This window comes from Nuphar pumila, chromosome 13 (genome assembly GCF_984573655.1).
Source record: "Nuphar pumila chromosome 13, dmNupPumi1.hap1.1, whole genome shotgun sequence".
Classification (NCBI taxonomy): domain Eukaryota; kingdom Viridiplantae; phylum Streptophyta; class Magnoliopsida; order Nymphaeales; family Nymphaeaceae; genus Nuphar; species Nuphar pumila.
Genome location: NC_143261.1, coordinates 14,054,737 through 14,126,825, shown reverse-complemented (window position 1 = coordinate 14,126,825; position 72,089 = coordinate 14,054,737). Strand labels below are relative to the sequence as shown.

The window sequence follows — 72,089 nt, the reverse complement described above, 5'->3', positions numbered from 1 at the left end:
GCTTTCCAACACGATAGATCCTTAATGGCCCTAAAAATCTCATCTTCAGGGAACCTTTATTTACACGACTAATACATTGGCACGACAGATCCTTAATGGCCAGAGAGAGAGAGAGAGAGAGAGAGAGAGAGAGAGAGAGAGAGAGAGAGAGAGAGAGAGCTAAATATCATTCATCTGGCCTAGTGTCATGCCAAAATCCACAACAGGCTAAGTGGGTTTGAACTGGGTGTGCCTAGGGTCGAATAACACAGAGGGCACACCCAAGTTCGCTTGACATACAATGGGGGAGGTTGCAGGCTATCGAATAGGGATGACAATGGATCGGGGGACAACGGGGCCCCACCCTATTTGGACCAGGGATGAAGGACATGAAACTGGGATGGAGGCGGGGATGAAGGTTAAAATCTATCCCCGTGCGGGGATGGAAGCAGAGATGGACTTACGCTTTCCCCTGCCTCGCCTCATCCCTGTCACAATCACCGCCCCACCCCGCCTCGCTCCCGTTTGTATCGGGGATGGAGGCGGGGGTGGAGGTTAAAATTCATCCCCATGCGAGATGGAGGTGGGGATGGAGGTTCGGATTTTGAGACAGGGTGGGGTTGGAGACCTTGTCCCCAGCCCCCGCCCCGGTCCACTGCCCCGCCCCGGTCCACTGCCATCCCTACTACTGGATTTGGTGCAGGGCTGGGATGTCCTGAGATCCACGGGCAAGAGGCACCAGCATGGCGTGCTATATGAGGCATGTACACGACAGTGGGAGTCATGTAGCACGTCACAGGTATTGTATGCCCACTTAATGTGTGTGGGTCATTGTGGGCCTGCAAAGCATATCATGGGCGTTGTGTGCCCAAATGGCAGATCGTGGACATTGTGTGATCGCTTAATGCACACAGACAGTTGAGCACTTAGACAATATTGCAAGCATTGTGCGCCAACATGGCACACCTTGGGCGCAGGCGATGTGCGCAAACATGGTGAAAGGAGCGTATGTTGCAGTGAGGTGCACCAACAAAGCCACACATGCTAGTCAAGCACATACATGAGACTGTAGGGGAAGTCTAAACAACTTGTGGGCAGGTCGTGGGACGAGGGAGCGTCTTTGTATATATGGATTTTTCACAAGCCAGAAAAAGGTGTGCGAGGCTCCAGGAACTAGGAGTGTACACCTCTATAGTGAGGAATCAAATAGAGTGAAAGGGGTTTTGGCTTTAAACCTTGTGTGGTGTGCAAGTATGCCTATGGGAGGCTGACAAGTGTCACGGTACTAGGCCGCATAAGAAATATTTGATAAGCAAAAAATTTCCCTGACTCCTAGCATAGCCAACACGCCCACAATGAACATTGTGTGCATTGTTATGTCGTTAAAAGGGTCTATAGCGGTGGTTAGTGACCACCACTAAAGAGTAATTTTCCATTTCAAGGAAATACACTAGTTTTACCCATCATCTACATAGATAGCCTCTGTGCATTAGCTATTGTATGCACATAAAGGGGTAGAGCTATCTTTTTTTTTCCTCTCTCTCTCTCTATATATATATGTCAGTTAAAGTAACATTAAATTAGTTGTGTTTAACATTAGATAAATTCAACCCTATTAAAAATAATAAAAATATTTTCGAAAGAATAATATTTTTTATAAAATATATAATTATATTTTTGAGCATTATGTCTTGATTTAGACAAAATTTAAAAGTCAAACACCTAAAAAGTAACTTTGTGAAGGTATCAAAGTTACTTTTTTTACCTCAAAAAGTAACCTTGCATTTTTTAAAATACTAATATTTTAAAAGTATTTTGATTATTTTAATAAAATTTAATTCATCTAATGTTAAATACAATTAATTTATTATTAGATTAACCACATGTATATATATAATGATGGGTAGTTGCATACTATTATTGTTTGCTTAGATTTTGCCACTAAAAAGTTGGCCTAATCAGGCCCGGTTAGAATGGGTCGTGGACCAGCCCAAAATTATTAAGCTCCATATACACTGGTATGCAGAGTAACTTTTAGTATGTCATTATGTTTTTAGGTGGTTGTTGCTTGTTATATTAATAGAAATAAAGTTTCATCGAGCCCCAAAAGGGTTTGGCACAGTGGGATGGGGGCTTAGGCTGATAGACAGGTGAAGAAAATGACTGAAAAGTGAATGAGAAGCGAAAATAATAAAATAATAACATAAAAAAACACAAAAACAATTAAAAAGTGGGTGACAAGGAATAAAATAACTAAATTGTTGAATTAATTCGTCGCTCATTTAAAAGTTAAAACTAGAAGATATGAAGACCCCAATCATTTTTCTTCACATGGAGGTCCAAATGAATGTGCCCATCTTAGGGGGCGTTTGAATCAGGAACAGTGCTGAACAGGACAGGATGTGCTATCCTGTACTGTCCATGAATAAGACAGGATTCACTGTCCTGCCCTGTTCATGCACCATTTTTTTTTTTTTTTTGCGTGTCTGTTCTTGTCGGTCATCTGCTGTTCCATGGGAGGCACGGAACAGCATCAGACGCTGTTTTGGCTTCCACAGGATGCACCAGATTTGCGTCTGGCGTTTGTGTGGGTGTGCAAACGCACATGGGCATCCCACAGATGGCAGCCGGCAGCGAATCAAATGCCCCCTTAGTGTTTGACATAGAACAAAAACACATCATAGGTACTAATGGGGTCTCCGCTTCACCTTGTGTTGGGACGTTGCAGGTTCAAAACCCAATGATATATTCGTATAACTGGTAGGGTCTGCCTAACCCCATCTTGCCTTTAAAAAAACAAACAAAAAAAAGTGTTACAAAGTTTTGCAACGAGTCAAGCTAAACCCATAACAAACTGCTCAGGATTGGCTTTTCTTTTCAAAACAAGCCCAGTAAAATGAGTCGAGCTCGAGCCCATTATTGTGGCCCATAGTCCTGTTCTTTCATATTATCCAGCAAAAAATCTTTTACTTCAAATTGAGTGGAGCTCAAATCTCTGCTTGTACATTTTACAGGTAAAAATCTTGATCTGGGTCTTCTTTTACTTGATCCAGTATTGATCATATTCTTTGGACCTGAATTTACCTTTATATCATGCGATCTTATTCAGATTTAGTTTCAGGTTCGGATCTACAGATGATCAGGGCCATACAATTTGCACCCACTCACCCGTAGATAGGAAACCTGGAGCTCCTGCTGAACACATGAATAGGTATGACAGTAAATTGGGGCGGATGAGAGGGATAAGGTTTCCACCCCCGCCCTGTCTCAAAATTCTGTCCTCCATCTCCGCCTTTATCCTTGCACTGGTTTTGATTTTAAACTTCATCACCACCTTTATCTCCGTTTCATGTCTTCCATCCCTAGTCCAAATGAGGCGGGGCGGGGCTCCATTTTTCCTAGGTTCACTGCCATCCCTAAATAAGGAGGTTGAGCCGTCGAAAGGTCGATCACACCGACCAGAAGAAAGAGAGGAAGGAGAGTTTACTGGAGAAGCAGGGACCCAAAGAAAGAAAGGATCGTTTTAGCTTTAGGATTAAAAATTATGAATATATATAAGGAAGTTATATGAATTTTTATTAAATTATTAAAGGTATTTTAGTTATTTTACTAATGAGAATAGGGGATCATGAACTATCCCGCAGTGTTGTGAGAGGCGTACGCCTCAGTACCTGAAGCGTCCGCCTCAGAGGCGAGGCGCACGCTCAAGGTACTGAGGCGTTGCTGTGATGCGCTTAAAGTAAATATAAAAAGTTTTTAACCCAAAATCTGAGATTTCTGGGTTAGAAGCAGCCATGTTCACCATAATAATGATGAAATGTTTCACTAGTGCGAGGCGTTGAGTGTGATGCCACATATTTTTACGATATTTTAGATAATACCACGGATACTTGAGAGTCTCATGTTGTGAGAGGCGTACTCCTCAGTACCTGAGGCGTACGCCTCGGCCAAGCGCAGGCCGTCACCTCACCTCATCGCATTTAACAACCTTGCTATCCCGCACCCGATTTGATTTTAACCTCCATCTCCAGTCCAAACAGAGTGAGAGAGGGTGAGGCCCCATTTTCCTTCAGTCCTAAATTATGCAACTGACCTGCTATCTTGTTAATGGTTTTCTTGAACTCCTAAATTATGTACTGGAAGTTTTCTAGAAATGATATGAAACATAATTAGAAATTTCTCGGAAAGGCTTCCTAGTTCCAACCTTTTCCTCCTCATATCACATCGACTTTATTCCTGCCAACCACCTGCTGAAAAATGGCCAAACTGGTGTTGCACTTTCCCGACAACACCAGCCCAGTCATTTTCTGGCTGGACCAGTACCGCCCGCAGTTAGTATCTCGCCGGAAAATGGTCGGCCAAAGTTGAGATGGGAAGAGGTTGGTGGGATGGGGGGTGAGAGGAAAACGTTGAGGAGGAGATCAGTTTTTTCATAACCAGGTTTTACCAAAATCTGGTTTAGCGTCCCCCAAACACTCCAAAACCTAGTTTATGCTCAAAATTAGGCATTGAGCATCATCCAAATGGTACCTAAAAAGCTGACTTAATTTGGATGATTTGAATATAAGCGTACTACAAACTCATGTGAGAATTGGTGGTTCCTCTCAACTTCAATATAACATAAATTTTACAAAATGTAAAAACATTTTTATATAGGTCTGTCTAACCCGAGCTTGACTATCCAAAAAAAATTATGTCAACATTAAAAAGGCAATTCTCATGTCAAAGAAGTTCATGTGCATTGGTTTTTGTAAGTCATGAAATTCGGTACATTGTGAGCCGTTGATTTTGAAGATCTTTAAAAACTTACATGTATGCCATAATCGCAAGATCCAAACCTCCACCCCCGTTTCATGTCCTTCATCCCGATCCAAACGGGGGTGAGGCTGGGCCCCATTTTCCCTTGGTCTATTGTCATCCCTTAGAAGGATTGGAGATAGGGCGGGGTGGGGGAAAGGCTGGGGCCGGGGAAAGCGTAAGTCTATCCCCGCATGGGGATGGATTTTAAACTTCATCCCCGCCTCCATCTCCGTTTCATGCCCTTCATCTCTGGTCCAAACGGGGCGAGGCAGGGCGGGGCTCTGCATTTTCCTGGTCCACTGCCATCCCTAACGAGAAATTATCTGAAAGTTTTAAACAGTAATTTCTCATGATATTTTTATAAAAACATAAATATTGCATTTTAAACATGATATTTATTTTTTATCAACTATTAATCTAAAAAATCATGTGTTTTTTATTTTAAATATTGTTATTTGTATTTTTGAAATATATATATATATATATATATGTTTACATTTTTTATTTTATTACTAATATTTTACCAAAAAAGTGAGTTTTTTTAAAAAAAATCTATTCACTTGTTTTTAGCTGCCGATATTTTGGCGTTTTAAGCTGGAGGTACTCTTTAGGGAGCACGAAGATATAAAATAACACCAATGAGCTGGCGAGTGAGCATGGTAGTTCTTTTATAAATATAAAACAAAAAACAAAACAAAAAAATTTACTTCCAACCAGTTGATGGATCGAGCTGGTCAGATGAACCATACTTAGAGAAAGAAAGAGAGGGAGAGAGATTCCATTGTCCTTGAGCAGCTCTGACCAATGACCCGTCATCGTCACCCTTACCAAGTGTCAACTATCACATCCCCAAACTCACCCAACTCTTCGACTCCTCCTCCCCTCTTCTCTCTCTCTCCTCCCAACCTTCCTCCTCCTCTTTTAGCTATGGCTACTGGCGCGGACGATCCATCCCAGCCCCTTCTCCTCCACAAGACACCTCCATTGGCATCACAATCCACACCAGACACAGAAGATCAGATCGATTCTTCATCCAACGACTGCCCACCTATCGTCTTCAACTACGGGCCGAGGAGCTTCCGCGACCTCCCCTTCCTCTTCATCTTCGTTGTCTTCGTCCTCTGCACCTTCGCTTTCGGGATTTTCTGCATTGCCCACCGCAATTCCAACTATGGTAGCGTCGGATCCTTCGTTTTCGACAAGAACACATCTTCTTGTGTCGCCTCGTCGGCACTTCTTGATGGAAGAGGATCATGGTCGTGGCTGAATGCTACCAACATGGAGGCCAGGCCGTTCTTGAAGGATTTGGTGTGGACCCTCGTGATCACCTTGGTGTTGAGCGTGCCATTCCTCTTGATTCTCCTTTGGTTGCTGAAGAATTACGCGAAGCAGATCGTTTACGCCTCGCTTCCGCTCTTCGTGCTGATCCCCGTTGTTGTCGACGTCTTCTGGTTCGTCGCCTGTACCGTCAGCGAGAGTTGCAGGGAGTCGTTCCCGCTGGCTTACCGGCTCCTCTTGCTCCTGTTCGTTTTCTTGGTGATTGGGGTAATAGTGTGGATAATTGTCGCGAATTGGCACAGAATCGAGCTGACTGTGAGGATCTTGGGGACATCCGCGCGTGCTCTGGAGAACAACCTGGGGCTTCTCGTGGTTCTGCCGAGCTTGACGGTCGCCCTGCTCGTTTACTTCACGCCCATAGTTGTGTTTCTGGTTTTCGCTCGGTTAAATGGCAAGATTGAGCCTCGATTGAGTGGTAGCTCCGATGAGTTTTCGTGCGTCTGGAAGCAGGATCGGTGGGTGCCTGCCTATTTTGCATTGGCCATCCTTACCATGCTGTGGTCGATGACGGTGATGATCGAAGCTCAGGTGTATATAATTAGCAGGACTGTTGCACAATGGTACTTCGCCAAGGATGGTTCAATGATGCGCCGTAGGATAAGGAGTTCATTCAGGTGTGGTTCAGTGATTCCCTATTCTATGCAAACTCTCTCTGTTTCTTTCTTCTTTTCCTTTCCTGGGTGTTATTAGGATATGTGGGTATTAAATTTCCAATTGCCCATTATGAATCACGCATGCAATCTTCTGCATCAGATTTTTAACTTCCAATTGCAAATTTACGCAAAATTAGATTCTTTTTCTATTTTTGGTTTCTCTACCTGGTTTGCAGGAATGTGATTATGTGGTTTTCCTTGACTTTTCAGCTCTCTTGATTCCAAAACATGGAAATGTTGAATCTGACCCTTCATATTGACTGGATGCTTTTTCTTGTGTATAGAAAAGTTTTATTTTCTCGTATCGTTTGATGATTGGTTGCACGAGGTGGGTAATAGAAATAGGTTTCGGACTTGGGCGTGGGTGGATGCTTTCCAGCTGATAGGTGAGACAACTACATGCAGTACTGTTAGAAGAAAGCATAAGAAATTCTTTGGTATGGTCCTTTGGGAAGGTCTCATGTTGCGCCTGCCCGTAGATATGGTTGTTATGGTTTCTAGCCACTGCTAATCAAGACATAAGCAAACCATGCGTCAGATATCGTATGTTGATATAGTTTTCATCCGCAGTGCTGTTGCCGTGGTGTGGATCTCTTGCAATTGGAATCCATGTGATCTGAAATCACTTGTGATTCCATCTCATGTGATTCAAAATCATATGATTTCAAATCACAGGGTCGACAATGTGATTTGGAATCACGAGATGCGAGTAAAACTGCACCAAATATGATTCCAAATCTCACTGCACCACCTTCTCACATTTGTTTTTATGTGAGGAGTGGGACAAATGAGAATTATTCTCACACAATGGTGAGGGAATGATTCTCATTCTGGGCCAAGCAAACGTGCCGTAATAGTTATGCTCATGGCATCCAATAATTTGCAAGCAAACAGGTCCTTAACGTTTTAGAGGTGCTACTGTCCTATAAGGTTTGACTAGCCATACTCTTCATCGTTTTTTTCAGTTGGGCAATTCAGCATTTTTCTAGCCATTCTAATTCTTAATTGCCTTAGTTGGGGGGGCAGTACACCCCAAAAAAGGATGATTGGATTCTTGAAAGGAAGAAAATCCCCAAGGATTTATTATGTTTCAGAAGGCCCACCTTTCAATCTCGACACCTAGTTTGTCATTCCCATGGTGAAGATTTTTTCAAGTATCCTGCTTGTAACTTGTATGCTTGTCAAGGCATACCTGTGGTATTGCCCGAGACAGTCCCATTATTTCTTTATCTATGTTATCCAACACCAAGAAAAATGCATTGTTTATGTACGTCAAGCATGTGTGGCTCTTTTGGTTGATGTCAACAAAAAAATGTTTTAGTTTACTAGTCAGGACTTATCATATGTAACTCAGCTTATGACGCCATGAACATTGTAATTGTCTACACTGGGTTCCAATTTGATATTAATTGAATTGTGCTCATTGTTGCAATGGATGTTTGTTTTACTAACCACCATTGATGTAATAGGGCTGCCATCACAAAGGAAATGTCATTCCAAAGGGAAACTCTCCTCTTGCTCACTCGTTCTCTTGTCAGGCTTTGTTTATTGCTCATTCTACAGAGATGGATCATATTAGTAAGAGTTCCTTATTTTCCACGTGGTGCTTCAAGCAATCTTGAAAGTGTGCTTATAACAGAAGAATCTCTAGTTTCCATCACTAGAAGGGGGTTTCATAAAGAATCTATTATTTGCATTAAAAATGGTTCTTTCAAGTTTGTTTTTTCTTTTAGATAATCTTTCATTTTGTAAGTTCTCTGTCTAAAGACCTTGGTTGTAGAGTCACAATCTTCTCTAACCACTGATAGTTTAGGAATTAAAACAATGGAAGTTCAGCTAGTGCAGGTAGCAGGAAGAATGAATTATATCTCTTGGACAACCTTCGTACAACTATATGCTCTTATAAACCTAAAGCTATAAAACTTCTTTGCTCTGTAGCATTTTACATTAGGGAATCTTTCTTTGTTCATGGTACCCATCATACATCGTGCTCCATGCTGTCCTTAGATCATGGAATTAAGGGAACCTTTGACATGATGTGCATCAAAGAGCTAACCATAACAGTGTGTTTCCTTTTCCTCGCCAAAAGTAATGTTTCTTTTATAATTGTCTATTCTGTTGTTTAGGGGCCGACTCTCGTGTATTCTCTATTTGAATTCAAATATTTTGTTTTGTTTGTTGATGATTATTTTCACTTCGCATTTGTTGAAGTCCAAGTACAGGTTGAGCTCCAAATTTCCTCTTTATTGTTAGTGGGTTCAAACTCAATTTAATGCGTCTATGAAGAAATTATGGTCATGTTGGATAGTATTCTTTTTACCAAGTGTATAATTATATTTACATTGATGGAATTAAGCAACATACTTCATGGTTTAATATCTCAGCAAAATAGTTGCAAAGCAAAAAAAAATCGTATTCTTTTGGAAGCTACCAGTTTTGCTTTGAACATGATTTTTTCCAATAATTTTGATTTGATACCAGTCTTACCAGTACCAATCTAATTAATAGGATGTCATTTATAGTTTTTGGAAGCAACTCTCCTCTCCAAGTCTTGAGTGGAACTACTCCCATGCTTCTCTTTTCACCTAAAATCTTTTGTTATGCTACTATGTTAAAGATCTCAGGCCTAATAGAGACCGAGGCTATGTCTCTTTTTATGGTATGCTCCATGTAAAAAAGCATAGAAGTATTAGATAATTATACCCAATTTCTAGAAGTTGGCATGTTTTTAATGGATGTTTAATTCTTTAAAATTTTCCAATAATTCTCTTCAAGAACTCCTAGTTTCCCTAGTTAAGGGGTATTAGAATGTAAATTTCCATGATGTTCTTTCCATGGTTTACATCTTTAATGTTTCCCTTAATATTTTTTTTTCTTTTTTCTTTTTAATTTCTATGGTGAAAATACCATTATTGTATTGCTTGGTAGTAATCTATGTCACACAGACACTCCATGTTTCCCTTCGTACCCATGTCAACACGCGTGTCCCCGTGTCGACATGCGTACCTGGACATGCCATTTTACCCTCCTTACATATGAGTTTGTATTCAATTTATAATTGATAATTATATTTTGAGTTTATAACTTTATATTTTCAGCATATAATATATATTTTAGATATAGCATATATTTAGATTATATTCAGTTTATTTTGTATTTATGTGATATTTAATATATATATATATATAGCCGTATCCCCGTACCCACATTTTTTAGAATTTCTGTGTCGTACCCTCCGTACCCATACCCAGGTGACATAGGTAGTAATGGTTATAATTCTAATGGCCAAGGAGTCGGTGATTAAAAGGAATAAAGACATATGTTAGAGAGGAGGAAAATGTACTCTTTAGACTTCTTACTAACTCAAGGAAATGGCATAGAGACTTTGGTCATTTTCATTATTTTCTAGACAAAATTTTTGAAGTAGAAAAAGGAATCTTCATTTGACAAAGAAAATTTTAAAAATGATTTTTTAAAGAATTTTGTTAAAAAATTTGTATTTTCTTATTAATTGCTCCCTGGCCACCCATGCGGTCTCACCCTTCACCTGGGCACAGACCAGTTCCTAGGCTGCTTATCTCACCTAAGCAAGAACCCAGACATGCTCCTAGCTACGTAGAATCAAGAGACTGCTAGTGATCATCTTGTTGCCACAGGAGCGAAAAAAACTCTAGAAACTACTGAAAGAACCAGCTCATTACCACGTGACAGGGGCTGGGATAGCTTGTCTATGACATGGCCATAACTGGAATGCATATGCCTTCTATAAGGGTGTTTCAGTCATTTACTATATTGCATGTTGTCTTTATTTTTTTTTTCTTGAAAGGCAAGCTGGGGTTAGGCAGACCCCTACCAGTTATACAATGATACCATTGGGATTCAAACTTGTAATCTCCCAACACAAGGTGATGTGCACTAGCTGCTCCTACCAGACAAGCGGAGCCCCATTTGGTTATTGAATGTTGTCTTTAGCCTGTATGTGTTAACTAAAAATTTGTCATGGGTGCTGAGATAAGGAATTCATGTCCCAGTTTATTCAGTCTGTTATTTGTTTAATGTTCCTATGTCTGACTGCAATTTATTCTCAATGTGGTTGCTCTGCCTATGGTGGGTCACAGGGCCTTGGGTTGCAGCTATGTATGTGATTGGAAATTTCAAATTTCAAATTTCAAATTTATGCATTCCAAATATTACTGGAAATTAAATTTAAATGGAGATTGTGTCTCTCTCCATGGAGGCAAAGATGTGCTAACACATGATTCGTCAATGTAAATGGGCATTGTTTGAGAAGCAAGCAAACCTTGTTGATTGTCATTAGCTTAATGCATTGTCCCCTTTTTGCTCCCTCAGTCAAGCTGGAAACGTTCATTGCCTTAGAATGTTTTTGGTTTCTCTTACATCAGTACATATGTGTTTGTTCTTTTTTTTTCCTTCCCCCATCAATGTTGTGAACTTGTTTTTAAGGAAAAAATAGCAGCAATCATCATATTCTGGTATCAGTGGATGAGCAAAACGGTTAGAGATTCTTTCCTCATCTTAATTCATGCTTGATGTGGCTGCTGGCTTGACTGCTGCAGGAATGCATTTGGTCCATCCTTTGGCACCGTGTGCTTTTCAGGCTTATTGATTGCTGTAGTCCGTGTTGTGCGAGCTGCTGTTGATAGTGCAAGACGAGGAGGTGCAGCTGGAATAGTGAATCTTGTTCTCCAGTGTTGTGTCAGATTCCTACTCTCAGCCATTGACTTTCTCAACAAGTTCACAATAAACTTTGTAGCGATAACTGGTGAAGGCTATTGTTCTGCCTCTAAGATGTCATATGAACTTCTTAGACGCAATCTTCTCTCTGCTGTCTTTGTTGAAACGGTCTCTACACGTATTCTGTTGGGAATTATATTTGTTATATCAGCAATCTATGCGATCGTGGTAAGTCATCCTTGCCTGCATACTCTCATTGTACTTGGGTACACTAACAATGCTTAGCATCAAATTCTGCCATGTATTCGCTGGCCTATTCATTGCTAGGTTTCTCTACGATACCAAAGGTTTGCTATCTGATTTTTCTGATGATAAGCTTTTTCATTTTGAAATAGGTCTGTGCAATATTGAGGGCTGTGAGTAACCTTGGAACAGATGTATACTTTGTCGCCGCGCTTGCGTGGTTGCTTCTCTTCATGGTCTTTTCCTTCTTTGTCCATATCCTGGACAGTGTCATTGATACCATATATATCTGCTTTGCCATAGACAGAGACAAAGGAGAGGTCTGTAAGCAGGAGGTGCATGAAGTGTATACTCTACTTCCCCTCAGTAAGAGCGATAGGCCTTCCCTTTCAGGCAGAACTTCTTTGGTTTGATGCGTTAAATGAGTTTCTTGTAGTCCACTCAATGTAAATGAGGACCATTTCGGCTGGCATCTGTGGGGTATTACTAACATGCTATCAGGCGCATGTTGGAAACTTGGAATTTCTTTGTGCCATGAGTTTTTCTGTAAAGCAATGATGGTCTAAAAAATTGGTCATCTGGTGTCATATTTTCTAACGTTGTACTGAATCAATTCTTTGCAGTATGCACCATGGTACCAATTCAGTTGTTTTCATTATATTTCCAAGCTGGACACATCTGAACTTGACACTTACGTATAAGCTTCATTAGTGAAGCAAAAAGTGTGTTATTCTTCTCTAATTTAGTGAATCAAGCTTTACAATGTTTTCTTTTTTTTCTTATCAAAGTATTGTGCCATTAAGGTTCTCTTTGGGAGCCTTGCATAGAGTTGGAAATACCATTTCCATATGTTGCCAAAGTGTGGTGTTGAGGATGGAGTTGCCAAAACCATCCACTTGTGAATGGTGTTGAAATGTAGCATTTGACGCTGCCAACTCCATTCTCAACGCAGTGTTTGGCAGCATCACTGCTCCCAAACAGCAGAGAACATAAGAGCACCGAGGGAAACTTCGAAACACCTCCCATTCTAGACTCCCAAACAGAGCCTAAAAGTAGGTCAAGTCATTTACATGTGGCTGCCATTCTGGAAGTTTGCACTACCAGATGCATGTAAGCAAGTCTAGCCATCTTGTCATTGGAGTTTATAAAACCTTCTCATGAAACGCTTTCTGCAGTATTGATAGTTGGATATGATTATGGGCTTATCCGATTCAAATCTCTTGCAGATAACTCAAAATTAAAATTAACTTCGAGTGTTTTGGAGTTGGAGAAGTGGAAGGCGTCCAGTTCCTGTAAATGCCAAACAGATTATAAAGATGGGTGTTCAGTTTTTGAACCACTGTTGACTCAACTGATTCAACCCAACTCTCAGACTTGAAAGCATCGGCCACAAGACAGATATTTAAAACAAATTCACAAAACTTAGTTTAAATATATATATTTTTATATTTACATGAAGAAAACATCCTTAGGATCACATCCAAACAAAAAGATGGTTTTCAATGTCAGAAAATTCAAGGTATAAAATTAAAAGTAACGAGACATACTTGATTACTGGGGAGCGGTAGAGTCCGCATCGGGTGCAATCACATGGCATAAAATTTGTGCATTAAGCACTTTATCGCCCTCAATCAGGCCTTGGTCCCACAACTGACAGGCCTATCCCAAGATGGAGGGCGATCAGGTGCTTAAGGTACAAATATTTGTGCAATCATATTACACCTGATCTTTTCGCGGGACCGTCATGGGGAAAAAGCTTTCTGCACCGCCTTGATTGACGGATCATCATACCGGCTTCACTCCAATTTCCGGTCCTTGTGCAAATCTGACAGGTGTCGGTGCTACACCCACCAAAACATTGTTCGAAATAAAAGATTACTAAATGTGATACCAACGCGCGTTCAGACGAGAGTTTTCCAGATTTAGATGCATCTGTTGCCTGTTGGAAACGATAATTTCATTCATAAATCATTATTCTTTTATAGGCAACGCGTGAAATTAAAACGCAAGACCTTCTAATTATAACGGTGCGACGTAACCATTCATCTATTTCATTCAACCTTGGATTACCAGGCAGATTAACGATGATGATGTCTCGGTTTATCCTATTTGAAAATTCTAGACCAGAAGTGTCCAAACATTGCATGTACAACAATAAAAGAATCACTCCCAACGTGTCAATATGTGTTAGAAATCTCATTCTCGAGTTGAAAGGATGACTTATGAGCGTCACCAAAAGGAAGTCGCGAGTTCGAAACCCATGAGACATTTGTTGCTGAAACGCTGATATACTCCCCCAATGAGCAGAGAGGATTTCACAATGGAAGGCCTGACAATGTGTGTAATCCATTGTGGGGTTTCTTAATTAGCCTAACCACAAAAAAAGTCTCGATCTCGAGAAAAACTCTCTCACGATAAAATAAAAAAACGTAAAACATGTATCAGCATTTGAAAATACCATAAATTCATGATCATTTTAAATTATCGCCCATATTTGTTAGTTTTTATTTTTTTTTTAAGACAAGTTGGGGCTACCAAAACAACAGCCGCCCCATGTGGCAGAGGGATTCGATCCTGGGCCTTCAGCTTGACACAGGACCCCGCTTACCACATGGGATACCACCTGGGTGCTATATTTGTTAGTTCTTACATACTTCCCAACTCCCAACAACACGTAATAATAGTTCGAGAAACCAAATATTTTTTTCTAATTAAAGGGCAAGGATTTCTTAGCTCAGCTGTTTGCCACAAACCCTACCTAATATGTTCCCAACATGCAACATGGTTTTGTTCGCTTGTGAATGTGTTTACAGGTCAAGGAAGTGACATGATCCTTCTGAAAAAAACAGTCCCTAGAAGCAATACATTTTAGTGTACGTACATTTACGAAGAAATGCGTCATTGCTCAACACATGGCATGGCAGACCAATGGAGGACTTGATTTCAAAGCGACAAGCTTGTGAAGGTCTGATTTTCCTGTACAGTGTGATGGGTACCCTTTCTCCCTCCATCACATGCTCGTATCTTTCCTCGTTTGGACTGTGGAACATGACCAGTGGCCACTTCTTGACCCCAACGCCACGAAGGAAATGCAGTTAGGTGGTCGGTTTCTTTCTTCATATGCAGCACTACTCCGCATTGATTGCATTGCAGCAGTGAGATTCAAAGTACTTTCAATTCACGCACAGCAGGCATTAATTGGCTTGCACATATAGCTTAATGGTCCCAGTAGCCAAAAACCAGTAAGAGGAGAGCACCATCATCAGGTAGGGAACTGAACGCGCTCTGATTCTGTAGTTGGTGGTTCAGTAAACCAACAAAATTTGAAATTCTTGGGCACCCACAAAGGATTTCTCAATGGAGCAGCAGCAGCAGCAGCAGCAGCAGGTTGAGTTGGGGAGGTCACTAGCATATACTCCTACATGGTCTATTGCAACGGTCACCACCATCCTGGTTGCACTTGGGTACTTAGCCCAATGGCTGATTCATATTTTTGGCAACGTGAGAAGAGCAAAAGACCACCCATCTCCTTTTCTTGTTTTATGCTTCTTCCCTATTGTATCTGAAGTTTCGTTTGGTCTTTTATTGTGATAGTGGTTGTTCAAAACCAAAAGGAGGGCCATCCTAGAAGCGCTGAAGAAGATTAAAGAAGGTGAGTCGTGGTGTTCTTTTCATGATTTTTATGGGTTTTGTCTTCTGCATTTGAGATACCCACAAAAGTTTTAACCTGACTTTTTGTTCTTGTGGGTTTTGGGTAACAGAGTTGATGGTGTTTGGGCTTATTTCTTTGCTTCTGGGCCAGTGGGCAAAGTGGGTCTCTGAAATATGTGTGAAATCTTCAGTCTTCAGCAGTCGATTCTATATGTGTTCGGTTGATGATTATGGAAAGAGTGAGACCGCTGGGAAACGCTTGTTAATGGACACCAGTTTGCGTTCTTCGAACCATTCTTTTTCTGAATCATGGAGGAAGGAGAGGGAACTCGTTCAACAAGCTGTCTGTCCTGTGGTAGACAATTCTCAACACTTCTCTTGCTTTGTTTTTTCTTCTTCTATAAACTGAATACTGGTGAACTAGTTGGTGTTTTCTGTGAATATGCAAGAAACTTTCTTTTTTGTTATCTCATTCTCAGCCACCTTAAAGAAGAGGATGTGTAAACACCTAACTTATTGTGATGTTGGTGCCATTGTCTTACATACAGTTTTATCTTAGTTTTGATGCTTTTCTATCTCCACCGGTTGATTACTTTATTCCACCTCACTAGCATTTGGATATGACATTATGATGATTTATGGTGCAGGGTCATGAACCATTTGTTTCTTATGAAAGCCTTGTCCAGTTACACCATTTCTTGTTTGTTCTTGGCATGACCCATGTCATATACTGCTGCATATCCATTGCTCTGGCCATGATAAAGGTCGGTTTTATGCTATCCCTATTTAGCCAATCTGGCAAAGATGTATAAATTGCAGGGTAGTAGGCTAAAATTCTTCAATTATGAAGATCTACAGCTGGAGCACATGGGAAAGTCAAGCAAAAATTGGTACTGTCGAAAACTCAATAGGTGAGGTTCCTCTACCCTTATTGCTGGTTCTATATCTATGGCAATGTGGAGCTTTTCTATTTTTCTGTTTTTTCTTTCTTCACCTCATAATTTATTCATATTCCACATTTCTGTACATTTAGTTTTTCTATGTAATGCATGCTTAGTTTTCTTTGTTTTTTTCCATGTTTGTATGGTATGGTTGTGGATTTCACTTATATGTTCACTATTGCAATCATCTTTTGGCTGTTTTTTTCTTATTTATGGTTTTTTTTCTTTCAGAAGCTGAAACGAAGAAGATGGGACTTAGTCGTCAATCCACTTTTGTCTTCTATCATACAGCACATCCATGGAGTAAGAACAAAGTTTTGGTTTGGATGGTACTACAACATTCTGTGCTTTCCTTTGGTTTCTCTCCTTGTGATTTCTTTGGTTCTGGTATGTGGAGCTTTCATGTGCATGAAAAAAACGTTCTTTATTTATTTTGACAGAATATTGAACGAGTTTCTTTTAGTAAAAGATGACTTGTGACTCCTCTTTATGAAATTAGCTACTCCAAAAAGTTGTTTGGTGATTCACTTACACAAGCTACTGGAATGTTATTGTCCTAAGAAACAGGCTTCATGGAGGGAATAACAATAAAACACATAACATAATCAAGGGAAAAAACAGCCTTTGTATGCCTAGTATGTACAAGAGTTTGAATAGTGTCTACATACCAAGAAAAGACCTTTGAGTGCAGTCCTTCTACTTCCAACAAAAAAAAAAGAAAAAAACTCGTGGATTCTTCTCTTTTAAGGCTTCAAAGATGGTTCACTAGATGTAGCATTATTTGTGTACTTTGTGTATGCTGGTTCCACATGCACATTTTGTTCATCCATAAAAGCTTAAATTTATTGTGCAGTTTTGTTTTTTCCGCCAATTCTGGAGTTCCATAAAGAAGTCGGACTACATGGCACTCCGTGTAGGTTTCATAATGGTGAGTTCTTTTGCATTGCATACTTCTGAATGCATTTCTAAAGAATTCAGATTCTCCTCATGTGATGCAAATTATTTCTTTGCAATCCTATTTCCAACTAGTGATCAAAATTTTGGTACATGAGCACTTTATCATTATTTCTTCTTATTGTCAAGTTAGTTATATCTTAATCAATTTGATTGTAGAAACATAATCTAACCCTCACATATAATTTTCACAATTATATGTTAAGAAGCATGGAGGATGAATTCCGTGATATAGTTGGGCTCAGGTATGATAACCAGCTTATTTCTCATGATTTAAACTTTCCATTTTAATTTTAGTTTAGGAATGATTGATTATCTTTTCTGTTGAGTGTTGTGTTGAGTGTTGAGTGAAGAATATAATCTACTGTCAATCAAGGCTTCTGTTGCAGAGCTAAAACTCTTTGGTCTGTTATGTAGCTGCTATCTGGAATATCTTTTTAAACAGGATTTTTTCTTAATTTAATGCTACAAATTGTCCTTGGCACTTGTTTTTGTGAGCTATATTCACGTCCCATTATCAACCTTACTAGATTTTCATGCATACAGACATGTCTTTCTTTTCATATGAAATAACTTTTCTTGTAATTTCTGTTACCATGCCAAGCTAATTGCTGCAATTTCCAAAAGTACTATTCTGAGTCCACTGATAATTTTCCTTGCAAATATTTGTATACCACAGCTTGAAGTGGTAATCTAAGGAATGTTTTATTGGGTGAATTTTGTGCAGTTGGCTTCTCTGGACTTTTGCTATTTTGTGCATCTTTCTGAATTTCCATGGTAATTTTCCAGCAAAAATCTTTTGAGAAAATAATGAAATGTATGTTTGCTGACTACATCAAGCAATGTTTTTCTTTTTATCTATTTGATGCAAAAATTATTAGTTGTTAAATTGGTCAGGGACGAACATATACTTCTGGCTGTCTTTCGTACCTGCCATTGTAAGTCAATCATGTTCTGTTGTTTTAAATTAGTCTAAACTACAATATAGATTTAATTTTTCTGCCATGCACATAGTTTAACTGACCATTCTGCTATTTCCTTCCTTTTACTGGTAAAGTTGATCCTCCTAGTGGGTACAAAATTGCATCACATAGTGGTTCAATTAGCACTGGAAATAGTAACATCAAATAGTGGATTCATAGAGATGCAACCTAGGCCACGTGATGGACTCTTTTGGTTTGGGAAGCCCAGATTGCTCTTATGGTTAATACAGTTCATTTCTTTCCAGGTAACTCATGAGCTAATGTCTTTCAACTGAAATTGTCTCAACAGGCTTACACAATTTTTTTTTTTATATGCAGAATGCATTTGAAATGGCAACATTTATATGGTCCCTGGTAAGAACTCTGTGTCCGGCATTGTACAAATAATTGATCATATGGCATTGAAAATTCCAACCATTTATCTATCATGCTCTCTCCAAGATCAAATTTGGAAATGTGTATCTAGCTAGTGGATACACATGTACTTCATAAAAAGATGGGCATTATGAGCATTTTACCAAATTTCTTCATATGAGGCAAGGTTTAATGATGACTATTTGACCAAATACTTATCTCAGCCTGTTTTCAGGGGTTTTCTTAATCTTCATACAGAATCATCCATAATGAGCCAAACTTTCTTTTGTGGTTTATGGAAGTTCATCAAGTTACATCTCTCTGGATATAATTGAACTCTTTTTGAGAAGCTTACCTGTAGGTTTTTCAACTGAACTGAGAGGATTTTTCTATAGATTGAGGACTTCACTTTTATTCTCAAATTCTATTGTTAACCAAACAGAACATGATTAATAATAATATTTTATTATTAATTCTTTTGCTGCATAATATGGTAAACCATAAACCCCTTTTTTCGTACAAAGATGGAATATGTTAAGAATTAGATGTCAGTGCCATAAATGAAATTGAAGAATATAGTTCAGGTTTCAGTGATTTCTAGACAAAAAAAAACATCACGTGATATGAAGTATGGAAACGGTCCTTGTTGCAATCTTACTACAAGAACTTGAGAAGGCCAGGTATTTGTTGTATCATAAATGTGCTTTTGAGTTATAATGTATACTATGTGACTAATGATCATATACATTAAAAAAAAAAACATATACTATTGCATACACCTATATATACAACTAAGTCTTCTGCTTGCAATTTCTAAGTGTAGTGTCAAGTGATGCCGTCAACAATAAAGGTGCACACAGCATTGGAACTCGAATATTAGGAGCAATTGTAGTAGCTCATGCAGTTTGTATGGGTTGTTTTATTGCATTGGTGTTAAAATCATTCCAGCATGTATCAAAGTGGTCCATTTCTGGCTTTATTGGGAGAATTTTTTTTGGAGCCACAAGTAACCAAGATTTCTTTTTCCACATGATGATATTCAGTGCACATGTATCTACAAAATTGAAGTAGCTCATAAACACTGCCAAATCAAGCTGACTTCCTATCACAATATGCTTACTTGCCAATTTAACCCATCATTTGGCAGAGTCAACTTCGGCAAAGTCCTGGGTATATATCAGGAGCTTTGGCAGATTCATTTTCAGCCAAGATTTGTGAGGCTTTATTTAAACCTGTTTGACTTGAGAAGAGTCCTGGTTAACCTATTTTTTGTCTGTCATGATGAAATAAGTTTTGTGTCTGGCCAAAATTCTTTGGGTTTCATATTGACTTGGATGAACAGTGTGAACTGATATTACTCCTTTTGGATGCTATCAAGAATGGTCCCCTCAACAGTGAAGAATGTGTAAAATTGGGGATGAGAGAGAGAGATTTGGGGAAGATAGATGAAGATGATGAAGAAGGTGAGGACCCTTCTTCGAGGGAGGGTCGGCCTCCAATTCAATTCACTTGATAAAATTCCACACCTTACAATTCACATTATTTCCTCTTTATACGCCCTTCCTAGTGACCCTAATGACCAAAACTCACATTCTCATTTTACCCTCTACTAATGACAATACACCCTAAGGTTCACATTCCCATTTTATTGCTATCACTCCAATCCCCTTGAAAAAACACCTTATCCACAAGGTGTAAAAGAAAACATAGCAATTGCAGTGAGGTAATGGCCATGATGAACTGGGAATAGCATATGTCCCCACACTCAATTGGTCTTGCAAGTTGGACATCTTACCAATTGACTTAGAGTGTAGTAGATCTTTGGGAAGAACTCTGATGCAGGCTTAAAATGAAGCAATGCAAGAGCTAGAGTCTGCACGGTCATGGAATCTAAATGCGACTGTGCCTCAATGGAATCTGAATGATAATAATGAGCACAAAGCTTCTCAGCTGCCAGTAAGCATGGAATGTAGAATTCTGGTTGGCTTATCTTAGTTACATCTGATTTCTCTATCATTCCATTCATGCATACTCCAAGCCCAATGTCTCATTTACTTTCTGAGACAGGTTTGCAGTCATACCAATTTCTGGGAAACTGAGTGTTAGGACATCTACAACATTTGTTCCAAGTGCAATCATAAACACTCTTGTTAAGGTGCCTAACTCAACCACTTTCAATGTCCTGTGGTGGCAAGCATGTGACAAAGCATCTTCAAGTGTAAGTAGGCCTACCATAGTGTTGTTGCCCTCTTGAATTTTGCAGTAGTGTTGTTGCCCTCTTGTAAGCACCCTCTACTAATGACAATACACCCTAAGGCTCTTATGTAACCCCCCTCCATTTACCGATCTTGGATATATATTTACATTTATCGGAACCAATACCCATGACCCACTTACAACTCTTGTTATTGTTATTTTTATTGCTATAAACTATTATTGAGTTTTAATTGATTAGACATTATTTAAGATTTAAGCAAAAGGAAAACTGAGAAGTTTAAAGATTAGTAGAGCTTAATGATTAAATGACCCATTTGCCATTTGAAGAGGACAAAAAATAAAAATAAAACCCATTTTGTCTATCTCCCTCACTTCTTGCATTGGATAATTGTGTCTGCTTAGTTAGATGCTATGGCACCGAGTTAACAAGTATTTTCTTTTTTCTGCATAAGGTTGATGTTATTATTGTTATTAATATTATTATCATTATGATCGCTGTTATAATTATTTCTTCTTTTTGTAAACTAAAGGAAAGAACCATAACTCACCTTAGTCATTTAATCATCACACCCAAGCTAATCACTCAAACTTCGCTGGTCTGAGGCAGAGTCACAAGTTTTCCAACCGGGGCTTTATATGTCATCAACAAAATGTCCTTTGCCAATTAATATTCATGAAATATAGTTACTGTTGATACAAGCTAGTAGTATTGCACAACAAGTCCTTGGCATTCTAGAAATTTGTTTGTTCTGTTTGACAGAAACAAGAGCTTAGATAGTTTAAAAATGTTCCAAGATTTTTGTATTCAACTTTCTTGGGACTATCTTTTTCCAGTTTTCATATGGTTTCAGCTTTCAAGGTATTGATCTCTTTAGAGCAAAACTGGGCATACTTACATTCATTGATTTAGGTGTTAAATTAGATTATTGTACTTTTTTTGGGACATGTCATATGGGTGTTATAATTGAGTTCAGTTACTGATGCCACAGTCAATAGTATAAGTTATGCTGCGCATTTAGCCAATTCTTACAGGGTTGATTAATCTGTTTCAGTGGGAAATAAGGTCCTCCTCCTGTTTCATCAAGAATGGTGCATTCCTAGTCACTCGCTTAGCATCAGGGTATGTCTGCAGATTAATATTTCCTTGTGTCTTTCACAGTTCACAGATGCTTGACTAGTATACTATCACTAATCTTCCATTCTGAAAAAGAACCAAAGTACAGTTTTACTATCCTTGGAACTACTTTTTTCCCTATTCTTGAATGCAAGAATAAATATTTCAGCCTAGTGTTGCAAGTCTTGGGAATAATGGGGCACCTCTGATATGGGCACGAATGCCATGCATGATTTACAAATTAAAAGACATCTACAAAGCTGATGAATAATATACTGTACATGACATGATGAAACTATGTATAATATATTGTCTATGATTTAATTGTCCATGGCTTTAACACAACGATATGCCAAAGTTTGTTTGTCTTTTAGAACACTAATTTATTATACAATGTAACAGATCTGAAATTATTTTTGTTATATGCTTTAATTTCTTGCAAGAGAGAGAGAGAGAGAGAGAGAGAGAGAGAGAGAGAGAGAGAGAGAGAGAGAGAGAGAGCCAACTAAACTAGAACAACAATTTCCTAACAAATCCTTTCCTATTATGAAAATGCAACCCTGAGAAGAGATGTTTTAAATCACCAATCTAGCACTAGATTTTACATTTTCCAATGCAGCTTTTATATTCAAAGGTAGAGCAAGATGCTGTAATGAAACAAGGTACAATAGAACAATAGGGAAACAAACACAATGCCAACAAAGGGCTTTAATAAACTCACTTAAAGTTGGTCACTAATGGACCAAATACAATCTCAAAAGAGATAAAAATACCAAACAACACAAGAGGCATACAAGCCTATAAGATGGGAAAAAAACTCTAGAGAAAACCCTCAAATGCTTCTAAAAGCATTGAGGAATAACAAGAGAGTGAGGCTCTATTTATAGAGCCTCACTCCAACACATGGGAGGCAGTCCAGCTCTTTGGACTGCCTTCCAACAGTCATTATTATGACTGTTGGGTAGCAGTCCAACGTCTAGTTGGACTGCTGCCCAACAATCATATTTTTGACTGTTGTGCCCAACAGTCATATTTTGACTGTTGTGCACAACAGTCATATTTTTGACTGTTGTGTTGTGCCTAAGCTGTATGGCAGTTTATTTATTTATTATAATGTTAAATTACATTTTAGTCCCTAGTGGATTGTACTTTATGATAAAAGACAAAAATACCCTTATTGAGTATTTGGATACAATTTTATTTTTAACACTCCTCAAACTTATGGGAAAATCACCGAAAGTTTGCTAAGAAGATACAAAAATTGAGGTAGTGGAAGAGCTTTGGTGAAGAAGTCTGCAATCTGAAATTCGGACTGGACATATGACAATGTAATGGTCCCCTTCAAATATTCTTCGCGAACATAGTGACAATCCATCTCAATGTGTTTTGTTCGCTCGTGAAATGTGTGATTGCTGGCTATATAGATGGCACTTTTATTATCACAGCATAGATTTGAAGGTTCTGAGACATCAACACCCATATCGGAAAGTAGTGCTCTCATCCACACAACTTCAGTGTTTGTGGTAGCCATTGCCCTGTACTCAGCTTCCGTAGAGGATAAAGACACTTTCTGTTGTTTTTTGCATCGCTAAGAAATGAGAGAATCACCTAAAAACACACAAAAGCCAGTAGTTGAGTGACGGTTATTGGGATCTCCTCCCCAGTCAGAATCAGTGTAAGAAATAAGACTTAAAGATGAGGAAGAGGATAAGAATAGTCCTTTAGATATAGTTTTCTTGATATATCGAACTATTCTTAATACTGCACTCATGTGGACGGTTGTGGGCGCATGTTGAAATTGACTTGCAGAATGTACGGCATGCGCAATATCTGGCCTTGTAATGGACAGGTACATCAACGATCCAATAAGTTGTCGATAAGGGGTTGGATCATCTAATAATACTCCATCTTCAGCTCGCATTTTTGCATTTATTACTTCAGGAGTATCAGCATATTTTGTGTCCCTGATTCCTGAACGCTAAACAATATCAGCTGCAAACTTGATTTGAGATAAAATATATCCTCTTGGTGAGTAGGCTACTTCAATTCCTAAAAAGTATCTCAAAAAACCAAGATCAGTCATATCAAAAGATTTTTTAAGCAAAATTTTAATATCTTCAATTTTCTTTTGATCATTCCCTGTGATGATCATATCATCAACATACAAAAGAAGAATGATCAATGAGGTACCTGTAGATCTCACAAAAAGAGCAATGTCAGTGTAACAAGATTTAAATCCAAGTTTTAATATCGTACCACTGAACAGATCATACCATGCTTTAGGGGCTTGTTTAAGCCCGTATAGGGCTTTTTGAAGACGAAGGACCATGCCTTTTTCAATAGACAGACCAGGGGGAGGATCCATATATACTTCTTCATTTAAGTTTCCGTTCAAAAATGCATTTTTAACATCTAACTGATATATCGGCCATTTTCGAATGGATGCTATAGCAACTAGAGTTCTAACTGTAGTCATACGAGCTACTGGGGCAAAGGTTTCTTCATAATCTATACCATATTCTTGAGAATATCCTTTTGCAACAAGTCTTGCTTTATATCTCTCAAGAGACCCGTCACTTTTTGTTTTAATTTTAAACATCCATCTACACCCTATTGTCTTCTTTCCGATAGGAAGAGGTTGAATTGCCCAAGTGTGAGCCTTGTGTAATGCATCTAATTCAATTTTCATGGCTTCAACCCATTCGTTTATATTTTTGGCCTCGTTATAGTTGGATGGTTCATGATAGGAATGAATGGCTAGAAGACATGCCCTATAGTTTGGTAAGAAGGATTCATATGAGACAAACCTACTTGGAGGCCTATGTGTTCGTTCTGACCTTCTAACACTAGTTTCTTCAGTATTTGTTAATTGATTATATCTGTCAAGGGCACATGGATGCTCCCCAGTATTTCGTCTAGAGTATTGAAGAAGATCTTGAGATGGTTCACTACTTGAGTCATTAATAGACTCGAAGGTTTCAATATCATTACTAATACCTTTATTGGGTAATAAATCAAATAAGAAAGCATACTCGGATTCTTTCTTAGGAACTTCAAAATCAAATCCACTGTCATTTTCTAGAAAGGTAACATTTCTAGAAACATAGAGTTTATCATTTGTTTTATCATAACATCGATATCCTTTTTTATTATCAGCATAACCAAGAAAGACACATTCTATGGCTTTAGGAGAGAGTTTGCTATATTTTTCAAGAAGCACGAAGCATTTACAACCAAATACCCTTAGCCTTTTTAAATCAGGAGAAATTTTAAAGAGTTTTTCAATAGGAGACTTGTTTTCCAAAGTTTGAGAAGGCATTTTATTTATCAGATAAACTGCGGTTAGGGTAGCTTCAGCCCAAAATTGCTTTGGAATTTCTTTTGAAATAAGTAGGGTTCTAGTAGTTTCAATGATATGACGATGTTTTCTTTCAGAAATCCCATTTTTTTGAGGTGTCCTAGGGCATGATTTTTGATGCACAATTCCATGATTTTTTAGATATAATTGAAATTCATTTGAAAGAAACTCTCCCCCAGAGTCGGAGCGGAAGACTTTAATATTTGTTTTAAATTGATTTTTAACTAGATTATGAAAGTTTTTAAAACATGAAAAAACTTCGAATTTGAGTTTTAGAAAGTAAATCCAAGTATGTCTACTAAAATCATCTATAAATGTAACATAGTACGAATAACCACCTTTTGACATAACAGGGGCGGGACCCCACACATCCGAATGCACTAATTCAAAAATTTTATGTGTCACAGAGGTTCTAGACCCAAAATGTATCATTTGCATTTTTCCAAGTATACAATCTTCACATACAAAATTTTTATCTTTACAAAATTTTTCCAAAAATGGAAAAAGAGATAATTTGGATATACTTGGGTGTCCTAATCTTTTATGCAAAAAATCTATATTAATGTCTTTGACATGATTACAAAACGAGTATTTTGGTAAACACATGAAATCCATGTAGTAAAGGTCTCCTCGTCTATGGCCTTGCCCAATCAGCTTCCCTGACTGGAGATCCTGCACCCAACACGCCTTAGATGAGAAGAATACTTTACAACCATAGTCAACAATTTGAGAGACCGAAAAAAGATTCAAATCCAGTTTGGGAATGATTCTCACTTTTAGAACAAAGATTTTTTTTGAAATATCATCAAGGTTTCCTAAGCTTTTGACTTTTAAAGAGGTACCATCGGCAGTTGACACATGAAAAATATGATTTAGTGCAATCAGATAATAGAGACTCATTATGAGTCATGTGGAAAGAATCACCTGAGTCTAGAATCCAAGATGTCTTACCTGGAGGAGACGAGGAAGAGATGGCAGCTCCGGATGTAAAAGGTGCAGCCTTAAGAAGTTGTGAGACGACTTCTGCTATTTGAGCAAGATTTAATTCATTGAAGCTGCCCCCTTTTCTTGATTCTTGAGGTTCTTCACTTAAGGCGGCCACCTTTTTAAATTTGGGACATTTCGGTCTTATATGTCCGGGTTCCTTACAATGATGACAAATAATTTTTCTTTTGTATCCTCCTCCATTGTGTCCTTCTCCATTGAACTTCTTCTCAAAGTGAGGTGGTTTATATGTTTTCACAAAATTTTCGGGCCTTGCCATTGCAAGGACCTCATCATTAGACTTGTGCATTCCAAGTTTTGTCTCTTCTTGACAAATTTGAGCAAGGGCCTCACTTATAGAAGGAGAAGTGGTCCTATGAAGTAAGGAAGATCTTACTTGCTCAAATTCCGGTCGAAGGCCATAAAGAAAGGAGAAAAGATTTTCTCTTTCGATTTGGGTCCTTCTCATATCAATAGCCGAACCTTCCCATTTTGGTTCTAACATGGCTAATTCATCCCAAATAGGAGATAAAATACCATAAAAATCTCTTACACTTTTATCTCCTTGTTTTGAATTACGTACCTTATCTTGGAGATAATAAAGTCTAGCCATATCCTTTTGGATAAAAGTACTTCTTAAAGCTCCATGCGTCACATGCCTTCTTGAATTTGATGATATTGGTGGCGATCTTGAACTCCATGGTATTTATAAACCATGAGAGTATTTGTGCATTGCTTGCCTCCCAATCTTTCAATTTATTTTGGAATTCTTTCAAGGCTTTTTCTTTTTCTTCTTCGGACAAGGCTTTGACTTGATCTCTTTCTCTTCTAGTCAATTTGAGTTGTGGTTCACTAGTAAAACCACTAACAAAACCCCATAATTTTTTTCCTTTGATATGATTCTCCATAGCCGTCGCCCACATCAAGTAGTTGTTTTCATTGAGTTTGTAGGTGATGACGGTGGCGAACTCTCTTTCTCCCATAATGAATACTTGAGTTTAGACTAGAGGAGATAGGGAATGATCAATGATCGAAGAACACTTCCTTCACGAGATTCTTCTTCTTTCAAGAACCTCGCTCTGATACCATGTAATGAAACAAGGTACAATAGAACAATAGGGAAACAAACACAATGCCAACAAAGGGCTTTAATAAACTCACTTAAAGTTGGTCACTAATGGACCAAATACAATCTCAAAAGAGATAAAAATACCAAACAGCACAAGAGGCATACAATCCTATAAGATGGGAAAAAAACTCTAGAGAAAACCCTCAAATGCTTCTAAAAGCATTGAGGAATAACAAGAGAGTGAGGCTCTATTTATAGAGCCTCACTCCAACACATGGGAGGCAGTCCAGCTCTTTGGACTGCCTTCCAACAGTCATTATTATGACTGTTGGGTGGCAATCCAACGTCTAGTTGGACTGCTGCCCAACAGTCATATTTTGACAGTTGTGCCCAACAGTCGTATTTTTGACTGTTGTGTTGTGCCTAAGCTGTATGACAGTTTATTTATTTATTATAATGTTAAATTACATTTCAGTCCCTAGTGGACTGTACTATATGATAAAAGACAAAAATACCCTTATTGGGTATTTGGATACAATTTTATTTTTAACAGATGCATCAACAATTTCCTTTGTCTTCGGTTGAGATAAGCTTCACTATGTGTCATATACAGTCTCTCAAAGGGTCAAAGTGATGTGGAATAGCACTTTAAGATCCATCTCCCATCCAAGGCCTTTTGTTCTTAGTATATGTTCTTCTGGCACAAATCTTTTTGGTTCTTGAAAAGAAACAGTTTGAGAAGGTTTAATTAGCTGAAATGAATCTCTAGATCTCCAGACTCCTCAACATGGAACTGGTAAAAAAACTGATTTTTTGTTGATCACAATTATATTACTCTTGTACAGCCAAAATATTATGCAAGGTCCCTTTCTTTCTGTTTGCTTTTTTTTTTCGATAGTCAAGCTGGGGTTTGGCAGATACCTACCAGTGTATTACTTATCTATACAAATGGTCAATGCATATACAATTACAAAATACATGGTGTCCAATCTGGAGACTTGTCCTTCCAGTGGTGATCTTGCTCTATATGAGCCACTCGCGCAAACATCTTTGTGACCATTTTGGGCTCTGAAAACACTTTGATTACTTGACTATATTGGAAAAAGTACCAAATATATTATATTTTATGATGGAAAAATACATATCCTTTATAAAGTTTTTTGGTGCATTTTATTACTTCCCACCAAAATACCTTTGAAAAGTGTTTAGTCCCATATCTAAGAGAGAAATTTTTGGTGGTTTAAATAGTTTTTTTTTCTTTGTATCTTATACTTCGGAAACCATTGTGTCTTAGGGTGGCTTGCAGACATTGTTGCGCAATGCACAGACGCGCTCAATCGCGCACACACGTGCATGTGTGCGTAAGGGCGTTAAGGTGCTTGAAGCGCAATGTGGTGCTTTGATGATGCACTTTGCACGCTCGCAGTGGTGCAAGGCACATCAGAGACACCTAAGTTCGTTTTAACCGTACCGAGCCTACCTTAACTTTTGACCAATCCAACTTTCACTTTCCATTTCTTGCTATGATTTGGCCTGTTTGAAAGCTTTTAAATAACATTTAAATGGTGTTTATGAGGCTTTGTGACGGTTGGGCGGTTTTGGTGGTTCTTGATCGTTGGTCAAAGGTGGGTGATCGTTCAAGGTCATTTTTGTTCAATTTTCTAAACATTGGATTTGTTGCCATTAATCTCATTTATCTCCTAAATCATTTTTAGCCTTCCTAAGTCTATAAAAAACGGAAGCAGATCAGGTCATGCTGAACATGAGCGTTTTTGCTCATATCGACATCGTGGCCGTCTGTTTGCATTTTGGATGAATGCCACGTGGTTTTGTTGACTTTTGAGCTTTTTAAAATGCAAATCGGATGGCCACGATGTCGGCATGAGCAAAAATGCTCATGTTCAGCCTGACCCAGTGTTATTAAAAGCGCGCCTCGCCTCAAGGCGCAAAAAGTGTGCCTCGCCTCAAGGCGAGGGCCTTTGTGCCTTGAGGCGCAAGTATAAAGCGTAAATGCCCCAAGGCGTGCGCCTCATACGCTTTGAGGCGCACGCCTCGGGGCGTATACGCCTCAAATTTTTGGTCAAATGAGGGTCAAAGCCCTTATTTGACCAAAAATTAGGTTTTAAACAACAGCCCCCCCGACAATAATGTTATATTTTCTGAGAAACACGCAGTTGGGGGCCTGTTGTTTTCTGAAAAACAGAGAGCCGAGGCGACGAGTTAGGAGGAGATGAGTTCGGGGGCCAAAAATTTGTTTGGGTGTATTAGGGTTTGTTGTCGGAGAGAAAGGAGGAGACGAGTTCATTCATTTGAAACACGTAGTTTGTACATTTTGGGTAAGTTTCACTTTTTCCCCATTCTTGTTCTCAGTTTGTAATTTTTTGGTTTTTTCTTTGACTTGTCTTCCCATCTTTTGGACAAAGCATTGGTTCACAAAATAGGTTTTTCATCTTTGATTTGCAAAGGATGAATGGACTGCAGCCCTCTGTCCAAAATCTCCTGTATAGATTGTGATCTGCTGGTCATCTTTTTAGGTTTCTTTAAGGTGTGGGATAAATGCCCTACTTCTTTTTGAGTGTTGATTATGAGACTTTGTTACTGCAACTTTGAGAATCCTCTTTAGGTTTTTAACATTAATTATTTTTTGTTTGATTTATTCAAGTTTATTAGCTTAAATTACTTAAATTAGGCTTTTCTTTTGATTTACTACGGCGGACCTTTGGTCCAGACCGTTTTGTCAAGGGTGCTTCTCATAACAAAAAAAAACTTAGTAGGTCCACTGGCTGGTCATCATCCTAAATCAATTCTTAATGGTTTTTATCTCTTTTAGTAGTCAGTTGAGCATGTTATTGTGGTGACAAAAAAAAAAGATTTAAAAGTTGCCAGTCATTGAATTGATTTGGCAAGCCATGCACAACTTGCTACATTCGGTTGAGGAAGAAAAAAAAATCAAAAGATATGTTGAATCTGTTGAAGGTAGGGTGAGATGCGCAGCAACCGAGAGAAAGAGAGAGAGAGAGAGAGAGACGGCTGGAGAATAATAGAACTTTCATTTCAATTAGGGCTAATCTCTATATTAAATAGAGATAGTCCAAGGAACAAAATTACACCCAGGTCCCTCATTAAAGAATAAGATTCAAATAACCTCTAGCTTAGAAAAACTTATTTACTAAAAACATCTTAGTCTCAACACTCCCCCTCAAGCTGGAGCATAGATATCAATCATGCTCAGTTTGTCACAACACTTTGAGAAATTTGGTCTTGCCAGGGCTTTGGTAAAAACATCAGCTACTTGATCTTCGGAAGATACATGATCGGTGCAGATATACCCAGCCTGAACCAAGTCGCGAACATAGTGACAGTCAACTTCAATATGTTTAGTCCTTTCATGAAATACTGGATTGTTGGCAATATATGTAGCAGCCCTATTGTCACACATCATCAACATAGGTAGGAATACTTTCTCCTGAAGCTCGGTCAAGACTGATTTTACCCACATAATCTCAGCTGCAGTCTGGGCCATTGCTCGGTATTCAGATTCAGCACTCGACCTGGCTACAACGGTTTGTTTCTTACTCCTCCAGGTAACAAGATTTCCTCCCACAAACACACAAAATCCAGATGTTGACTTCCTATCTTCAACAGATCCTGCATAATCCGCGTCAGTGTAAGCAACAACGTCCAAAGATGGATTTCGTTTAAACAACAGACCTTTACCAAGAGATGCCTTTAAGTACCGAATAACCATCATAGCTGCATCCCAATGAACTTTTATAGGTTTGTCCATGAACTGACTGATTTTACTCACAGCTAATGAAATGTCAGGTCTAGTAACGGTCACATATAGTAACTTACCCACCAAGGATCTAAAGTTGGCACTGTCCACATACTCAGACTTCTCATCGAACATGTGAGTTTTGGGATCCATTGGAATATTAGCTGGCTTGGCTCCTAGCATTCCAGTCTCTTTTAATAAGTCCAACACATACTTTCTTTGAGACAACACTAAGCCCTCTTTGTTTCTTGCAACTTCGATACCCAGAAAATATCGTAGGTGACCAAGATCTTTAGTAACAAAGTGTTTCTGAAGATGATCTTTTGTGGCAGAAATATCTTGGGCATTGCTCCCTGTTAATATGATGTCATCGACATATACCACCATAACAACAATTCCAGCACTGGTTTTCTTGATGAACAAGGAGTGATCTGAAGTTGACCTGACAAAGCCAAAACTCGACATTACCTCAAATAATTTGTGAAACCATGCCCTTGGACTCTGCTTCAGGCCATAAATAGTCTTCTTCAACTTGCACACCTTATTACACTCCCCCTGAACCTCGAAGCCTGGGGGTTGTTGCATGTAGACAATTTCATGCAAATCCCCATACAAAAAGGCATTCTTGACATCCAACTGAAACAAGGGCCATCCATGGTGCACAGCAACAGAAAGAACAAGACGAATAGTGCCAAGATGAACAACTGGGGAGAAAGTTTCAAAAAAGTCAACACCATAAGTCTGAGTATACCCTTTTGCAACCAACCGGGCTTTGTACCGTTCAATTGACCCATCCAAGTTATATTTAATGGTATATACCCATTTGCAGCCAACAATATCTGCATCAGATGGAGGATCCACCAAATCCCAAGTGCCTCTAGAACATAGGGCATCCATCTCATCCTTCATAGCTTGCATCCATTTGGGGTCGAATAGAGCCTGACTGCGATGAAGCGGAACAGACGAGGCAGACAAAGCCGAGATAAATTCTTCATAGAAGCCCCAAGATTAACTTCAGAAACAAACTGAGAAATGGGATGAAGGGTGCACTGTCTTTTCCCTTTTCGCAGAGCAATAAGAAAATCCTCATCAATAGCAGAAACTTCAATATGCTCAGAGATACTTGCCTCAGGAGAAGGAGATAATGGGGGCATGGAGGTAGGTGGTAAACTGTGAGTATACACTATAGGAGGGTTTCTGTATCGAGACTCCCCAAAGGATGGAGCCACAGGCTTCAGAGTGAATGACTCTAAAGGAAAAGGGGGAATTGGCAGAGGAAAAACATCACCCTGACTCTCTTGTAACCTTGGAGTAGTACTCGAAAAATAAGGAATAGACTCAAAGAAGGTAACGTCCGCACTGACATACTCTTTATGAGATATAGGGTCATAGCAACGATATCCTTTTTGGTTCTTAGGATACCCAAGGAAAACACATTTAATAGACTGCACAACAAGTTTATCTCGATCAGGACCCAGCTTATGCACAAAACACACACATCCAAAAACTTTAGGGGGAATCGGAAAGAGAGGAGCCTCTGGATGAAGAATTTGAATTGGGATCTGGTCTTCTACAGAACTTGACGGCATGCGATTTATAAGAAACCTGGCTGTCAAAACCGCATCGCCCCAGTATGTAGCAGGCATATTGGATTGAATCATAAGGCACCGAGCAACATTAAGGATTTGTCTATGTTTCCTCTCAGCCACCCCATTTTGCTGGGAGGTATGGGGACATGTAAATTGAGGTTGAATCTCATTAACAAAGTAGAATTGAAGTAAGTCTTTGGATTTGAACTCAAGAGCATTATCAGTGTGAACAATTTTAACACGTATGTCAAATTGAGTTTTTATCTCTGCAATTAAAGATTTTAGAATGACAGGACCTTGAGACCGATCTTTTAACAGGAACACCCACGATAGTCTCGAGAAGTCATCAACAATGACTAGATAATAACGACATTGAGACCTATTTGGAATACTACTCGGACCCCACACATCTACATGAAGAAGATCAAACAATCCTTGACTTGATGGACTCTGACTGGAGGAAAAAGAACTTCGACAATGTTTTCCCAATTGACATGTTTCACACTGAAAAGAAACTGAGGGAGGAATATGAGGAATGACACGACGAAGTTTTGTCACTGGAAGGTGACCCAAACGATGATGCCACAATAGAGGACTTGAGGATGATGTAACAGCAGAGTGGGCCGAAACCTCTGGTTGGTGAAGGTAATACAGACCACCTTCCTCATAGCCACCACCAATCCTTCTCCCCGTCAGCAAGTCCTGAAAGGTGCATCCCATAGGCTCAAAAATCACTCTATAATTCAACTCTTTTGTCATTCGACTGACGTATAATAAATTCTGTGGAAACGAAGGAGCATGAAGAACATGCGACAATTGAAGAGTAGGGGTAATAGACATGTTTCCCTGCCCTACAATTGGGGAAGAACTACCATCAGCAAGACGTACCCCTTTTTGACCTATCACAGGTTTTAAACTCAAAAAGTTGCTCGAGTTTTCGCACAAGTGACCAGAGGCTCTAGAATAAATGACCCACCTACCACCTTGAGCTAATAGGCCATCACCTTCCGAGCACACTGTGAAAATATCTAAAAAATGAGATAAAGTGTGCGATAAACACAACACCACCAATGTGCACAAATGCACAAGAACACTTAGAACAAATGTACACAAAGGTACAATAAAGAAACTCAAATGCACAAAGGCATACAAAATATAAAGAATTTTATTGAGAAGAATGGAGAACAAAAGCTCCAAGTAGTGCTTTTTACAAAGGGGGAACTCCCCTATTTATAAGAGGAAAAGGAGCCTTGGAGGGGCTCCACTAGCTGTTGGAGCCCCTCCAACAGTTAGAATTCTAACCGTTGGAGAGGCTCAACAGCTAGTGTTGAGCCCTCCAAGTTGACTTTGAGTCAACAATCAAAAAGACAAAAAATGAAAAGAAAAAGAAGAAAAGTAAAAAATACAAAAAGAATTACAACATATTCATAATTATGAATATGCGCAAAAGAGAAATGACTAAAATACCCTTGCGGGTTTTACAAGAAAAAAGAAACATATATATTTACATATATATATATAAAGATAGATACATATACATATATACATGATGTATATATGTATATGTATCTCTCTTTATATATATATATAAATATTTACATAAAGAGAGATACATTTTAACACACACAACCTCCGCAACCGAAGACTTCGAATTGGATGATCGTAAAGCAAGGAGCTCGTCATATTCAGCCCTGCTAAGAGTTACACAATCATTGGAGGGATCTGCATCTGATTTAACCACTTGAGCAATAATATAAACTAATGGGCTTGATTCACAAAATGCAGGAGCAACCACACGCACATACCCACAATCAACAACAAGCCCGACTATATCAAGTTTTGACTTCACCAATGAAATCTGAGAAACACGACCTTCGACTGTTCAGATCCAAACTTCAAATATAATTTTAAAGAAACTTGACCAAAACCTTTCACCTCAACCAAGGATGACTATAGGCTGTAAATCAAGATCACCTCAACCATAGATATGATCCAAATGACTCACTACCACCATAGATATGATCAGAAGATGCAAACAACTACACAACTTTCTGGATGATCTCATCAAACTATTGAGATGCATATACTCCAGCAAATCAATATTTGAGCAAGCATATCAAGTTGGGAACCTAGGTGTTGGTCTGCAGTAGACGACTTCAATTACACCAAAAACAAATATCAGATCTGAATATGATCTGGCTTAACATAACCACGTCAGCCCATATGAACAACAACACACGACAACTCAGAGGCTGCTGATCACCAGCACCACAACGATATTAACTGCAGTAACTCACGACCACACCAGATTACATCTAATCACAACATCTTTAACATACCTGCAACGAAGACCGATCTGGTCCACACCATGCGACAATCTCAGAATCACCACCGACTGCAATCTCGTCAACGCCACGACTTCAACACACAGATATCAGCCTGTTGCTCCAGCTTGCGAAATCAGTCTTGAAGTGATACAAACCCACACGCAGTCTACTGTTTGCAAATCTGGTCAACTGCTAGCAACTGCAAATTCAGATCTTCTCCGATGTTCCACAAAATAATCAGATCTGAACTCAGCCAAGGTATAGATCTGTTTCTCTTTCTTGATCAGATCTCAGCAACCACAAGCGACACTCAGATCTCAGCAACTACAACGTCTTTGGTACTTCAAGCTGAATACTATCAGATCTGATTCCCTTATTAGGTCTTCACCACGATATGCAGATCAGCGACTCTCAGATTTGGTCGACACCCACTTCATACCTCATCACAACATCAAGACCTGTAACCATCAGATCTGGTCTACGACCTCTGCAGATCTTCATTACAACGTGTAGATCTGATTTCAGATCTGAATCATGACCGAGATCAGATTGCAGATCTGTTATCAGATCTGTCCCACGCTGTTCCAAAAAAAAAACTTCAGACGAACTGCTGATCTGATGTCCTTCACGCTATTTCAGCCGCGGCACACGAACTCAGGCACCCAAGCCCGTACGTGGCTCTGATACCATGTTGAAGGTAGGGTGAGATGCGCAGCAACCGAGGTAGAGAGAAAGAGAGAGAGAAAGAGAAAGAAAGAGAGAGAGAAAGAGAGAGAGAGAGAGAGAGACGGCTGGAGAATAATAGAACTTCCATTTCAATTAGGGCTAATCTCTATATTAAATAGAGATAGTCCAAGGAACAAAATTACACCCAGGTCCCTCATTAAAGAATAAGATTCAAATAACCTCTTGTTTAGAAAAACTTATTTACTAAAAACATCTTAGTCTCAACAGAATCCATTGAATTGATTAGTTGTTAATGCTAACATGCATTTTTTAATTATGTCCATACGATGTTGTTAATGCTAATATGCATTTCGTTGTTAATTTTTTATTGAATGAATATTGTGCATATTTTATTTCTTAGATACTTACGTAGATCAAGTTATTACATTAATGTTACTTTTACATGTTAATCTCATATTTTTTTTGTATTTATTTGAGATTTTTTATTTCTTGTTGGTTGTTGTTTCATCAATAAAGCAATTTTTTTTTATTTATAATTTTAGATATTTTTTATAATCTTTTTTAAGTTTAAAAAAAAATTGAGGCTTACGCTTTACGCCTCGCCTCAGATTTTGGTGGAGCGCCTCGCTACGCTTCAACGCTTTTCACAACACTGGTCTGGCCTGACCTGCTCTGCTTCCATAAAAACCCTTCTTTTTATCTTTTTGGATTATCAATTTTTCTTATTCTCGTAATTGTCTTTCTATTCTTTTGCTTTTGTTTGGCTTGCGAGTTCACGTGTGAGAGAGGTCACCTAATCTTGTGAAGCAGTGATGCTCTTGAGGTACAAGTCTAGTTGTATCTTGGGAACCCAGTCGCAAACAAACCTAGTTTGTATTTTCGAAAATCTCAAAGTTGGGCAATTTAAGTTCTAAAGATAGTGAGCTTAAGAATCTGCCTCTAGGCTTGGAATCTCGGTTTTCCAAAATCCTGTTTTTTGCCACCGTGTGTTCTAACAGACTGTTTTTTGCAGTGTTGTGAAAAGCGTTGAGGCGTAGCGAGGCGCTCCACCAAAATCTGAGGCGAAGCGTAAGCCTCGAGACATAAAGCGTAAGCCTCAATTTTTTTTTTAAACTTAAAAAAGATTATAAAAAATATCTAAAATTATAAATAAATAAAAATTGCTTTATTGATGAAACAACAACCAACAAGAAATAAAAAATAAAAAATAAAAAATCTCAAATAAATACAAAAAAAATATGAGATTAACATGTAAAAGTAACATTAATGCAATAACTTGATCTATGTAAGTATCTAAGAAATAAAATATGCGCAATATCATTCAATAAAAAATTAACAACGAAATGCATATTAGCATTAACAACATCATATGGACATAATTAGAAAATGCATGTTAGCATTAACAACTAATCAATTCAATGGATTCAACATATCTTTTGATTTTTTTTCTTCCTCAACCGAATGTAGCAAGTTGTGCATGGCTTGCCAAATCAATTCAATGACTGACAACTTTAAAAAAAAAAATTTGTCACCACAATAACGTGCTCAACTGACTACTAAAAGAGATAAAAACCATTAAGAATTGATTTAGGATGATGACCAGCCAGTGGACCCACTAAGTTTTTTTTTGTTATGAGAAGCACCCTTGACAAAACGGTCTGGACCAAAGGTCCGCCGTAGTAAATCAAAAGAAAAGCCTAATTTAAGTAATTTAAGCTAATAAACTTGAATAAATCAAACAAAAAATAATTAATGTTAAAAACCTAAAGAGGATTCCCAAAGTTGCAGTAACAAAGTCTCATAATCAACACTCAAAAAGAAGTAGGGCATTTATCCCACACCTTAAAGAAACCTAAAAAGATGACCAGCAGAGCACAATCTATATAGGAGATTTTGGACAGAGGGCTGCAGTCCATTCATCCTTTGCAAATCAAAGATGAAAAACCTATTTTGTGAACCAATGCTTTGTCCAAAAGATGGAAAGACAAGTCGAAGAAAAAACAAAATATACAAACTGAGAACAAGAATGGGGAAAAAGTGAAACTTACCCAAAATGTACAAACTACGTGTTTCAAATGAACGAACTTGTCTCCTCCTTTCTCTCCGACAACAAACCCTAATACACCCAAACAAATTTTTGGCCCCCGAACTCATCTCCTCCTAACTCGTCGCCTCGTCTCTCTGTTTTTCAGAAAACAACAGGCCCCCAACTGCGTGTTTCTCAGAAAATATAACATTAGGGTCAGGGGGCCCTGTTGTTTAAATTTAAAACCTAATTTTTGGTCAAATGAGGGCTTTGACCCTCATTTGACCAAAAATCTGAGGCGTGTACGCCTCACCTTGAGGCGTGCGCCTCAAGGCGTATGAGGCGCACGCCTTGGGGCATTTGCACTTTATACCTGCGCCTCAAGGCACAAAGGCCCTCGCCTTGAGGCGAGGCGCGCTTTTTGCGCCTTGAGGCACGCTTTTAATAACACTGGTTTTTTGACTTCAATGACCCTAGAAATGGTGCTGACTACCCTAGACACTTCTAAGAAGAGCTTGTTGTTTCTAGGAATAAGACGAAGGATCTTGATCCATCTTTCCCATTTGCTATCTGTCACTGTTCCTCTAAAGCTGACCCACCCTGCACTAGAAACAGTACTCTAGTATCTCTAATTATGTATCTAATATACCAGTTAGTCCTATGCACACTACATACATTTAACTGAACATCCTGGAGGTTGACCCATCTGACTCCCCATCATTCTCCACTTGATGGCAACTGGGTTATCTGAGTCCTGCAAAATTCCCATCGTTTGTTCCTTCACCAAGTTGAAACATATCACATGATTTCTTTCCAACTTCCAAGCTTCTAAAAATACTATCATTACTAAATTTTCGAAGATCTCAGACTGTCACTTGAAAAGCTATTATCCATGCTTGATAAACCTGTTTGTCCTTGAATTTGGTCCCTCCCCATGGTATGAGTGCCTCTATAATTCCACCATTTTGGTAGCCTACTCTGGCCAAACAGGTTCACCATCGTCTTCCACAGCTTCTTGAAATGGCTTAACAGCAACTTATCAATTATGGTTTTAGGTCTCTTGCATGAATATCATGACTGAAGGCTGTAGTATGCAGGAATATTTCATGTAAAGTGATTCTCAATTTAAAATTCTTTGCTACATGGAAAAAAAATTCATGTGTGCACTGACAATTGCAGGGTTCTTGTACAATTCTGGTGTAGCTACGGCATATTTCCTCTTTATGTGATCATTACACAGGTTAGAATTTGCAATTCGACTCTTTTTATGTTTGAATGAATCCCCAAGTTTACCAAGTTTCCATTTCTTTTGTTAATGAATTTGAAGTATCTATGGAAACACCTTCTCAATGCTTAGTGCACTTATATCTGAATCTGTATTTGTTAAAATGTATTATATATATATATATATATATATATATATATATATATTATATATATATATATATTGGTTATGTAATTTGGGTATATGATCAGGGGTATTTTGGTCTTTTTTATGTGTAATAGGTGCTGTCTATTAAGGACAGTTGGGCTTTTTTATCTTTTTATTTTCTTACTTTGTTTAGGGGCTCTCCAACGGTTATAAATATGACTGTTGGGGAGCTCCCAACGACTATATTGGGAGCTCCCCAATGCCCCCCAATTGTATATAAAGGGGCTGTTGACTCTTTCTTGAATAATACTTGTTCTAAGCATTTTTTAATAATATTTTTATTTTATATGTGCTCTTGCTTTTTTTTGTGAGGTTTATGTGTTATGGATCTTTTGTATTTGGCCCATAAGTGACTTTTGTATTTGTGGATGTGCACATTTGTAGACCTTTTGTGGCATTGTGTTTGTGAACTTGTTATTTCTTTACAGGATTCAGTAATCCTCGTTAGGTTTTGCTTATTTCTTCTTCTTTTTCATATAGATGGGATCCAAACATAAGAAGGCATTGATCTCTGAAAATGTGAGGGAGTCACTTCGTGGTTGGCACAAAAGAGTGAAGAAGAAGACAAGAAAACATCGGCCAGATGCACTCTTTGGGGCTGTGAGATCAACTACCTCTTTCAAAGTGGAGATGCATGCTGATAGTGTCATTTATGCAAGTGAAGTCGCTTCACCTAATGCACATGAATTGAGCTTACAAGAACAGGACACGGAGATGCATGATGATCCATCATTTGCTGAACCGATTTATGATACATACAGTGATGAGGATGATGAGTTATGCCTTCTGTCTCCATAAAACTATCTTCATGTATCACTCCTTCAAGCTTTTGTATGTGGGGTCTTTCAGCGGGGTGTGGCTATCAATCTATTGGCAACAGAGAATATATAGAAAAAAAAAAATCAATACAGCATCCTTGTTTATAGTCATAATTTTCCAAAAGTCCGCTTGTGTGGTGTGTATTTTTGTGTGCAATGAGGCTTCGCATGTGCGCATCTATATAGCTACAATTTACAAAATTGTGCTCATGCAAGAGAGAGAGAGAGAGAGGGAGGGGGGGGCGGGGGGTTAAATGTACACTTGTGATACTCATTTGCTTCCATGCATGCATTCATCTAGAACGTAACTGTTTTAACTACAAGATGCATAAAATGCGTGCATGAAGAATATAGGAATATGTTAAGCTACCTGAGTTATTAAATGCTTTTTTTTAGGAATAGTGTAAAAATTATATTAAAAGAATACTATAGGAGCGGGTGGATTGTGTTTGAGTTGCATGATTAACAGTAAATAGGCGGTCAGCTGCGTGTATTTGCCTCCAAGGCATATATCCTCCTTTGGCCACATTACCTTTAGTGCATATTGAACATCACTTCTCGTTAGCAACACTACTTTGCAGGGCTGATTGGCCGTACCTCTACATATTCTACTGTTCTTTTCTCCTTTCTGTAAAACCCAAAGGTAGGTAAAAAAAAAAAAGGAGTCCCGAATGAATGAGGAAGACGGTTCCTCAACCATCTCCCTCACTCGTCACGGGAAAGGGGTGAGGATAAACCTTGCCCCCACGATCGTCGGGTGGGAGGCGAGGTTATCCTCACCCACCATGTTGCCCCCATTCGATTGAGAGAGAGAGTTGCAGAGAGTGATAGAGAGGAAGGGAGGCAGCCGCCAAAGCACCGTTGATGCCATCGCCGATAATCGCCTCTTTCCCTCCTATTTTTTCTTTTCTTTTTATTTTTCTTAAGAGGTCGGTCATCATGGCTGCAAGCGAGTTCGAAGATAGAAAACCGACAACCATGGCTACCGGCATCGTAATAGAGAAGGAGATAGAGAGAGCTTTAGAAAAGGGAAAAGAGAGAGAGGTTGTGGGTAGAAACTCACTACTGACAGCCAGCTGTCGATGCCTCTTCTCAATGAGGAAGAGAGAAAGAGGGGCAGGACAAAAGGTGGTGCCCTTTGTCCCAGCTGCCGACAACCACTATGGTTGCTGGCGGTACCAAAACACCCTCTGTCTCGACTAGGGATGGCAGTGGACCGGGGGGAAATGGGGCTCTGCCCTGCCTTGCCTCGTTTGGATTGGGGATGGAGGACATGAAATGGAGATGGAGGCGAGGATGGAGGTTAAAATCAAAACCTATGTTGGGATGGACCTACGCTTTCTCCGTCCCGCTCTGTCCCCATCCTCGATCCCCGCTTCGTCCCCGATTCTTCTTTAGAGATGACAGTGAACCGAGGGGAAACAGGGCCCCAATCTGCCTTGCCCCGTTTGGATCGAGGATGGAGGATATGAAACAGGGATGGAGGTTAAAATCAAAACCCATGCGGGGATGGAGGCGGGGCTTTTGAGACAGGTCTAGGTGAAGACCTTGTCCCCCGCCCTGGTCCACTAGCCATTCCTAGTCTCGCCCAAGAAGTTGGGAAGTCCGACTCAGTCTGGTCAATCAACTGGATCAATCTGGGGGGTGTCTCGGTTGATCGAACCATACCGACTCAGTCTGACCTAACCGGTCTGGTTGTGAACCCAGATCGGGTTGGGTCTGACCAAGACCGACTTGGTCCATGTCAGTCCAGATTGAGTTTGGCCAACGAGTCTCAAACCTGACTCAACCAGTTCTAATTGAATCGGACTAAGTCGGGTTTATAAGGTCTCAGTTTCCTTTTTGGGTCTGGATTAAATTGGATCAGACCGATCTGGGTCCAATTCGATCAAGTTGATCTGAACAGATCCTAGTTGAACCAGATCCAGAGAAAACTAGGTCTAGAGTTAGATAGATCAGTCCTAGATCTAGATCCAAATCGAGATTATTTGGATCAGATCTGGATTCAATATATAACTGGATCTAAATCCAATCCATAACTAGATGGATCGGTTCTGAATCTAGATCAAAATTGGGTCTAGATCAAATATGACCGTTTTGGATCAAGACTAGAACTAGATTTGGACCTAGTTTATAATTTATTATGAATCTAACTTGAAACTGAATTGGATCCAGTTCAGTCTGTTCTTAATTGGTATAAAAACTGAACCAGTTCAGTCTGTTTCTAACTGAGACAAAACTGAACCTAGTTTGAACAGTTGGGTACAGTCTACTTACACCAAACTGGATATGGATCCATACTTATTATTAAGTAAATCTATTATAGATTTTTGTGAATTCAATTGAGTTCGAACTAAAACCCAGTTGAGTTTGAACTAGGATCAATAAACCTAGTGTTTTAAACTCAGACTAAACCTATTTTGACCTAGGACGAATCAGGTCAAATCATAAAGTTAAAATGACCAAATTACCATTGTGTGGACCCAATATCCAATTAAGTAAAATAGGCATAACTTTGCATCCTGAATTCAAAATTGAGTGAGGTTTGGTGTGTTGGATTTGCATCACAAATAGAAACCTTCATGTCTTATGGTTCTGACCAAATTAGGGGCATAAAAATTAAAGTATGACAAATCACCTTGAAAGGGGTATTTTGGTCATTTTATCAAAATATAAATAATATATATATGTATCAATATGAACATGCTTGTGTAATAATCAGATTGTATTGTTAGAGACACTTGAGACTATTGCGACTAGAGTGCAGGATTCACATTCGAGGTATGAGATATTATAAGTAACCTTAGTTGTGAATAAATCATGTTGCATTGTATGTTAGCATTGTTTACTATATATTAATATGTTTAAAAATGTATCTCTTGAGTATAAACATGATATGCATAGAATGATCATTAATGACTTGATTGCAATAAGATGAATGTGTACACATGTCGATCATGATATGTCATGCATACTAGAAAAAAAAGATTGTCTTTTGACAACATATCTATGATATACATTGTAAATGGCATGCATTGTAATGTGAATTATGATTAGCCTTGAGTCCCTTGAGTTTAGCCATGTTTAAATTTAATTTGAAATTAGCATGCTTAACTCCTTAAATCTCAAAAGTGGTGATATGTAGAAAAGGCTACTTGATTCGTGGTTAGGGTGCAGTCACCATAGAGAGTGGGCCGCCATTGATTTAACGATGTAGAGACTCTACGTTGTTGCATGCTTAGTATGATACAAAATGTGAACCTTAGTATGATTTTGAGATTGAGAATGAGTGTAACGCCCCAAAATCTTGAACTTGTAATTTTTTAGAAAAAAAAATTAAAAGCTTTGCAGCCAATTCATTTTAAAAATTTAAAATGGTAGTTCAGCGGAAAATGATGTTTAAAATAACAAGTCAATGGACCTTAGGTGAATTACAGGTGAACTTTCCTTTACACAATAGATCTGTATCTCTATAAGCATTGAAAACCACATAGATTTAAAACAAGATTGTTGATAATTCAAAGATTATACAAAAGAGGAATTTCAAAAGAATCCCTTATATAAAGTTACAAAACGTCCTCAGGAAAGACAATAGAGAAACATTGGGATCTTGATATCATTGCGTCATCATGCCATCACCTACTGTATCAATCTAATCATCACTTGTGTCCCATAAAACATGTCAGACTTATAAAAATTTGGTAGGTGCATAGATACAAAAATTCAGAACAAGACTAACATATGCATTGTTCATTTCGTGATGTGTAATTTAGAATAAGTAAAATGAACATGATAATCTTGTTTTGATAATTAACTGTCTTGAGAGTACGTATAGAAAAAATATAGAAACAACTGAGAATGTCCGAGGGTTTGTTATTCTATGTATTTTGATACCCCGAACAACTAACTGAGTTTGCTCCTAAAGAGACGGCCAATGATCGAGAGAGAATTCTCCAGAGATCACTTATTCAAGGGTATGCATCCGAACTTCTGCATAAGTCATTGAGATCTACCACCTAGGATAATTTTTGGTAGCCCAGTCCCCTGACTCCGATGACTAGGGGCACTGAATCATTGCTACTCGAGGAGCGTAGTTGTTAACAACTTGTTTTGTACCATCAGAGTTTTATACCATCACATCTTCTCTCTTGACAAAACCAAAGAAATGAATTGATATGTCAGGTTCTATTTTAACTGACGACCAATTTTACATGCTCTGGTCTTTTAAACCAAATCGAACATCTTGCTTGTGAAGGTGATCATCACTATTTATGTGATTTTCTTTTAATCATCATGCATTTTCATACTACGAGGTTACTGTAAACCTTCAGTCCAATCATCGTAGTACTAACATGTTGTTCATGTTTGATAGTGCCACTACGATGAGAAGGACATCAGTTTCTTAGAAAGAAACCCCAACATTTATTTTAAAATTTCAATGTTCCATGCTTTATACTGGAGAATATCCGAGTCATTTTTGATACCAAAGAGAATGACTGGGCATACGTATCACTTAGGACTACGTAGTCGATGCATTTCTATTACACAGATTTAAGAAAAAAAATTGGTTGCGAATACGCAAATGCTAAATAGTTGTTTTGCTTTACGAGGCAGTGAATAATACGAGCTTGAAATCTCGCATGTGAAATCTTTTTTCTTTTTAAAATAAAGATTTGGTAGGAATGCACAATTTTGCATCTTTAAATATATACATGCATAATCTAAAGTAAACAGGAGTACACAAAACTAATACTCTATACATTTATATATGTATATAGAATACATATATATTAAAGCATAAACTTGTGTACATTGTAGTGCGGCGATAAAGTAAATGAAATAAAGTAAGGCCCGATGTGCGAAAGCATATATCAAGCTAGATAAATTGCATAAGCAATGCACGATGTATGAAACTATATATCAGCTAAAAAAATTAAGTGATGCACGATGTACGAAACCGTATATTGGCTAAATAAATTGCATAAGCAGGAGCCTGTGCATATTATACCGTGGTGGCAAAGTAAATAACATAATTTAAATGGACAAGAATATGCAAAACACCATCCTTGAGTTAAAAGCATATATATATATATATATATATATATATATATATATATATATATATATATATGAGACCTGAGAGAGAATGAAAGAACTCCTTAGGAAGTATTTCCATCACCAGGTGCCGAAATGACAACTGGTTTAATGCTTTTATGACGGTCTATCTGAATGGAATCGTCAGATGATTGACTCTTCGTGTGAGGGTACTTTCATGTTAAAGAGTGAGGATGAGGCATGACGTCTATTTGACACTTTGAGCAAAAATTTGTTACATCATGCCTCTACCTCATAGGACAAGAGGGTCACACCAGAGATCGTGAAAAAATATGGTGCTCTTGAGGTGGGTACACCGACTGAGTTGCGGAGTAAAGTGGACTTGCTCACTCATAAACTGGATTAGCTTCTTGCTAGCCCACCACATACTCATGTAGTGTGCGCTCTATGCACTAGCCCGATACATGTTGTTGATGATTGTCCTTTGGCATCTCAGTATCCTGAATTTGTCCAAGAACAAGTTCAAGCTGCTCAGGGGTTCGCCAAACTCGTAAACAACCCATTTTCTTCTACTTATAATTAAGGTTGGCAAAACCATCCTAATTTCTCGTGAAAGAATCCACATGCTTCGGTCTCTTTCCCTCCAACACAACAAATTAAGACTAATGCTTTCACTCAGATCTATCAGAGGCCAAACTATCCCCAACCCTATCCTCTGTTTTCCATAGTAACTCCACAAGAGACCACCCAACAGTTGTCCTTTGAGGAGTGACTTCTTTAGGCATTTCAGGATGTGAAAATCTCCAAACAAACTGCCTTTAAAAAGTATAACTAAAGTGCTAAACTCCTACACATAGTCCATAGCCAAAATAGCAACACATATATGACAGTTAGCAGAGTCATTGACTAGGAGGAATAAGGGTCAAGCCAACCTGTAGTGAACTCCAAGAGCAAGGATCTCATATCTTCTAGCCTATGTATGATAGATCCTCACCAGTAACAAGTTAAGGTAGTTATGGCCCTTGGGAGTAGATAAGAGTACCAATGAGTTTCGAGAGAGATGACAAATGAGCCAGGCGAGACCATGCCTTTTACTTTTGCTTAATTGTCTACCCCTGGTAAAGGTAAGGATAGAGGTGAGTCTCCTCAAAAGAAAGTGGATTCTCCAGTGTATATCCTGAAACAACTCTAAACTAGAGCCTTAGAGTCCCTAGGAGGCATGAGCAAGCAAGGGGTTAAGATGCAAGAGATGCCCGAGATTTTCAAGCAAGTGCAAATCAACCTTCCCCTACTTGATGTCATTCAGCAAGTGCCTACCTATGCCAAGTTTCTGAAGGAACTGTGTACGCATAAACACAAATCAAAAGGTAAGATTCCTAACAAGGTCCTTCTAACAGAGCAGGTGAGTTCAATGCTTTAGCACCAAACTCCACCTAAACTCAAGGACAATGGTGCTCCTATTATCTCATACGTCATAGGAAATATCCAGATTGAGCGAGCGTTGTTAGATTTTGAGGCAATTGTAAATATCTTACCAGGCTATTTCTATGATTTGTTTGGATAAGGAGAGATAAAGCCGACTCCTATGATCATACAATTGGCAGATCGTTCTATTAAAGTTTCGAGATGAATCCTTGAGGACGTACTAATCAAGGTAGATGAGTTCTATTTTTTAGTTGACTTCATTATCTTGGATATGGAGGATATAGATAGCCAGTGCCAGACTTCGATCTTTTTGGGTTGGCCATTCTTGATAACAACTAATGTATGTATCAATTATCATACTGGAGCGATGGATGTTTTATTTGGCAATATGAAAGTAAGATTGAATATCTTTAATGTTGCCATAGGACCTGCTAGAGATGAGGCTTGCTTCCATGTGGATATTGTTAAGGATTTGATGGAAGAAGACTCTGACTTATTATTGATTAGAGATCCACTAGATGCTTATTGTACAATAGGAGATAACTTAAATAAGAAGTCATTAATTATGTCGTCGATAGTTCCCAGTGCCCTTCCTTGGAGAGGAGGATTCGAGCCTCTCCCTGCTTTAGCCGAGACACCAACCAAGTCTTCAATAGAATGTCCCCTAGATCTTGAGTTGAATCCCTTATCGGCTTCACTAAAGTATGCATATTTTAGAGACAACCATACATTTCCTATGATCATATATGCAAACTTCACAGATGATCAAAATGCTAGATTGATTGAGGTTTTGCAAGAGCACAAAGCAATGATAGGTTGGGCGATAATAGATCTCAGAGGGATAGATATGTCCTTTTGCATACACAAAATCTATTGTAAAGAAGGATTTATGTCTGTGCAAAACATGCAGAGGAGACTGAATCCTAACATGAAGGAAGTTGTCAAGAAAGAAGCAGTCAAGTGGCTTGATGCATGGATAATTTATCTCATCTCGAATAGTCAGCGGGTGAGTCCAGTCCAGGTGATCCCTAAGAAGCTTGAACTCACAGTAGTTGAAAATAAGATGAGGAGCATGACAGGGTGGCGAGTCTGCATAGATTATAGAAAGTTGAATGTTGCAACGCGGAATGACCACTTCTCGTTACCATTCATTAACCAGATCCTTGAGAGATTCACTGGACAAAGCTATTTTTATTTCCTGGATGGCTATTCAGGATATAATCAAGTAGCAGTACACCTCATGACCAAGAGAATATGCCATCCACATGTCCCTGATTTTCCTCAAGAAAAATAAAGGTCTTTTTATTTAGTTTTCTTTTTAGTTGTGACTATTAGTATAAATTTTCTTGGTTTTGAGTAGTGTTAAATTAGATAGATTTATTGTTGATTATTTGATTACTTGTTGATTTTCTTTTAGTTGTTCTCAAATTTAGTTAGGTTTAATTTGTTTGAGTTTATAATTGTTAGTCTTGTGGGCTTCTTGGTTAGTTTAATAATAGTCTTACTAATATATGTATAATTGTGTTATTTTGTTTTGCAGGATTTTTTTTAGATGTTGCTACTTACATAGGAGGATATCTATCATTGCCTCTTTAATTAAGCGCGAAGAGAGAGAGAGAGTTGTGAGCTTAGTTTAGGATTTGCTTTCATTTTAATCGTGTTTACTTTTATAGCATTGTAATTGCAGAGATAGTGTAAGTCTTTTATTTTTTTTGAAGTATTAATAAAGCGAGGCTTTCAAGTGAAATATTATGCCTTATTTCTCGTTCCCTAAGGAGACAATCCGACTTGTCACTCTATACTAGTGTAAGGACTGGTTTTGAATTTATTATTTGGTGTGGAGTTCTTGTTTTAAAGCAATGATTTGCAAAAATCACACCAATAGTCATGGGCGATGATTCGGATGTGAACCACCACCACCGTACACACGAGTGCCTGGTTCATAGCTCCTATTTTCCGAATTCCAAGTCCTCTACAGGTCGATGTTGAGACCCTGTTCCATGCTACCAATGCTTTTGTTGCGCCGGGTCCTTCCCATCGAAAAGATCAACATAGGTGATCCAACTTTGCCTCTACTTTTGTTGGAATGCAAAAAAGATGCAGCATGTGCAATGGGATGCAATTCAAGACGTAATGTATGAAGGTCACTCATCCGAACTTCCCGTGCCACATAGATAGTGGCAGCTTTGGCAAAGGCCCCTACTCATCTGAAAGTATTTGCCTCGATCATCATTTATAGACATGACAGTTTGGGCTGTGGAAATAAGCTCAAAGACCCAATCAGTGAATCTACTTCCAAATCCAATTAATTTCATATTTGATCTCAGCTGATTGAGTCAAAAGCCTTGTGGAAATCAATCTTCAGGATGAAATCTTAGCAGCCACGTCTACTCAGGGAGCCAACTACTTCAGTGGCCAAAAGACCACAATCATGGATATTGTGTTTGGGCAGAAATATGCAGTGGAAGGGAGATATAATGGAGTTTAGATCTTCCTTCATTCCCAAAGCTTGTATGGGATTCCCAATAGTGAAATGAGCTTGAATTTGGGGATGCCTCCTGCATTGTCTTATTTTGGAATTAAGTCTGGTTGATTGAAGCTCTTTAAAAATGAACAATTTGAATGGAACTCGTAGGTTATCTCACATAATTCCTTTTTGCAGTAATTCCAAAAATGGTTTGAAAAAATGTGAGGGAAATCTGTTTGGGCATGGGGCATTTTCAAAGGGCACATCTTTGATTTTACTTTTCATGAAAGGCCGACCTGTCGGATGGTATCTAGGGATGACAGTGGACTCGGGGAATATGGGGCACTGCCCTGCCTCATCCCGTTTGGACGGGGGGTGGAGGTTAAAATCAAAACTCGTGCGGTGATAGAGGCGGGGATGGACTTACGCTTTTCCCTGCCTTGCCCCGTCTCCAATCCCCCTGCCCCGCCCCATCCCCGATCTTTCTTCAGGGATGGCAATGGACCGAGGAAAAATGGGGCCCCACCCCACCTCGTCCTGTTTGGATTGGGGATGAAGGTGAAGATGGAGGTTAAAATCAAGATCCGTGCAGGGATATACTTAAGCTTTTTCCTGCTCCGCTCCATCCCCGTTCCTATCCCCGCCTTGTCCTGCCCCGCCCCATCCTCAATCCTTCTTTAGGGATGATAATGGACCGAAGGAAAATGGGGCCCCGCTCCACCTCGCCCTATTTGGACCGAAGATGATGGACATGAAACAGGGATGGAGGGCAGGATTTTGAGACCGGGCAGGGGTTGAGACCTTGTTGCCCGCCCCCGCCCCAGTCCACTGCCATCCCTATTTAAGATCATTTTTTTCCAGTGTGTGGGAAAATAGATTTATTCAAAATGGGTTTATTTGAGTCGTTGCGACTATAAATCTCATGAAAGTTTTTCCTCACCCACAAATAGCATCTATAATCTGGCTTTCTTTCTCACGGTGATTCAACTATTTCCTACCTAAAACTAAATAAATTCAACCTAACCGGATCTATATTAATAGGGTTGGGGGTTCACCATCGGAGCAAATGCCCACTAAAACACATTCCAGTTGACTGTCTTATTTAAATTTGAACCTAATTTTAAATGATAGTATCAATATACAACCTATTTGGATTTGGATCTAAGATCAAAACCAATTTAAAGAAGTTTTGGATTTACTAAATCCAAATGTTCATGGCATACTTAAAATAGATCCATCATCCACATAAGACAAGGTCTAATCCAAGTATCACCTACATATAAGACTTCAGCCGGGGATGCACACGGTCCCAGCTCAGATTCAACCCTTGCTATAGGATCTGGGTAATGCATATCCAAATCTGGATGCAGCCAGGAACAAATACAGACGGGGGACTAGTCCGACCTGTTTTACTTTTTCTCTACATAACAGTATTGGTTTCGCCTATTTTCGGTTGATCCAGTACCACAATAGATCAGATTCCAACCAAAGCTGGAATTTTAATATGGCACCGAGTCGGGCCAAGACTAACACAATCCAAATTCGATCAATAAGATAAAACAGTTCATTGGATTCGGGTTTATTAAGTTTTTTTTTCGTTTTTCTCCATCTATATCCGAATCCGATTGGGTTAGATCCAAATACGCTTGATTGGGCAATGCCCACATTGAACCCGAATCCGAACCATTTGTATCCTATATAAAAGGGAAGCTCAGCCTTGTGGCGCATGGAAGAAGCAAGCAACACAGAGGGAGAGGGAAGGGTTTCCTGTTGAGTCTCGAATCCGTCGTTCTCTCCCAAAATCATCAACCATGGTTCTCGAGGTGAGCGAAACGATTCAATTTTGGTTTGATCCATCATCTTCTTCACGGTTTCTCTTTTCGTTTTCGTGTTTTCTTCTTTCTCTTCTTCTTCATCTTGTAGTCGTGGATGATTAGATATTGGAAATTTTGGTGGTCAGGCTACCATGATCTGCATCGACAATTCGGAATGGATGAGGAACGGTGATTACTCTCCGACTCGATTCCAAGCGCAAGCCGAAGCGGTTAATTTGATATGCGGGGCGAAGACACAGGTTTCCATATTTCCCCTCTTCTCGTCTTTCATTCATCTCTTCTTCTCCCTATATCTTTTGATTTGGGTCCTTCTTCATTGTGGGTTTTATGAGGGATTGATGTTGATTCTTTCTTGTTATGGCTGTTTACATCTGGGAGTTTGGGTTCTGAGTTGTGTGATTGACGGGGTTGGGGTTTTATCGTTCTTGGTGGGTTGCTTCTAAGGTTTTGTTTGATCAGGTCGTTTTTTTTAATGCAGTCTAATCCGGAGAACACAGTTGGGGTGTTAACAATGGCTGGGAAAGGCGTCCGCGTTCTTGTCACGCCCACCAGCGATTTTGGGAAGATTTTGGCTTGTATGCATGGTAAGCTTGCGAGGAAAAAAGGGCACGGTTCGGGTACTAGTTTGTGTTTGTTGATGCATTTTCTACTCCAGGCATTACACTTTTCTTCTTTTCTGCCTCTTCTACTTCTTTGCCCGTTCTTTCGACTTTCTACTTAACTAAACAAGACGAAAAGAGATGGAAACTGGGGAAAATAACAAGAAAGCGATGGCGGTAGCCATCTTCCTCTCCTAATTTCTAGCAACTTCGTAAGATTGAGTATGCAAACCTCCGAAAGGAATGTTCGAATGAACATCTGAGAAAATCTGTTCACATCTGATTTTCTTTAAGGTCTTAACTCTAAATTTACCAATTTAATGCTTTATGTGTACTTCTGTACTTTCAAACGGGCTTCCCACAATGTGTGAGATGATTTAAGTTACTGATTGAATGCTTTGCATGGACTCTTCTGTACATTCACTTTCATGAACATTCAGGAAGCCTGTCCTTTTATACTTGCACTGCCTCTTTTCACGTTGCTTTGACTGAATATATTGGTTCAGAAAAACAACCAATACTTTTGGTTTTCACTCATTTAGACATTTTACCTTGTAACTTTTCCCAACAATTATGATAATTTCGTCTTTGCAGGCCTAGAGGTTGGTGGGGAAATGAATCTTACTTCTGGAATTCAGGTGGCTCAATTAGCACTTAAACATCGCCAGAACAAAAAGCAGCAGCAGCGGATCATAGTATTTGCTGGAAGGTGTGTCAATATCATCCTCATGTACACAACAACTTGGAAATTCTTGCCTGCTTATTTCATTTTCTAAATCTGCGAATGTAGTCCAATTAAGAATGACAAGAAAGTCTTGGAGGCTATTGGAAAGAAGTTGAAAAAGAACAGTGTCGCTCTTGATATAGTCGACTTTGGCGAAGAGGAAGATGGAAAGCCTGAAAAGCTGGAGGCCCTCCTTGCTGCTGTAAATAATAATGACAGCAGCCACATTGTTCATGTTCCTCCTGGTCCCAATGCTCTTTCTGATGTTCTCATTAGGTGATTTTGTTTGGATTTTATTCTTCATAAACTCCTTGCATTGTTCATAATTTCTACTTTCATGTTCAGTTAGTAGTTGAAATGACATGTGTAGTACTTGGTTACAGCACACCCATATTCACAGGTGATGGTGAGGGAGGAAGTGGATTTGCAGCAGCAGCAGCCGCTGCTGCTGCAGGAGGGGTATCTGGCTTTGATTTTGGTGTGGATCCTAACCTAGATCCTGAATTGGCACTTGCTCTTCGTGTGTCAATGGAAGAGGAGAGGGCAAGACAAGAAGCTGCTGCTAAAAGAGCTGCAGAGGAAGCTGCTAGGCAAGAAAAGGGTGCAGAGCAGGCATCAAGCTCTCAAGATGCAACCATGGCTGAAGCTGTCAGTAGTTCTGGCCCAGTTGCTGACAGCAAGGGGACTGAACTCACGGTTGGTGTCTGATGGATTTTGTATCTTTTTGCCTTGTTCACTTGTTCAAAAGATCTGCGAATCATCCTGGTACATCATTATTTTGCTGACAGCTCAAATAAAAAGTTCAAAAAAGAAAAAACTTAAAGCGACGTTTTAGCTCAAATTTGTTGAGTTAGGTTCAGGCCAGAATTTGACTTGTAATTATACCACTATCCTGTCTGGCTACCCTGCTTGGTTGGTCAAATTGGAAGGCCATGGGCCTGGATTTATGCTTGAACAAGGCTGGCCCCTATCAGGTTTGGGTAACCAAAAAACTCAATGATGCCAAAACTTGTTGGATTCAGGCTGGGCCTTGTTGGCTGCAGCTAGACAAGAGTTGACAGACAGTCAATCCACTCAGTGGATGCAGGCTTGACTTGAGGCAGGGGATGCATAGTAGTGCATTGTTTACCCCTTATGCTCTTCTGGTAACCGTGTTCTGCATTCATGTAAATGAAGTAAAGGTCCCTTGACTGGCCATGTGATGTGATGAATATACTACTGGCTACCCCTTGTGCCAAGCGATTAATATACTTTATCACATGCTTTACTGCACCTTTTGTAACTTGATACCTCTATTGACCCACATACCCATGTTGTACGTGTTGTAGCCACACTGGTACTTGAGTTTTTATCTATTTTATGATCTAGTCAATGTGTAGATTCAATGCTAACTACATGCTGTTTTTTGATAATTAATTGTTAGTTAATTATATATTCTTGACATTTTTAGACTTCTAGCGTGTAAGTTACAGTCTACAACATATATAGAGCATTTTATGAAATGTAGTATAGTTCATTTTTCTATCTCTAAGTGTATGGGTGTGCACGCCCATCTGTGTTCCTGCATATGTGTGTGTGTGTGTTACCTTTGTACCCATTACCCCTACATGTACCTATGTGGCATAGAGCTTACCCTTCATCTTTTCACAATTGAGAAAAATGAACCCAATTGACTGTTTTCAGTTACTTGTATGAGAAAATAGAAACTTGGTCAGTATCAGACCTTATTGACTGTCTCCAAGTAAAATCTATTTTTGTTACTTTTATATAATATATCTTGTCGATAGAACTGTTCTTTCTGTTTCAGATTTCTGTTGGGTATACAAATTTACTTGTTCCATTTTCCCAACCTTTTCATGCTTGATTTTGGTTTACTTGGAAACTAACTTTTAACTGTTCTGTTTTAATACTGCTTTATGGGTGACATGATAATTGATAAGCCATATTCTTCATAACCTAATTATAGTTTGCTGTGCTAGCAGGATGACGAGACTGCCTTGCTAGAACAAGCCCTTGCAATGTCAATGGATGATCCAAATCCAAGTCAGTCTGGTTCTGCTTCAGGAGGTGATACGATAATGTCAGATACAACTCCAGAAGACCCAGACATAGCTCTTGGTGAGCTTGATTTTATGTATACAAAACCTTGCATGTGTACATAGTCTATACGACTATACCTAGTATATGAGATGACATGTGTGGTGCATGCATTGGTTGTTAAATGCTTTATTTCTGTGATTTTTTTCCTATAGCTTCTTATTAAGGGAAAAAACTGTAGTATTTTCAATTTCATCTAAGCAAAATTTGTTTACTTTGTGTTGCCTGTTTCATTGGGAATTTTGTTCATGTCATTCAAGTAAACAGATCGATTTTATATTTTTTTTTCCAATTCTTGGCATGTTTGTCACTGAGCAAAAAAGTAGTCGTGGGAAATTTATTTTGGGAGAAAAAGTTGGAAGGTCCCCCTCTGGACTTTTTCTCACCACCTTTTTAGGAGATTTACTCCTTAAAAAGGGAAGGAGTTGATAAAAAAGTAATGTGTTTGATGTGGTGCATGGGACACACCCAAAAACAGAGTAAAAAGGTCAGAGTGACTTTTTACTGTGGCATCAAACACACCTTTTTTTCTGTTGGGTTGGTGGGGGTGGGGGGTGGGGAAGAATTGTTTGGAAAAGTTAATCAAAATACAAATGCTGTTAATTGCATTTCCTTTCCCCATGTTCATGCGTAAATAATTATAGCTAGATGTTGTTTGTAGGATTCACAGCAGGTTGGGCATGGTTGGGTGTCTGCATGATCTGAAAACTCCATCTGCCAGACACTTGATTCACTTGATTCTACCGAGAGGCTCAGAAGGATGGTCTCATACAAATGTGACTACCATGAGAATGGGTTTCTGTTGAAATTATTGAACAAATCACTGTTCTTTCTTGTACTAAAAGAATTGGGAGAGGATGTTACAGAGACTAATGGATTGAGGTTCTATTGAAAGAACTGAACATACAACTGCTCTTATACCAAAACGAAGTGGGAGCATATGCTTTACCAGATACAGAATGATCTTCTTAATAAGAATTGTGTACAAGATAGTTGCTATGATTCTTGTAGGCAGATTGAAAGGGTTTACATCTTTGTGTTATCTCACATTTAAAGCACTTTTATACCATGGAGGTATATTCATGAATGTGGATTATAACCAATGAGGCGGTTCAATCCATCCATTCCAGTAACTTAGTGTCTCTTATTCTAAAAGAGGATTTAAAAAAATGTTTGATTCAATAGGCTAGGAGTTTCTAGATTTATGTTTGAAAGTCATACGAGGTGGAGGGGATGGATTGAGGAGGTTGTTGTCTTATTGTCCTCTTGCCGTTTATGTCAATAGGCAGATATGAAGGTTCTTTAGAGTTTAGACTATATAGGGGCCTTAGGTAGGGGATAGTTGTTGCCTCTGCTCTTTAATATTGTTAGAGCAACAAGTAGACTCTTGCAGAAGATGGCAGACATGACATTCATTGAAGGGATGATGTTACCTCGAACAGTTATTCTAGGCTTCTAGCACATATTATTTTCTGTTCCCATGCTTATCATTTGTCAGACTTCGAGTTCCACAATATGGAGATCGTAGCTAAGTCTGAGGATTTTTTAAAGGTTAGGTATTAGGTCAATGGGAGCAACTGACAACCTCTAGTTTTCTGTCTTTCCTCCCAAAAGAAAACCTCTAATTTTCTGTCCAGAAGAGAGATGAGAGCAGACTAGTAGATAATATTATTTGGTTGTGTGATATGGGATATTTCATGTGCAAGTGAAACCTTTATGGATATGCATTTGTGAAGCAAGCAAGAATCCCATTGTGGGGCTATTAAGGATCAAGTTACTGAGAGAATCCAGGTGTGGTCATTGAATTATGTTTCATTGGTTGGCTAAGTTTCCGTTTTTATGCCAATTTTTAGCAATTTTCTGCTCACAGAAAAGAGGTTGGTTAAACTATTTGGGTCTTTGCAAATTTCGAAAGGGGGGGGGGATACGCTGGTACCACACATGTGAGTTTGTGGGTTACTGGAAAGTTGGGCTTGATGATGAAGTCTCTTCTGAAAAAGTCATGGTGTATACTGTATCATGTAAAGGCTTGGCAGGCTATGGCCAGTTTATTGAAGAAGGAATAACATTAGTGGCCATGTAATTTGAAGTGCACCAGTTGATGGAGAGGTAGTTTGGGGTATGGAATAATTGGGTCAAGTTCTTGGAGGATTTCAGTAAATGATAAATTAAAAGTTTGGTAGGAGAGATTCAATTGCCTTTTGGATGGATCATTGGATTGAGTTTCTCTGCTTTGTGCATTTATTCCCTGCTGTTTTCCCCATTGTTAGTTTCAAGAAATATAGGGTAGCTGAGTGCGGGTTGGAGGATGTGAAATTAAGAAGTCAACAAACTAGATCAAAGACTAGGGAATGTTCCAGCCTCATGATGCTGCTGTTAGAATGGAAGCCTAACAACATGAAGAATTGTTTAGATGTAGAAGTTTCTTCAGTATTTCTCTTATTTATTTTTTGCCCTTTTTCCTTTCAGTGTTCAAAGCATGCTACATTGAAGGCTTAGAACCTTGTTCACTTCTCTTATCGAAGAATCAGGTGTATTGCAAGTAGGTGCATAATGTGTTTTGAAGCAAGAGTATTCTTATCTTTTGGGAATATTTTAAGTTTTCAGAGTCTATGGAATGTGGCTGGATGCACATGAGCAAGCTGGTTTTAATGATTACTCTAGGTGTTTGATTTTGTACTCTTGGGAAATGAGGAAGGTAAGAGATGGGCTACCAGATGGTGGTGTTAGCATTGTTTAAATTTAAAAGAAGCTAGACATGTTAGCAATAATTTTTTTGAATCTTTCAACTTCCCATAGAAGTATCCAGGTTGATTCCCTTGTATATGAAGATAAAGTGTCCATGATTGAATTTGGGATGGATCAAGTGTTTGAGGGTTGGCATTCCAGAGTGTTCATTTATGATTGGCTCTGTTTCAGAGCTTTACATCAGAGGGCGTTGGAGGTGCATTGCGGATTCCATGACGCTCTCTATTGTTTGGAAGTGTTTCTTTTACCAAAATAATGCATTGAGGGTGGATTTGGTAGGATTGAGGAACAAACTGAACTCATTTGAGGGTTGGCATTCCAGAGTGTTCATTTATGTTAGGCTCTGTTTCAGAGCTTTACATCGAAGGTCCCTGGAGGTGTATTGCAGATTCCATGATTCCCTCTATTGTTTGGAAGTGCTCGTGTTACCAAAACAATTCATAGAGGATGGATTTGGTAGGCTGAGGAACAAACTGAACAGCTCATGGCTTGGCTCTGTTTGACTTGCCCGTGAACTCATTTGTGTTTGGTTCTTCTTGTAGCTGGTGAACTCGAAGCAAGCTCCATCCCCAATGCCATGCCTGAATGTCCACCAAAAGAGGTGTTTTTTCACAGCTGTCGGATGTAATGCTCCTTCGATGCATCTTAGAGAGCTCTTACTTGTTTCAGGCAAGAGAGAGAGAGAGAGAGAGAGAGAGAGAGAGAGAGAGAGAGAGAGAGAGAGAGAGAGAGAGAGAGAGAGAGAGCTATCCTACAAACCCCAACCTTGGCACGTCAGTAACTCTAAGATTGTCACGTTGCTTCTCCTGCGAAACCCCAAGCCCCCACCCCAAGGAAACACTAGCCGGGCAAGAGGCGTAGGGCGAAAAACACCTCCAGAACAACAACCATTTCCAAAAATGGAGAGAGAGCACTCACGGTAGAATGAGAAGATTAAAAAAACCCTTATCTAGACCCTATGTCCACGAGCGGACATGTGGACACGAACACTGGCACACACCATCTATATTTTAACATTGATTGATTTTTTAAGTATTATTTCAATAAAAATGCATTTTTAATATTAAAATATGAAAAATAGTTTCTATTGATTAAAAATAAAACTCATATCCTATTTTCCAAAAAAAAAAATCAAATTTGCGAGTCAAACCCGTGTTGCATGTCGTGTCCTCGTGTCTTTGTGACATGGTGTAGGGTGTGCGAACAAGTTGGGAGTTTTGACCTGGTTATGGATCAGGTCCAATTAAGATTGTAAGACTTTAATATGGGTGAGATACAAAACAGACGTGTTTAGGTATATACACAGATTCAATTGGAGCCAAATATGCAAATATGCTCAGATCCAAATCAAAGTTTTATCTTAGTTTGACCCATGTGTCTTTTTTCACAAAATAAAAAAAATTACCCACTTTCAGCAGACCCAGTTCCAAAGAGGTCAAACCCCTCCAATTCTTTAGACTCTCAAAGCCTAATTTTTACAGAAAACCTGAACTTATTTGGGAGTTAAACATCTTGAAATCCCAAAACCACCTCAAAGCCAAGGAGATCTTCCCAACAAATTGTATGTTTGTCAACTCCATGAAACTTGAATTCCATGTTTTGGCAATACATTGGAAAACTATTTCCATGTCCGTGTGTGTGTGTGTGTGTGTGTGTGTGTGAGAGAGAGAGAGAGAGAGAGAGAGAGAGAGAGAGAGAGAGAGAGTCCGTAATTCTGATTTCAACAAGCAAAATACTATTCAAAGAATGGGCTTGTATACCACCATGCCTATAATCTTTTTTTTTCTTGGAAAATCGTTTGTGCATAAAATATTATTTCCCTTTTAATCTTTTTCCTGTTTTTAGTAGTGTTGAAATTTCATTGTCTGAAATTGCTTACTGAGTAGGACTTTTTCTCTCTGTAGCCCTGCAGATGTCTATGCAGGACACTGCAAAAGATGCTTCTACACAATCTGAGATGAGCAAGGTATTAGGGGACCAGAATTTCCTGTCATCCATCATTGACTCGGTAAGCATTCGACCTCACAGGTTTCAATTTTGTGTGTGAAGGACCGTCTCTCTTTCTTACCATAAGAGATTGTTCATGCAGCTTCCTGGGGTCAATCGTGATGATTCTTCAATAAAGGACTTACTGGCATCCCTTCAGGGACAATCAGAGGTGAGTTCATGGGATGTGTTAAGACTGGGACTCCATGTTCTATTAAGCACTATCATTGGTATCTGCTGCTCTTATGGATTTGGTTATAGATGTTGCACCAAACTTATGTTATTTACTTTCGTGGTACCATAGAAATTGTAATGAAATGTAAGCCTTCAACAAAACTAAAAGCACAAATGCTCACAACAAGTGTCTATTAAAGAAACATTAACCACAACTCACAAAAGGGAACAAATGAGAAGGCTCAAGAGTAAAAGAATAATCTTTATTTAATTCACATAAAATACTTTTAAAAAGCATTGCTACAATGAAAGGTGAATGACCCCTATTTATACATATAAGAGAGAGAGAGAGGAAGAAATTGGCTTTGAAGGAACTCAAATAGAGTCGTTGGAGCTAGTCCAATGGCTCTATTTGTAGCAATGGTGACAAATCGCTTTCTTTTCTCATAATCATTGTCTTGTCTTCCGAAATGAGGCGGTCTATAAGTACACTTATAATTTCCTAGTCTAGATACGGCTAGAACGAAATCATTTTCATTCTTTGAAGTATGCTTTTTGAGCTTATTCTTCTTCATAGTTAATTTTTTGATAGTGTCAACAATAGAGGAAACTTTTCCTCTATATAGAAGGGTCGATTTGGTGGTTTCAAATTTTGGCCTTAAACCATTCACAAATTGGTAAAAGTGTTTCATATCAATACCTTCAGGACAATGCCACTTTGGCTCAAGAAGAGCCAACTCTTCCAAAGTTCAGGCAACTCGTTATAGTATTTTATAATACTCTTGTCACCTTGAGTCATAGTTCGCACCTTGTCTTGTAGATTGCACACATTTGCAATATTTTTAAGGAAATATAGATTTTTAAGGTATTCTCAAGCCTTATTAGCATGCTTAAACTGTGCAAAACTAGAGCATTTCTTGATATTTGCGTTGTTAATTAGCCAAGACATGATCTTAGTATGCCCTATGTTCAATTCTTTTTATTTTTTCTCATACATGGCTAATGCCTTAGTCTTCTTTCTTTTCTTGAGAGGTACTTCTTTCTCATTTTTTATTTTTGTGAGGATTAATTTTGGTTCCGAATCGAAACCATCTACTAACCCTCACAACACTTTTTCCCAAATGTCCTCACAACACTTTTTCCCAAATGTGGTGCTTCATAATTGAAGCCCACATTACATAATTGGTATCATTTGGTTTTATGGGCATGATGTTGACTTTATCATTATTATACATTCTTATAAGGCATAGAGAGAAATAAGATGAGAAAGAAAAAAAAAGTGAAAAAAAAGATGAGAAAAAGAGAAAGAAGTTCTACGATCTTTGAGTAGAGTCAATGATCTCTTGAACCAACGCATCACTCCTTTCTTCAACTACGCAAGCACACAATTACTTGAATCACCGAACAGGAGAAAGTCAATTTCTTACTTCAATGGTATAGAAGTCGAGGTAGCAACTTTCCAAGATCCAAAAGCTACCAAGCTCTGAAATCATGTAATGAAATGTAAGCCTTCAACAAAAAGCACAAATGCTCACAAGTGTCTATTAAAGACACATTAACCACAACCCTAAAATGGCACAAATGATAAGGTTCAAGAGTAAAAGAATAATCTTTATTTAATTCACATAAAATGCTTAAAAAACATTGATACAATGAGAGGGGAATGACCCCTATTTATACACATAAGAGAGAGAGGAAGAAATGGGCTTTGTAGGGACTCAAATAGAGTCGTTGGAGCTAGTCCATCGGCTCTATTTGTAGCCGTTGGACTCCAACGGCTCTTAAACTAGTCAACAACGATGTGTTGACTAGTTTAAGTCTAGTTCAAAATGAACCAAACAAACTAAAAAGAGAATATATATATACTTTTTAACAGAAATTTAGAAGACTTCCTGTAGCAAGGAAGATGACATCATTTCTTAAAAAAAAGTAGACCTTTATTCACTCTTTAATCTGCACATTGTGAAGGAGGTTTTGATGTTGCTTGTTCATTTGCAAGTTCCTCTACACGATAAGATCATAGAATTATGGTAATTTAGGACTGTGTTTATTTCAGAGTTACCGGAAGCGCCTAGCCTAGTGGGGAAGTGTGCTTCCCCGAAGCGCATTTCGGAAGCGCGAAATGTCGCGCTTCCGAAACGCACTGGGAAGCGTCATTTTTTTTAAAGCGTGCTTCCCATTTATGGGAAACACATTTCTCTTTTATGGGAAACACACTTCTCATTTATGGGGAGCGTGCTTCTCATTTCTAGGTCGCTTTCGGTTCGCTTCCTAGGTCACTTCCGAGATGATTCTTGATTCGCTTTTAAGTCGTCCCACGCTCCCTGCTTCCTAAAATTTTGAAAGTGCCATGCTTCCCGCTCCCGCTCCCGCTTCCTCGATTGACAACCATGGTTTATTTGCCACCTAAATTCCACCATACACTGGATGTTTGAAATTCCAATAGGAAATTTAAAAATAGAGGAAATCTCTGGATTATTTTGATTGCAATAGAATGTACTATTGAGCATTTGATGCTCCCTGAATGCTGTTATTTGTTAAAGTTGTAGTGCTCTTTCTAGTAGCATAAAGCAAAGAATCCAGGATTCGGTAGATGTTTGTGTAGTATCCATGACATAGGTCTGGTGTTTTGGACTTGGCTTAAGGCCTAGTTGGGTTAAGGTGTACATAAGGGGGCACAATACAGAGGCCAAAATGCAGTATCCACGACATAAGTTTGGTGCTTTGGGCGTGGCTTAAGGCCTAGTTGGATTAAGGTGGCCTTGATTTTCATGTTTGTTAGTAGAAAAGATAGGTTTGAACTGACTTTGTGGCTCAACCATGTGTCTTTGCGCTCTTTATTTGTTCATGTTGACTTCAGTATGAGTGTTCTGTTCAAAATCCTATTGAAGTGTCCTGTAGCAGCTGGTTACTGATGACATGGCCTTTTCTGTGTTCAAACCTCATGCATACTGTGTGCATTTCAATATGCTATGGTGCCAAATCTATTATTTTGCATCTTCCTCGTTGAACATGCAGTGCTTGATACATCATTGGTCTTTTTGAGGAATGTCTGGTGTTTCCCTCTGTTATCATTCATGCAGCTGGATTTGTGTCTCTGGTCTTATGACCTTGCTTGATATTTTTCATGGACTCTGCAGACGTGGCGTTGTCTGGTTGGACTTGTCTATTAATGATTTTGTAGTATATGCTGAAGATTTGCTGACAATATTTATTGGGATGTCTTCTTTTTTCCCTGTTTTACTTGGTGGTGTTCTGAATTCATGTTTTGATCTGTATATGTACTTGCTAGGAGAAAAAGAAAGATGAAGAGGCTCCAAAAGATGCTGACAATTGATTCTCTTCAGCTCATGCCTATGTCTTCTTGTGGAGATGCAGGTGATTATTTTCATTAGTTTTAGTGAAGATAGGATCCCACTCAACCCTGTGTGTGTGTGTGTGTGTGTGTGTGTGAGAGAGAGAGAGAGAGAGAGAGAGAGAGAGAGAGAGAGAGAGAGAGAGAGAGAGAGAGAGAGAGAGAGAGAGAGAGAGATTTTCCCTGAATACTGCATCTTCCAATTGATAGAACTATGGTGTTTTTTCTACTCTGCAATGTGTTTTCTGTCACTGTTGCTTGGAGGGGTTATTCCTGTATTTTCTTTTTAGGCCAACTTTTCTCTTTATATTAGCTATATTTTTAATAGTAAGGATGTTTAAATCTTTTTCCTTCTAGTAGAATGCAATAGTTAGCTTATGTGATAAATGAAAGTAATGCTTGATGCCTTAGCGATGTTACTTGACTGTCCCGACTTGCTTTACTTTCTTTCTCTTATTCTTACTGTTATGTTGTCTCTAATTTTCAATGTGGTACCAATGTGATGATGGTTCTGTTTATCATGCTGTTTCAGCCACAAAGTTTAGACTGCTCAGGTACTGCATGATATTGTGGGTAGGGGTCATGATTCCCACCTTCCGATCTGCAATCTTTAGTCGGACATTGTGACAATATTATCATTTGGGATTTTCATGAGATATTTTTGGGACTGAATTGATGAAACCATACTGGGTGAAATATTTCAAACAATCTTCTGCAATTGGCAAAGTTTTGATTGGTATTATCATGCTTCATCTTATTTGTGGTGGATGATGGATGAGGCACACTGAGAGATGATTAGTGAGAGTTTATGAGGTTTAATGTTGTATGGAAGAAGGTATGTTGGAAAGGAGGGAAGTTAACTATTGCTAGTGTTACCCTGTTGTCTTTTGTACAATAGATTTTATGTTGGAGATAAGTGAGTAGATTGCAAGAAAGATGGTCTGGAGGCTCTGAACCGACCATAGACTTGCATACTAAGAGATGAAAAATCTTCTTCCCTTCAATTAACTGAATAAATTTTGTCTTGAGACATTCCACTTTCACGATGGTGTGGGTTTTATGATCTCGTGTGAGCTCCCTTTTAGATAGAAACCATGTATCATGCAATGTGGAACTCTAGTGTCTGAGTAATTCTCCTTCACCACTTCTAATCTTACTAACCATATCTTCCTCGATTCTATATTGACTAGAAAGTAGTGCCAAAATTCCAAGCTCTGGTGATTGAGTGGTTCTACTTCACCTATGCTAATCTTACGATTCTGCATTTGATTGGAAAATACTGCAGAAACTCCAATACCATTCATGTTGCTACCTTTAATATAATATATATTATATGTTTTTCCATATGTATGTACAAATTGTATATTTTTAGATGTATAAGAGGAATGGCAGTGGACGGGGGACAGGGTCTCCACCCCCGCCACAACAACAACAACTACGCCTTCATCCCAAAACAATTGGGGTCGACAATATGAACCAAAAAAGAAAATCATTCTGGGTCTTTCACATGAATTGTTCTCCAATCATTTTTTATCCAATGCCATGTCCTCAGTGAGGTTCAAAACATTCATATCTTTTCTTATCATCTCCATCCAAGTCTTCCTAGGCCTATCCCGGCCTCTTTTAACTAATATATTTTCCCATTTCTCCATTCTTCTAACTGGAGCATCATTAGGCCTTCGTCGAGTATGTCCAAACCACCGTAAACGATTCTCTCTCATCTTATTTTCAATGGGTGCAACGCCTACCTTCTTACGTATCTTCTCGTCTGAAATTTTATCTTTTATTGTATTTTCACATCCATCTAAGCATATGCATCTCAACTACACTCATTTTTTTAATATGATGTCTCTTGGCAGCCCAACATTCCGTACCATATAGTAAAGCGGGCCTAATAGTCGTCCTATAAAACTTTTCCTTCAACCGCAATGGCATTCTACGATCGCACAACACTCCAATTGCACTTTTCCATTTCATCCACCCAACCTTTATCCTATGATTTACATCTCCATCAATTTCTCCATACTTTTGAATGATAGATCCCAAATATTTGAAACAATCATCCATCGATAAGCTTCGCTACACTCCCATCACTACTTTGTTGCTTACTAAACCGACATTCTATATATTTTGTCTTACTCTTACTCAACTTAAAACCTCTTGCTTTCAATGTATGTCTCCATAATTCTAACTTAGCATTAACCCCAGCTCTAGACTCATCAATCAAAACAATATCATCAACAAACAACATACACCACAACACATTTTCTTGAATTGATCTCGTAAGTTTATCCATCACTATAGCAAATAGGAAAGAGCTTAAAGTAGATCCTTGATGTAATCCAACCGTTATAGGAAAATTGGTTGTCACCCCTCCACAAGTGCGGACATTGGTTACTACTCCTTCGTACATATCTTTAATTATACTAATGTACTTGAGAGAAACACATTTTTTCATCATTGTCTACCAGAGAACGTCCCTAGGTACTCTATCGTATGCCTTCTCCAAATCAATAAAAACCATATGCAAATCTTTGTTTCTCTCTCTATATCTCTCAATAAGTTGTCTAAGAAGATGTATAGCTTTCATAGTTGATCTTCTAGGCATAAAACCAAATTGATTCTCTGATATCATGACAACCTTCCTCAACCTAGACTCAATCACCCTCTCTCAAAGTTTCATCGTATGACTCATGAGTTTTATATCACGATAGTTTGTGCAATCTTGTATATCACCCTTATTCTTATATAGAGGCACCAAAGTACTATTCCTTCACTCATTAGGCATCTTATTTGTCCGCCAAATCTTGTTAAAAAGATTTGTCAACCATTCTAAACCTTTCTCTCCCAAGCATTTTCAAGCCTTGATAGGTATACCATCTGGGCCAACTGCCCTTCTTGATTTCATTTTCTTCAAAGCCTCTGCAATTTCTTTCTTTTGAATCTTGCGCATGAAGTCACGATTCATCTCATGAAAATGAATGGAGAAGTCTCCAAGATCTTGAGCATGACTTCCATTAAATAGTTTAGCAAAATAATCTTTCCATCTCTCCTTAATCTTCTCATCTTTGACTAAAACCCTTTGTGTTTCATCTTTGATACATCTAACCATACCCAGATCCCTCGATTTTCTATTTCTCATCTTTGCAAGCCTATAAATATCGTTCTCGCCCTCTTTGGTATCCAACTTATCATAAACCTCCTTATATACCTTATCCCTCACGTTTTGAAATACTTTTTTAGTTTTCTTCTTTGCTATCATATACTTCTCCAAATTCTCATTATCACGACTCTTAGATTTTTATAACACTCTCTTTTAACCTTAATAGCTAATTTGACATCCTCGTTCCACCATGATGTATCATTACCTAGCGGTGCACCACCTTTAGACTCACCCAATACCTCCTTAGCCACCTTTCTCATGCCACCCGTTATCTTATTCCACATTGATTTCGAATCATCCTCGAGACACCAATCAACTTCCTTAACTACCTGCTCTACAAACATTCTTTTTTTAGCTCTTTTCAGTGCCCACCACTTAATTCTAGGATCTATCCTATGTCTATCCATTTTGCGGCATTGTCTAATTCTAAAATCTAAAATTAAGACTCCATGTTGTGTAACTACACTTTCTCTCGGTATAACCTTACAATCGATGCAACAACTCCTATCTCTCTTTCTAAGTAGGAAAAAATTTATCTGACTCGTATTAACCTCACTTTTAAATGTTACTAGGTGAGACTCTCTCTTCCTAAACCAAGTGTTTGCTAAGATCATATCATAGGACAAACCAAAATCTAAAATCCTTTCTCCACTTTCGTTTCTTTCTTCTATATCATAACCTTCATGGATACTCTCAAAATCCCTACTAATGCCTACGTGTCCATATGTCCATTAAGGTCACCGCCGATGAAAAACTTTTCTCCATAAGATATCCCTTGTATTACTTCATCTAAATCTTCCCAAAATTGACGCTTAATGAAATCATCTAAACCTACTTGAAGTGCATAAACACTAAGGTCTCCACCTCCACCCCGTCTCAAAAATTCAACATCCATCCCCGGTCCATCCTCGTGGCGGGGCGGGGGGGACTTTGGACCTCCACCCCCGCCCCGTCTCAAACAAATTATCCCCATCCCCGCCCCTCGTCCCTTGCCCCGTCCCCGTCCCCGTCCCCGTCCCCGTCCTGCCATGGATCTCACCACCACCCGAAATCCTCAACTTCTCCATCAAGCTCCCCGCCATAGGAATCACGATCGTCTTCGTCGTTTGGCCGCCACTAGTCCTCTTCATCCTATGCAGAAAGTTTGCCGCGGCCGCGCTCTGCTTCTTCCACGGCAACTCTGTCTTCTCCCCTCCGTCAGGATTCATCACCCCCTTTGAAGCCGCCGTCATCGTCGCTGCCACGACGCTCCGACTGGGTTTCACGGTCTTCAGCTGAGACGCAGAGAGGGTGCCGCGCTTTCTGCTGACCACGATCGGGGGGACGGGGTTCTCTGGCTTTGAGTGCTGCGAACCAAAGACAATCAATTTGGCACCGACGATGATGGTCGTCGATGGTGGAGGGAGAGAGAGGGTTGAGGGCCGATGAACCTCTGCAAACAATTTAGGGTTAGTAAGTCAGTATATATTAACATGGGTTTTTTGTAATTTTATAGTTAGGTTTAAATATTTTAGTAATTTTATTAACGGGGGTGGGGTGGGGTGGGGTGGGGTGGGGTGGGGTGGGGCGGGGCGGGGGAAAGTGTTAGTCCATCCCCGCACGGGGATGAAGTTTGACCTTCATCCCTGCCTCCATCCCCGTTTCATGCCCTTCATCCCCGGTCCAAACAGGGCAAGGCGGGGCGGGGCTCTGTTTTCTCCCGGCCCACTTCCATCCCTAATAACTACTCTTTTTCATCAGATATATAAACATATATTCTGTTTTTTTCAACGGTCTAAATGGCCTAGTCGGCCTAGTTGGAACACCCTCCCCTTCTCTGAAGATTGTTTGCTTCATCTTTGTGTTTACTAATGACTTCATTTAAACAAGTGCTTTGCAAGCCATTACATGTGTGCCGTTTCTTGTCATTTAATTGTTTATTTTTTCTGCATATTATCATATTTTATGCTGACCAATCATCTCCTCTTTTGTTTTTTTGAATTCTGTCAGAGCTTTTGTTGCAAGGCGGTCCACGCGTTCACTAACACCTTTGGCTGGCTTCAGAATTGGGACTTTTCGTGTTTGAAATGTGTTGGGTCTTTATCTCTTTCAATCATACAATAGAGACCTTATTAAACACCCTCTTGTATGTGTGCGTACGGGGACTTGATTCAACTCTTGTTTGAATTCTCTTGGTGGTATAATTGAACACTTTCCTCTTTGAGGTCTGTCTATCATCAACTCTTTGATCTCAACTCTTTGATCATGGTCACAAATGCCGTTGGAACTAATTTGGCAACGGAAATTCTTATGAGAATCTAAACGCTGTTGAGCATTAAACCGGCCGACTTGACATGTCTTTATGAAGAGTGCCAGGCATCGTTAGTGATATGTGAATAGCTAAAGTTCCCTGAAAAAATTATAAGGAGTAAACATGCTTTAATTCCCAAAAGGCAGGCAAAAAAAAAATGCAAAAGAAGAGATTGGTCACAAATCCAACAAATGATGTGTTTTTGGAATCCTAATCCTTGACTGCATGGCTAACTCACTTATCTGGTGGACTCGACCTGTCTTGGAGTTTTAAAACACCGGAAAATGATTTACGACAAAAATGGTGCATTTTAAAAATGTCCTACAATTTACCAAATCTGTTAAATGGATAATTCCGCGGGTTCTCAGGTTTTTAGGACTTTTTTACTTTTCTCATGTGTGAACCTCATGAATTTTGCAACCTAAATATGAATTTTCTAAAAAAACATGTAGAACAACTTATGTTCTTAGATTTATATCAGTCATTTGACATTGAAAATTTGCATTTTTATAGTCGTTGGAAAGTTGAGATACATTGAATTTTCTTGTTTTGAGTTAGGATCGAAAACCCTTATAGGGTTCTCATTTCTGAAATCCAAAACCGAAACAAAAAATTGATTTGCAAATTGTTATAACCAAATAGACTCTGCTCTAAAAGGCATTTTTTTCAACCGTTCATTAGATCGATGTGATCTTGTTGGCGTTGAAAAATACGTGTATTGATCTTCTTTTATAATTTTTTTGTTTTCTCGAATTTTTGACACAGGTGGTCGAAAAATAGCATATAATCACTGAGATAGGTGCAACTGCGTCTATTCATCTCCTATTTTAGGAACCTTCTTGGAGTTGTATCTCAGCGCCATTTGTCATTTTTCAGTAACTAAAATATCGTTGGAAAGATATTTTTGTCTAAAATCTTTGTTCTTTTTTGTATTTTTTTGGATTCCTTTATTTTCTAAGTAAAAAATTACCAACAAGATGAAGTACCACTAATAAAGTGTTATCGATGTGTGTTTCATTTAAAACAGTCGACGAAAATAAAATATTGCATTTAATGCGACAATAATTTTGCACGCTAAATTTTTTTCTGCATCACCGCATGCGAAACTTTGTAAATTCTGTAAACTTTTCAGAAATTTTGCAACCAACAACTCGAAACTCTTGACGAACTTCACAAGTAGTGTTGTGATTTTTGTACCATATAGATAGGGATGGCAGTGGACTAGGGTGAAACGGGGCCCTGCCTCGCCTCACCCTGTTTGGATTGAGGATGGAGGACATGAAACCGAGATGAAGGCGGAGATGGACTTATGTTTTCCCCCGCCTGCTTGGTCCCTGATCCCCACTAGTAAACCTTTTTCTCTTTCTTTAGGGATGGCAGTGGACTGAGGGAAAATAGGGCCCCACCCTACCTCACCCTGTTTGGATCGGGGACGGAGGGCAAAATTTTGAGATGGGGCAGGGCTGGAGAACTTGTCCCATGCCCCTGCCCCTCCCCCGCCCTGATCCACTTCCATCCCTAACTATAGATGTGAAAATTGTGAGGAATTTTGTAACCCCCATGCTAAATTTAGAATTTCGCATGGGGGTTGAAAAATTCTCCATGAATTTTGCATGGGAGTTGCAATTTTTTTTCTTGCAATTTTTTTCCTCTACCATTCACACGAGATTCATCGAAAATTCATTGGTGGGAGCCCAAAATTTTTGGTTTGCTAAAATAGGGCATCCGGATCCAAAAAAAGGTTGAGAAACAAAGTGTGATTCTTTTACAAAATTAAGTCGATCATTTGCATTCATTTCATTCTTTCACAAAATGAAGATTCTGAGACATTATATTCATTTTATTCTTTTACAAAGAGAAATTGCTCTTACATTGCATTCTATTCTTTTACAAAATGAAGTCGTTCTTACACTGCATTCATTCTATTCTTTTACAAGAATGTTGCCCCTTTAAGGGAGACAAAAAAAATATGTGTAGAGGTACCTCCATCTCTTGGGCCTAAAGAATGTTATATATCACCGTATCTTTGATAGAGAGAAAACACAATATGTCATCATTGATTCTATATTTTGTGTTATTCTCATAATTTTTTCTATCTTACTCATACCAGGTGATCGAACGAACGCTGACTGTGAGATACGTCGACTCTACATCTTTTCGGCTATCACAGTTTGTTAGAGTGAATGCCTTCTACATCATCATCCTTCATGTCTTTTCGTTGATGAAGTACCATCGATTTTCTCACCACCGATGCTTTTATAAAAAAAACTTACCATCGATGAAGTGCCCATGCTTTTACCGTCAAAACTCACCATCGATGAAATGCTGCCTATGTTTTTATTAGAAAAACTCGTTGTCGATGAAGTGATACCCAAGCTTTTGGGGTTTACCAATACTGGTGAATCAGTGTAAATGAACCGCCATCGATGAAGAATTTTTATAAAGCTTGAATGCCATTGAAAGATCGCCGGAAGGATTGGGGACCAAAACAACCCTAGGGTTGTGAAAATAGGGCATCATGATGCAAATAAAGGGTTAAAAAATGAAGCGTCGTTTATATATAATGGAATTTTGTAAGAAAAAAGAATTTTGCAATATCCCTGCGATACTCTTTTGGAATTTCGTAAGGTGCTTTTGTGATACTCCTCACAATTTTCGCAAGTGTTTTGAAATTTATAATCTTTTTTGAAATATCGCAACTTCACATGCTATTTTATTGATGAGTTTAGTGAGTTCATAGACTTTCAGTGTGAAAATCAAAATTTTGTAGCTATGAGAGGTAAAAGCATTTAAAAAAAAAGTGAGAACCTGTGGAATTGTTCATTTGACGAATTTTAATTTTAGTAAATTTTGGGGCATTTTTGAAAACACTGTTGTGTACAGTCATTTTCCATTAAAACAATTCCATGTGTTTTTAAACTTTTTGTTGTTGTTTGAATGCATGTTTTTGGGCTGGTTTCAATTGAGTTTTTTTTCCAAAATTTATTGAAGAGAACATGTTTAAATGGAGTTTTGCTAATTATGGCACTTAACAAGTAGTTCGATCCCGGTTGAGTTCTGTTCCTTTGCATAAGGTCCAGGCTAAACCGTCGTTGATGGGAAGGAAACAAAGAGGGCTGTCTGTCCGTTGGATATAGGTTCGGTCATTCAAACATCCAAAATATACTTTTATGTTGGGGAAAACCACATTCCAACCCAACTACGTGGATTAATTATAACTATCATAAAGGAATTCTTTATTTTAAGATGAAGAGATTGGGACCAATCTTTCTTGTTATCGTGCTATGTAATTTCATTCCAACCCAACGACTCATATTTTGCTTCATTGGATTAATTTGAGAATCTGTTGGCTTCCATCCGCTTTGAACAGGGAAGGAGGTTAAAATCAAAACCCGGGGATGGAGGCGGGGATGAAGGGCAGAATTTTGAGATGGGGGCGGGGGACAAGGTCTCCACTGCCATCCCTACTAGCAGACGCTCCAGAACGCCGGCGGCTGGCCATGTCCGACGGCACCTTAGGCCGGCTGTCAGTGGCATCCGCCGCCGGCGGTGTTCGAATGGAGAAGGGGACGGTAACGATACACTGAGAAACCGAAAACTGTTTGGTTTGGGGTTTCAACCCCCTTTCCATCACTGGCCTCTGCCGGCGACTAGACGCGAAAGGGCGGCCGTCGCCAGCGACATTTGGGGTTGGCCGCTGCTGGTGGTGGTCGGATGAAGGAGAGGAGGGCTAAACTTTTTTTTCTTTTTTTGTTATTCATTGTTTCTGCCCCTCCAGCCGTCGACGAACGATTGAGGCCGATGGTGGCTGGATGCCGTCGGCAGCCGAGACCGGCCGCACGGAAGACAGCGCGAGGGCGAGAGGGTGTCACCCTCGACAACAAAAGAATTCTTTTGTTTCACGGGGGGTTGTCAGGTTTTCACTGTAGCACTGTAGCTACAGTGGAACCCGATCCGGGAGGAACTCGATCGAGAACCCGAAACCAATGAAAATGGTTCTGGATTGATCGGGTCTACTCCCGATCCAAAGGCACCCTGTTTGAGACTGTTCGGATCTTGGACTGGGTCTGAACCTTGATCTGATCCAGGATTCGGATCTCACCTGCGATATGGGTCAAGTCCACGATCTAGGATCTGGATCAGGTTCAAGAACAGAATTCGACCCAGGATTCAGTTGGACTCGG

At 39.0% G+C, this 72,089-nt stretch overlaps 3 protein-coding genes across 3 annotated transcripts; all 3 read left to right on the top strand.

Moving 5' to 3' along the window:
- The first annotated feature begins 5,511 nt into the window (after positions 1–5,511).
- LOC149817844 (uncharacterized) lies at positions 5,512–12,430 on the top strand. The gene is made up of 3 exons (XM_089984135.1): positions 5,512–6,731; positions 11,348–11,693; positions 11,861–12,430. Exons 1-3 carry the CDS (start codon positions 5,584–5,586, stop codon positions 12,119–12,121), a joined length of 1,755 nt encoding a protein of 584 aa, XP_089840261.1. The 5' UTR covers positions 5,512–5,583; the 3' UTR covers positions 12,122–12,430.
- A 2,635-nt stretch (positions 12,431–15,065) lies between these two features.
- On the top strand, positions 15,066–39,967 carry LOC149817843 (MLO-like protein 4). Its single transcript, XM_089986098.1, has 15 exons — positions 15,066–15,209; positions 15,303–15,360; positions 15,470–15,714; positions 16,007–16,123; positions 16,210–16,270; positions 16,532–16,629; positions 17,154–17,228; positions 17,414–17,499; positions 17,982–18,031; positions 18,152–18,192; positions 18,312–18,482; positions 18,556–18,591; positions 21,861–21,928; positions 38,917–38,977; positions 39,650–39,967. The coding sequence occupies exons 1-15, from the start codon at positions 15,066–15,068 to the stop codon at positions 39,965–39,967; spliced, it is 1,629 nt and encodes a 542-aa protein (XP_089842224.1).
- Positions 39,968–50,646: 10,679 nt separating this feature from the next.
- On the top strand, positions 50,647–67,835 carry LOC149817842 (26S proteasome non-ATPase regulatory subunit 4 homolog). Its single transcript, XM_089984372.1, has 11 exons — positions 50,647–50,757; positions 50,895–51,008; positions 51,248–51,353; positions 51,963–52,077; positions 52,159–52,368; positions 52,476–52,788; positions 54,075–54,210; positions 58,842–58,945; positions 59,027–59,095; positions 62,390–62,475; positions 67,605–67,835. Exons 1-10 carry the CDS (start codon positions 50,746–50,748, stop codon positions 62,432–62,434), a joined length of 1,224 nt encoding a protein of 407 aa, XP_089840498.1. The 5' UTR covers positions 50,647–50,745; the 3' UTR covers positions 62,435–62,475; positions 67,605–67,835.
- Positions 67,836–72,089: the final 4,254 nt, after the last annotated feature.

What these genes read in the sequence shown, in the direction of transcription:
- LOC149817844 (XM_089984135.1), top strand. Translation starts at nt 5,584, where the DNA reads ATGACCCGTCATCGTCACCCTTACCAAGTGTCAACTATCACATCCCCA. An exon ending in AGGATAAGGAGTTCATTCAG is followed by an intron (nt 6,732 to 11,347) that starts GTGTGGTTCAGT and finishes TGACTGCTGCAG; the next exon opens with GAATGCATTTGGTCCATCCT. An exon ending in CAGCAATCTATGCGATCGTG is followed by an intron (nt 11,694 to 11,860) that starts GTAAGTCATCCT and finishes ATTTTGAAATAG; the next exon opens with GTCTGTGCAATATTGAGGGC.
- LOC149817843 (XM_089986098.1), top strand. Translation starts at nt 15,066, where the DNA reads ATGGAGCAGCAGCAGCAGCAGCAGCAGCAGGTTGAGTTGGGGAGGTCA. An exon ending in TACTGTCGAAAACTCAATAG is followed by an intron (nt 16,271 to 16,531) that starts GTGAGGTTCCTC and finishes TTTTTCTTTCAG; the next exon opens with AAGCTGAAACGAAGAAGATG. An exon ending in TTTATGTGATCATTACACAG is followed by an intron (nt 38,978 to 39,649) that starts GTTAGAATTTGC and finishes TTTTTCATATAG; the next exon opens with ATGGGATCCAAACATAAGAA.
- LOC149817842 (XM_089984372.1), top strand. An exon ending in ATCATAGTATTTGCTGGAAG is followed by an intron (nt 52,078 to 52,158) that starts GTGTGTCAATAT and finishes CTGCGAATGTAG; the next exon opens with TCCAATTAAGAATGACAAGA. An exon ending in GCAAGGGGACTGAACTCACG is followed by an intron (nt 52,789 to 54,074) that starts GTTGGTGTCTGA and finishes CTGTGCTAGCAG; the next exon opens with GATGACGAGACTGCCTTGCT.